Genomic DNA, 68,819 nt, shown 5'->3' with positions numbered 1-68,819 from the left:
GTTTTTCCTGCTCTGACATGCCCACTTCAACTCAGCGCTCCTCGATTAGCTTAAAGGTTGAACTGGTGTTCCAGCCCTCCGGTCACCCTCAAATTTACTAATATCTTTTGTACTCTGGGTCAGTTTGACCCCAGCAACTTAAACCTCTGGGAAATATCAAAGTTGTGGTGGGAATCCTGGAATTCTGTTTTCCCTCCCACATGTGGGGTGAACTATCAGTGGTTCTCGCACTATCATAGGTGTGGTTATGTTAGGTTAGGGTTCTAAAGCAGAGGGAAGGTTTTTTTTGAAGAATGTAAAATTGCATGTTACAATGACGTCAGTATCATCCAAAACGTTTCGTATGTTTTATGCAGCTAAAACAGCCTGAGGTCAAAATGACCCCAAAGAACTACGATGTGTGCAGGACATTAAAATCATCTCATGTTGATGTTATGATTACTGAGTCGTCTCCATGAAATTAGGAAAAGTCAACAAACACAAAGTGAAACAAATGAAGTCGATCAGTTATTTAGAGACTTTAAACACTGAATGGGGTCAAATTGACCCCAAAGACAATAGGAGGGCTAGAGCAGGAGGACAAAAACTAAATTGTGTAGGGTAGGGCTGCTTCAGGACCAGTCCACCAAAATAAAAAACAAATTTGAGGATCTGTTAAAGGGCAGTTACACCAATTTTTCAAAATGTCTGCATAATCTAAGTCATTCAGAGTGGTTTACTCCATTCTAGAGAAACCTGCTGAGTCAGAATTGTTTGCAGTGATGGTGAAGCATGTAAGACCCAAAACCTCTCTTGCAGGAAGTTATTACATGAAACTTATGAATTTGTAATAAGCCTGGGAGATTTTGAGGGGTTAAACAAAACTAATGCACTGATTTTCTTTAATCAGTTACTGAATCTGTTCATCAATGTATTCGTCTTGTTCTGCACACTACAGGAAATGTCCTTTTTCTTTCGTTTCTATTTTATTTGGTCCTTTTTTAAATAACTGCAAACATCATGATGCAAATATTAATTCATAAGATGAATAGTAACAATAATAAACATGATCATTTTAATAAAAAAACATATAATTAAACAATAAAACAATAATAACAATAAATAGAGGCATTTCGTAACAATTTTAATGTTATTCGATGCTTTATATTTACCTGAAATTATTAAATGAATATGGGAGTGAACTGTCCCCCGCTGACCACCTTTGCTCATTTGTTTGGATTTTACAGAAAACTAGCAGACATTTTTTTAATAAATGATCACAGCATTAATGATCCCTGCAATATATATATATATATATATATATTATTTCATGCAGGCGCAGGAATCTTCTATTCTAACCTGAATTCAAAGGGGTTCTAATTGACCCCTAAAGCAGACTTTTACCAGGACCTTCATAATGGAGATGTGTATGTGGCTGCATAAAGAGGATGATACCTTGTCTGTGCAGTATGAATAGATATTTAATATGTTACAACTGTCCAGCTGTTACACTGCACTCAGTCTACCCTGACTTTAATAACCGCTCCACTGTTGTGGTGGTGAGTCACCTACAGAGCACAAAGCATTTCAGTGTTTCTGCTCTTTGATGACAGAATCACTGATGATGCTTGTTAGATATGACTGTAACTGTGTATTGATAAAAGAAATGCAGTTTTCTGTATGATCTGTGCTCATGTTGGAAAGACGCTGAATGTTCAAAGCATCTGACGGTGTCAAACAATGCACTAGTTTGGAGTTACAGATTCATTACATGAGTCTGAAAGGGCTTCACTGGTTACCTTTCAAAATGAACATTTACTAATGAAACACTCATTCAAACTGCTAGATGGTCCCTAATCAGCCTCTTGTCATGTATTAACCTATACTTTCACCAGAAAAGTTAATTCACCCTCTGTGAATTATTCAGTAACTATTATAAAATATTCAGTCTCTAGTATGAATTATTCAGTAACTACTATGAATTATTCAGTCTCTACTATGAATTATTCAGTAACTACTATGAATTATTCAGCAACTGTTATGAATTATTCAGTCTCTACTATGAATTATTCAGTCTCTACTATGAATTATTCAGCAACTACTATGAATTATTCAGTATGTACTATGAATTATTCAGCAACTACTATGAATTATTCAGCAACTACTATGAATTATTCAGTCTCTACTATGAATTATCCAGCAACTACTATGAATTATTCAGTATGTACTATGAATTATTTAGCAAACTACTATGAATTATTCAGTAACTACTATGAATTATTCAGTAATTATTATGATTGTTTAGTAATTACTATGAATCACTCAGCAGCTGTTATGAATTTTTCAGTAACTATTATGAATTATTTACTATCTAGTATGAATCATTCAGTATCCACTACACATTAATCAGTAACTACTAGGAATCTAATGTGCAAGTTCTGTAGTTATGACAGTGGGACCCTCATACAGACCCTGAGAGTTTAGGGCTTAATTACTTATAGTGTAATTATGCAGCTGTAGGATCTTTTTCACTTGTTTGATGCCAAACAGAATGACTGGTTAACCTTTGTTACTGAAGAGTCAGTCCTGCTGTAGAAGGCCTTGTCTGTGCCTTGTTACTGAAAAAAAAAACCTCTTCATTCATTTCCTGTGTTCAGGTAAAGGGTCGGCGGATGCCGTCCCCCCAGCTCGCAGAGATATTGGTTCCAAATTAAAGAAAATAGCTCAGGTCCACCTGCTGCGGCTCCTCAGCCTGAGACTGGGACGCGTCTGCTGAGATCTGTTTTCCAGGAACCACTCCCAGGAGGCTGCCTGGGGGGAATACTTTCTCTTTGGGGTGTGTGTGTGTGTGTGTGTGTGTGTGTGTGTCTGTGTGTGTGTTTTAAATTTACTACTGAACACTCTGAGCCTTCTTTCCTGATGTACTTTCATTTTAGTGCCTCATATGAAAAGACATAGATAAGACTACACACCTCAGGAACCTTTCCTCATTCTTTCACTATCTCACATATCTGTGACATGTCTCAGTACTCAGCATGTTGTGTTATGCTCTACCATGGATTTATATACAATGTGTTCGCCACATCTGTCCGCGTGATGTTCGTATTAATGTCTTGGACTGGGACAGCTGATCTACACTAAATAGACTGCGCTGACTGTAAAGTTTGGTGGAGGAGGGATGATGCTATGGGGCTGTTTTTCAGGGGTTGGTCTAGAACCCTTAGTTCCAGTGAAGGGAAATCTTAATGCTTCAGTACCAAGACATTTTGGACAATTGTACACTTCCATCTTTGTGGGAACAGTTTGGGGAGGAACCTTTTCTGTTCCAGCATGACTGAGCCCCAGTGCACAAAGCAGCTCCATAAAGGCCTGACTGGGTGAGTTTGGTGTGGAAGAACTCGACTGGCCCTCACAGAGCCCTGACCTCAACCCCATCGAACACCTTTGGGATGAACTAGAATGGAGATTGTGAGCCAGGCCCTCTCGTCCAACATCAGCGTCTGACCTCACAAATGCACTTTTGACTGAATGGGCAAAAATTCCCACAGACACTCTCCAACATCTTGTAGAAGCTTCCCAGAAGAGTGGAAGCTGTTAGAGCTGCAAAAGGGGACCAATTCCATATTAATGCCTATGGATTTAGAATGGGATTCATTAGAGCTCTGGTAGGTGTAATGTGTAGGTGTCCCAATACTTTTGGCCATATAGTGCATTGTTAATAGAAATGTGAAAACAGGTAAACACATGCTCTACAGAGAACAAACTTAAAGATGGCAATTTCAGCAAATTTTAATGCACAAAGTTTAACATATTGGGAAAATATAAAACAGAAAATATAAGATATGCTATAACTTATGCACAGTCCACATTTTATTCATGAACTGACCATTAACGAAGGACTAAAGGACGGCTAATACAAACTGTGCATCAGCAGATGAGGAAAAATAAACTCCATTGGGACTGAACATGCAAAGGAAGCACATCTGGATGGGAGTTCAGAGAAGACTCCTCGAGCCACTTGTTCCTGTTTATACAAGCTGAAGCAGCTTTTCTTTTCAGTTTAAAAATAACCTGTTACAAAACAGAAGCCCGTTATAGAACAAAGCTGAAAAAAGCAGAGGCATCTCAGATTAGACATGTGTAATGTGTGTAATGTCGGCTCATTAGAGCACCTGAAACGTGATACGGTCCCCAAGTACTTCCACACTAACAGGAGCTTTCTTAATGGATTTTTATAGAGGCTGCAGTCACTGCAGTGAAACACTGACAATGCAAAAATCTGCGTTTTCGTGTCCTTTGTGTTTCTAGACAAGCTTCAGTGCACACTATGCACGCAGAATTATCTTCTGGGACCTCTGAAGAAAACACCAAAAACCTATTAATGTTTAATGACGCTTTATAACTCCACCCAATCCTAAAGGTGCTTAATAATGCTTCCTCACTCTCTCTCATTCCTGAGGTGCTCACTGGAGCTTTTGGATGAGCTGGACACAACACTAAACTGAACATCTCTGAGATGACTTGGAGTGATGAAGCTCCATTGAACACCTCTAGGATGTCTTGCAGTGGTGGAGATTTATTAAACACCTGACAGGATGAGTTGGAGAGATGAACCTTCAATGAGGTGATGGAGTTCCGTTAAACACATCTGGGATGAAGTGTTGGAGTTTTGTTTTCTCAAGTCCATCGCAAAGGTTTTCAGTGAAGGTTCCTCACTCAAACTCATCCCAAAGGTGTTCAGTGGAGCTTCATCACTCAACTCATCCCAAAGGTGTTCAGTGGAGCTTCATCACTCCAACTCATCCCAAATGTGTTCAGTGGAGCTTCATCACTCAAACTCATCCCAAAGGTGTTCAGTGGAGCTTCATCACTCCAACTTATCCCAAAGGTGTTCAGTGGAGCTTCATCACTCCAACTCATCCCAGAGGTGTTCAACAGAGCTCCATCACTCAAACTCATCCCAGAGGTGTTCAGTGGAGCTCCATCCCTCAAACTCATCCCAAATGTGTTCAGTGGAGCTTCATCACTCCAACTCATCCAAAAGGTGCTCTATAGAGCTTAATCTCTCCAATTGATCCCAAAGGGGTTCAGTGGAGCTTCATCACTCCAACTCATCCCAGAGGTGTTCAACAGAGCTTCATCACTCCAAGTAAATCCAAAGGTGTTCTGTGGAGCTTCATCACTCAAACTCATCCCAAAGGTGTTCTGTGGAGCTTCATCACTCAAACTCATCCCAAAGGTGTTCAGTGGAGCTTCATCACTCCAACTCATCCCAAAGGTGTTCAGTGGAGCTTTATCACTACAAATCATCCCAAAGGTGTTCAGTGGAGCTTCATCACTCCAACTCATCCCAAAGGTGTTCAGTGGAGATTCATCACTCCAACTCATCCCAAAGGTGTTCAGTGGAGCTTTATCACTCCAACTCATCCCAAAGGTGTTCTGTGGAGCTTCATCACTCCAACTCATCCCAAATGTGTTCAGTGGAGCTTCATCACTCCAACTCATCCCAAAGGTGTTTACCAGAGCTTCATCACTTCAACTCATCACTCATCATGAATTTAGAATGGGATCATAAAAGCTCCTGTAGGGGTAATGTGTTGGTGTCCCAATACTTTTGTCCGTATAGTGTATGCGGAACTGAACTGCCCACTCAAACGAATTTGCCATAGTATCATCAGTGTTTTTTCAACGTTTTCAGTTTGCTTATTCTGTGGGGTTCAAAGAGCACATTCCCAAACCTTCACACACAATGATGGGAAACTGGCGATTCTAGAAGAAAAAAAACAGCCCATTTTTGTTGCCCCTCTTAGCCAAGTTCAACAAACATGGAACAGAATCTTTTTGAAGCAGGTCGAGACAAAACTCAGAGCGAGTTCCTGTGTCTCCCTACACACCCACGGCTCCGACTCACACGCCTTTTCATCCCCTCAGGTGCCGTCTGGGCCTCTTTTGCAACTGACCCATTTTAACGCCCCTTTCATCGCTTCGTTGTAGAAGAACAATGAAGCACAAGCATCATTGTGCACTTTTCCTTTCTGAGCACTCCGAACACAACTTTGATGAGACAGTTTCTTAGAAACTGACCATTGTGTCCAGCCTTTTTTGCAGAATTCTGGTTTAAACAGGGATCGGTCAAGCTAATACTGGATCCTACCTGCATCTTGGCAAGTAGATGATGGAAGAAACATGAAATAAACTATTGTTTTCAATCTTTATGAAAACAAGGGGCAGAAGTTTGCTGCACTTTAAAAATGATGCAACTTTTTAACTTAGTAAATCCGGTCAACTTTACCATTTGGAATAAGCGAATATGAATATAAAATATGAATTTTGAAAAAGAAAAAATAGAATATTTAAAATATGAATTATTATTATTATTATTATTATTATTATGGGCAGCAGTATTTTACTCATTAAAGATTTGAATTACTAAACAATCATTTTGAATGAGTTAATCCATTACTGTGTTTCTGTCCAGTAAGTAGTAATACTGCCTTTAAAAGTAGCCGACTCTGAGGTCACTTCACTTGCTTTCAGGTCTTGGAAGCACGTGACACAGAAACAGCACCACAGTTGTTTATCTTTTATTTCATTTCATCCTTTACATCAAAGAAACTTCACAATATTCTGGACAGCGTGAAGGAGCAGTTGTAATGTAGATGTCCGGCCTGTGTTTGTATAGATGCTCTTCCCCACTGACACAGCCAGAAAAGAGCACACCCGATAGGCCCGGTGCAGCTGGCCCGGGCCTGACCGGCACCTGCTACAACACTGCATGCTGAGAACGGGCCTCCGGAAACCTCCGGAAAAATCCAGAAACCTCCGGAAGCGCCTGCTCGTCCAGTGCAGACCCCCAACAGCAAAAACAAACACTTCAGTTCATACAGAAATATTTACTATATTACATACAGTGTTCTGAAAAAAACCCACCAAACTGGTTAATAAAGTACAGTTTCATACCAAATACAGAATCCAAGATCATTCAGCAGAGATTGTGCGTGATTAGGCTATATTAACACAGGCAGTACTGGCAGATACTTCAGACTTTTGCATATGAAAATGATCTCTGGATATGGTTTTGGTTAACTATGTAAAACTGTAAAATTAGGCAGGAGAGTTTATTTACATTCAAATCTCAAAGGTGTGAAATGACTGATATCAAAAAAAGAATGAAGGAGAGTGAACCCAAAAAAGTGTCCCAAAGTGCAAACCAGCAAACCTGACACTGCTGACCATCTACAGGAAATCCTACCACTTCAGTCTGCACTACAAAAACAAGGAGCTGAGTAGTTCTGATTTGAAGTGAATGTAAAATCATTTCCTGTAAAAATCAGACACTGAGCGTAAATTATACACGACTCCCACGAGATGAAGAACGGGAACCAAGATGTTGGTCGTAACATAAAGCTGATCCTCAGACATTGAATCAGTAGTGTAGTGTGAATCACTCTGAGAAACCAAAATAATGTCAGGAGTTTCTTTAGCTTGACTTAGGAAGCTTGAGGACTGTGTCACCAAAATATCAAATTTCCCCCTTCACTCTAAATGCAGTCAATTGATCAAGACATGTTTGGTGTTTGACATCTGCTTCTTTTAAAGTTATATATAATCATTTAAAGTTATATATAAGGCATATAAGGGTTTATTACCATGTTCCACTTTTAGTATTACACTATAGACATCAAAACCTATGAAATGAATGTATGAAATTACAGAGACAAAAAAGTCTTAATGCAATTTTACACACTCCCTGCATCCTCTCAAGCACCCGAGACACTTTTCTATCAAGAATGAAGAAGATAAATATATACATTGTGATATTGTTGCTAAAAAACACTTTTGGGGGGCATTAAAATAATAATAATAACATTTATTGTTGAATAAAAGAATAAATATATATATATATATATATATCTCGCTGCTGTTGGAACAAAACCTTGTATCTTCAAAATGGTAACTTTACAGGAGAAGGAAAAAAACGACTTTACTTTTAATGTAAGTCAATGGAACTAACTTATTATCTTATAATTATCTCAGTATTTATATATATAGTAATTTTTCCACTTATGACATTTTTTGAGGTTTCATGTACCAGAAATGGTCATAACTCATTCTTACGTGACCATTTTCCAACCTTACTTTACCTTTTGCAATTCAACAGGCTGTTTTTTATACTGTACTACACCTCCTTCAAAAAGCACTGCAGAGCTGAACTCCTTATCAGTGTGAAGGGGCGGGGCTAAACTTGCTGAATATGCCGATATATGTAAATATACTGGTTTTCGTGACATCTGAAAGATACCAAATTCAAAACTGGCTGTTTTTGCAGCGTATGTTCCATGTATGGAGTGTATAGTTTGGAGAAAGAACAATACATTTAGAAATCTCAACAATATTTACATTCTACATCAACATTTTCTGCTTTCTATGATTTGTGCCCTTTAAATACTTTCATGCTAAAACTGAAGAAGTACTTCAGACACCAAACGTCTTGTCTGACTGACATTTGGAAAATCGTGTGTATTAGATTTCTTAAGAAAAAAAATAAAAACTCTCCCCAGCCTGCTGAGGGTCTCTCCATCTTACTGGAGACAGAGAGTGACCAGCCATTTGGGGCAGGTGGGGCGGAGCCTCGGAGGTCCCACTCTCACTTGGCACCCCGTGTTTAGAGAGCGATAATCCAGCTTTCCAGTCTGGTTAGAACTGCTCCGTCTCAGCGGCTGATGGACCAGGTGGCCCTTTCACGCTGGAGGCCACCGCGGGGGGCGAGTGTGTACAGAAACGGCCGCCCGGCCACAAAGAGGACAGCGTCCGGCTGCTGCTTCTGAAAAGATGGGCGCCAAACCCCAGGGGCCTGCGCTCACAAAGAACACTCGGAGCCAGAAAGCTGATCGCGGAGCAGCGCCTCCGGCCTGGTTTTAGAACCGAAGGTCATAAAAACTGGCTGGGGATCAGCGTTTTTACTCTGGGGGAGATCCTTTGTTCCAGACTGTGGCCTCTCGAGCAGCGAAAGGCCCCTAAAATATACACCGACCTCACATTCCAACTGTCCTCTCAAACGTATTCATCTCCCAGCAAGCGTCCCTGCCTACTTCCCTCAAAACACAGCGCATTTCCCACAATTCTCACACTGCTTTTGTAGTCCCTTTCTTTCAAACACACAACACTAATACTACCAAATCACTATGATGATATTACACTACCACAAACCATAAACCGTGTCAGATTTTAAAGGAAAAGTTCACAAAAAAATAAAATTTACATTATTTTCTGCTTTACCTCACATAGTAGATCAGCCAAGACATGTTTGATTTGCTTTAGGTTAGAACTAAAAGGCTAATGTAGCTAAACAGTAATGGTGTTCAATAAGCCAATCTTAGACTATTATATGAGCGTCTAGCGTGAATCTAAAGAGGCAAACATGCCTCAGCTGATCATGTGCATGCAGGGCAAACTGAGTCAATCTGATTTCTTGCTGAACCGCTCCTTTAAGAACAGCTGTAGAGCTCTAACCAACTTTGTTATTCGTTTTTGCACCAGTAATAATAAACGCAGCACTTCAGTCTCAAAAACAGCTGCCGTTGTGCTTCCACTGTAATCCCAAACAGTAATACTGTGGGCTCTGGCGCCCTCTACTGCTGGATTTTAAGTGGAGGTCCCATGCCAACCTGTGCTTTATGGAAGATACCGCGCCACTGTTAAACACTACAGCTTATGTTTATGTTAAGGTGAATGGTCACTTGTTGTAAAGTCATATAAAAGGTAATGCACAGATGAAGGAGTTACAGACAGCGAAGGCACTGTGGAACCAGACTGCCCTGCATAATAATCTCTACCAGCAGCTGGTCAATGTGCGTATGAAGCTTGAAGATCACTAGCTTCTTATAGTAAAAATAAAGTGTTAATACTTTACCACGTGCCCACGAGGCTACTGATGCAGCTGCAAAGACAAATATTTAATATAAATACTGTATATGCTATCTATTTCGTAGAGGCAGGGAGTAGACAAAATAGTGGAAGTGCCAGAAAAGCACATCAATAATAACGACCTGGACTGTAAAGCAGCTTCATCCCTCCTGGAATGCAGTTAGACGTGTTCTGTAATAGCCTAACTGGAGAAGTTCGCATGCAATCTAGACTGGAACTGGAGTCACAGAGGTTTAAACTGTTCCATAGTCACAATGTTTACACGACTAGTGAAAAAATCTTCTGATACTGTGACAGACGTCGCTCCACTCAGGCCGAGCAACTACTGAATGATGTCTTCGTTTAGTACAGACAGTCTAAAACAGTTTAAAAGTCTTTTCAACAAATATTAGTGTACTTTTAGTGGTACTTAAAACATGTGCTAGCATTGAAAAATGTAAGCACGGTTTGTTTTTGTCAGTTCTATACATTTCTCTTTTCTTTATCTGGTGTTTCCAGTAATTTGTCTACTCCCAGGATCTGCATTTTGTTTTTTTAAACTTCTATTATGAAGCTCAGCTGTGTGCTTAAGCATTTCTGATGTAATTGCAGTTCTATAGAACCTAACTGGTCTTAAAGGTAAGCCGTTAAAGTAACTGCGTAGTCTAAAGTTCAAAATGAATTGTGTAGGACAGTAAACATTGGGTATAGTGTCAATGGAGGAATGAGCATGTTCCCCATTTGACCACAAGAGGGAGCCTTTCGCCAAGTCTGCAACAGACTCTAATCTACTGCAAGTAGAACCCTTTGTGCTTTCTGAATGAACTCTAACTATATTCTATACTATCCTACATTTCCTAGAAGACATACAACATTGAGAACGGACTTCAGAAACAGATTCAGAGCCTCCGCCAAAAAATGCAATTTTACAAAGAAGGTCAACAACTAACAGAAACCGCAAATGCTGATACGAAGTGGTGCAAAGTGTATGACTAACTAACCTCTAGCTTTATGTTCCCTTTACTGCAAACCTATACGACCATATCAGGTCTGAAGAGATGGTTTGTCTGAACAGTTGAGGTTCTCTGAAAAACGTTGCCAGGCCTTTGATAAGCAAGGTTAAGACCGAGATGATGTCAGCATCCTACTTCAGCAGGTGATGCTGAAGACCAGGAATGAGGGGGTGGTCACTTTGGCCCGTCGCCCGGTGGGGCATCCTGGAGGAAGGGGACGAATGAGGAGCGGACTGTGCGGCCCTTCAGCGGCTGCTGGACTCTGAAGTTGTTCATCATGCTCTTCTGAACTTCCTCTTCTGCTGAGGTGAACAGCAAACTGCGGAACACTGCCAACTGAGAGAGAGAGAGAGAGAGAACGAGGGAGAGAGAGGGAACGAGGGAGAGATGGAGAGAGGGGAGAGAGAGAGAGAGAGAGAGAGAGAGAGAGAGAACGAGGGAGAGATGGAGAGAGGGGGAGAGAGAGAGAGAGAGAGAGAGAGAGAGAACGAGGGAGAGAACGAGAGAGAGAGAGAATGAGAGAGCGAGGGGGAGAGAACGAGAGAGAGAGAGAGAGAGCGAGAGGGAGAGAGAACGAGGGAGAGAGAGAGAAAGAGAGAGACAGAGAGAGAGAGAGAGAGAGAGAGACAGAATGAGGGAGAGAGGGGGAGAGAGAGAGAGAGAGAGAGAGAGAACAAGGGGGGAGAGAGAGAGAGAGACAGACAGAGAGAGAGAGAACGAGGGAGAGAGACAGAGAGAGAGAGAGAGACAGACAGAGAGAGAGAGAGAGAGAGAGAGAGAGATAGAACGAGGGAGAGAGAGAGAGGGAGACAGAATGAGGGGGAGAGAGAGAGGGAGAGAGAGAGAGAGAGCGAGGGGGAGAGAGAACGAGGGAGAGAGAGAGAAAGAGAGAGACAGACAGACAGAGAGAGAGAGAGAGAGAGAGAGAGATAGAACGAGGGAGAGAGAGAGAGAGAGAGACAGAATGAGGGGAGAGAGAGAGAGAGGAGAGAGAGAGATAGAAAGAGAGAGAGAGAGAGAGATAGAAAGAGAGAGAGAGAGAGAGATAGAAAGAGAAAGAGAGAGAGTGAGAGAGAGAGAGAACAAGGGATTGTTATTAACCCTAACAAACCTAACGTGTCTTTGTTGATCCATCCATCATGTTTGTGTTTGTCTCCTTTAACTGACTGAAATCTGCCTCCAGAGCAGACGGTGAGCGTGGACGTCCACACTGGTCAGTTAAATGGATCAGCGTGTGGAATTGGAGCTTTCTGTGAGTTTCTGTGTTTCCTGTCACTGTATAAAAGAAGCTCCATGCCTCCTCTATTGTTGGATGCACTGAGCGAGCAATTCACATCACTATGGAAACGACTATTGTTGATCTTACGGCCACACCACTCTGAAAACGCCGCACCTCGTCTAATCGCGGAAGTTAAGCAGGGTCAGGCCTGACTAGTACTGGTCAGCAGAGAAGCCTGTCTGGGAAAACCAGGTGCTGTAAACTTTGGAGGTGTGTGAGCTCAAGAGCAGTTTGGACTCCATCTAGGATTCATTCTCTGAGTGGACAACAAAGCGCTTTTGTTAGTCGCTCTGGATAAGATCGTCTGCTAAATGCCACAAACAGAAACGATCTGTTTCATTAGAAGAAGAATAAAAAGCAACTGAAAGGTACCTAATATTCATGTGCTTCAACAAAATGGTAGTTTGTGGCACGAACAAAAATAAACATCTATGAATTTTTAGCTTTTTTCGATCACACTCTTTACATATCAAAATCAATGCAATAGCATCGAGAAATTAGGTTATTAAAAAAAAAGTTGATTCAAAATCAGTAATACCGACTGTTTTGCATTGATTTTAAAGGGCAAATGGAAAAAGAAACAGATATTTCACCTAAAAATTTAACCTAGAAGAGAATTCAGACTGCATTTACTTTAGTGACAAAATGACATGAAGCGTAATATCACTTGTTGAAATACGAGTTGGGGAGTTGCTGACAGAGGAATCCTACTGCTTTTGGCACAGAGCAGTGGACCATTACACACACACACACACACACACACACACACACACACACACACACACAGTAAAGCTGGGGGAGGGGAGAGACAGGAGCCAGAAAGAAGCCCTGTACTAAAACTGGTATCACTGGACCTAAATTAGAAGCACTAATTTACCAATTAAAGACAATTAGATGACTAGCAATTTTATCACCAGTAACTCAGTGATAATCACTAAATTACTGGTGATGTTTCCATCATTTACACACACAATGTGGATATTTTAACCCTTTAAACTCTAAGACCCTCTATGAGGGTCCACACTGCATTTTTTCCCTCTCATAACTACAGAACTCATACATCTCATACATCAGTTTCAGAGCAGATTCGTAGTACAGTCATATTCAAAAGCTTGGGCGCCCATGTTTTGTTGATTTTCTAAGTGTAAATAAGTGAACACATCCTCCACAGAGAGCACACCTCTGCACATTTCAATGCACCAGTTTATTTACTGAATTTAACATGATGGCCTGTGAAAAATGTCTGGCACAATTTATGATTAATGTTGAATATTTTGCCAATTTTTGCACTAAATTTTGCAGAAAAATGCCAAATTTCAGTGTATTCTCTGTACCAGATGTGTTAACTTACTTTCACTTAGGAAATCAACAAAACAAAACAAAAAAAAAAAGATGTGTTCAAACATTTGCGTATGACTGTAGCTCATGAATAATTTACAGATACCGAATAATAAATCTGTGCTTTCCTGTTTCCTGTTAACTGAATCCCGTTCTTACCTGATCGTGGCTGACTTCAATGGGCTGCTTCATGATGATCCATGTGACGGCCTCGGTCAGAGGGGGCGTGGTCAGCGAGCCTGAATATGTCCAGTAGTCATCACTGTTCTCTGGCAGGAGGCAAGCGGGGTCGAACCGGGTGAACTCCACCACACTGTCCTGAAAGGGAGGGGCAGGGGGTGGGCAAGTGAGGGGGACAGAGAGAGAGAGATAGAGAAAGACAGAGAGAGAGAGTTAATTAATAATAATAAAAAAGATTGTTCTTTTTTGTCCCCGCCACAGGGGTTATGACACAACACACACTGAATCAAATACAGTTAGATTTTATTCTGAAAATATATTTATAATAGACAGACTGATTATCACTGTTCTAATAACATGCATTCCTCAAAGAGACAACCATGAAAATACGGAATAAAATGAAGGAGAGAAAAGATTTTTGCCTTTTAAACTGTGTCAAAACTATAATGTCTCATATTATCTAATATATTACTAGACCCCCAGGTGAACAGATCAGACGAGTATGCAATAAATTAAATAGAGTAAAATAAATAAAATAAAATAAAATATATATATATATACAAATACCTATAAAACAAGCCAAAGGGAGATTAATATGGTAATATGTACATGTGAGGGACAGATAGAGGGGGAGTATTTAGGACATTTCACTGCCCTCCATTTCTCAGGTTACCAGGCTGTCTCAGATTATCACACGCCTGAGACGACTTCTCCCATCTCATTCAGCTCTAAAGCAGTACAGACACTTAATCTAGTATGAATCTGCAGTGTGTGTAGTTTTACAGTCTGACGGTAATAATTGTGGAGTGATTTTAATCCAGTATGAATCTGCAGTGTGTGTAGTTTTACAGTCTGACAGTAATAATTGTGGAGCGATTTTAATCCAGTATGAATCTGCAGTGTGTGTAGTTTTACAGTCTGACAGTAATAATTGTGGAGTGATTTTAATCCAGTATGAATCTGCAGTGTGTGTAGTTTTACAGTCTGACAGTAATAATTGTGGAGTGATTTTAATCCAGTATGAATCTGCAGTGTGTGTAGTTTTACAGTCTGACAGTAATAATTGTGGAGCGATTTTAATCCAGTATGAATCTGCAGTGTGTAGTTTTACAGTCTGACAGTAATAATTGTGGAGCGATTTTAATCCAGTATGAATCTGCAGTGTGTGTAGTTTTACAGTCTGACAGTAATAATTGTGGAGTGATTTTAATCCAGTATGAATCTGCAGTGTGTGTAGTTTTACAGTCTGACAGTAATAATTGTGGAGTGATTTTAATCCAGTATGAATCTGCAGTGTGTGTAGTTTTACAGTCTGACAGTAATAATTGTGGAGTGATTTTAATCCAGTATGAATCTGCAGTGTGTGTAGTTTTACAGTCTGACAGTAATAATTGTGGAGTGATTTTAATCCAGTATGAATCTGCAGTGTGTGTAGTTTTACAGACTGACAGTAAGAATTATTAAACAGCTCCCCACAGTGTTTTATAAAAGCTGCCGTTCCCTGTAGTACCCACCTTGTGTCTGACGGCAGGTAAAGCGTCCACTAACTTCTGCAGACCCTCGTGTCTTTTTCCAACCTGGCATGGAACATAAACAATCATCAGCTCAAGCAGCAAATGAACAGGATTACAATAAAACATAATTAAAGCTAATTAAAAACACTGGCAAAGAAATACAGTGTTTTGGATGTATTTTGAAGAAGATTCACCAAAAACGCTTAATGAAACAAAAGCTATTTAAATGTAGAAGTGCAGAATGTTACACAATGGCCAAGACACAAATCAAGTGAGGTGTTTTGTTTCTACAGGGAAGCAGGAAGTAATTTTCTGTCTATTGTCCCTCGTCACAAGAGCAGTGAAACAACTTGACATGACAGCAATAAAACTGGCTTATAAAACAAGAAATGACGCATATGGGTGGTTTTAAGGACAGGATTGCAGAGGCAGTACCTTCAAGAAGACTCCAATAACAGCCAGGCCATTGTCCTCCATTACTGCCTCCTCAAACAGGCTGTACTTTTCAGAGTTCCAGTGCACCAAGTGGAGCTGGAGGCAAAGCAGGGGGCACATCAGGTTAATCACACACTGGGCTAACGGCATACCTAAAACATTACACGTCTCGAACCATAAGGAGGTGTTCTGTAATCTCTAAAAGACTTGGTTATGTTTTTTCTGACACTGTATGACACTGTTATCTATTAACCCAGGCTAACCCAGGCTCTGAAAGGACACCCCACCCTGGCCAAAGGGAAAAGAATAGCCACTGCAACCAGTCGGGAAGCCTTAGGAAGTTCTAGGCCTTCAGATAAGGCCTAAATGTTTTTGTGCAAAAAAAAAAATACAAGTAAATAAATACATGTCTGTAATATTCAGCTCATTTTTATATAATAGAATCATCAGGCTTTTATCTACATCTGCAAGTACTGTAGTAATACTCTTATTTCACTGTTCACTTTCGGTTGGAATCAAATCTGTTGAATTCTTGAAACGGCCAGTGGAAAACTGTCCAATCAGGTGGCATCTAGTCGCATAAAGTCAAGCAAGCTCCCCTATTGGATAGCACTTCAGGAACTGGACAGAAGGCCTTACACATTACATTAACAACCAACATAATCAGGACGCGATAGAGAATTCAATCCCGTTTCTGATTTACATTGGGTGAAAAGAAAACATCACTCTAGTCCTTCTGGAAGTTCTAGATACGTTACTGACTGAATACGAGTCGTAGTCTAAGCAGGTTTCGGTTCGTTGTTAGGAATGGAAAACAGCGGCGGCAGCAGCTCGCTGTAACACTGAAACATTCAAGCTCAGGTCTGTTACAAGTAACTTCAAATAAAACCTGGAATGTCTTTTCCAAGTTTTGAATGTTTGTGTTTAATCTGGGCATAGGCTCCAGTGCTCCACTGCAACCCAGAAGGATAAGCGGTTTAGATGATGTGTGTGTGTGTGTGTGTGTTTAATCTGGAACAGCCAAAAAAAATCATGTGAATTGCTGTTAGCTTAGCGTTAACACAATACTAAAATCTAATAGGGGTGCTAGTAGAAACTAGCGATACCATACAGGCCTTTTCTGCTCATTCGTGTTTAGTTTTGACATTAAGGGCAAAAAGCTGAAGGCCTAACTTGAACAATCACGGTTCAACACTGACAACTACATCAGTTGTAAAGATGCTCACAACAGTCCAGAGAGTGAGATTTACTGATTTAAAGACCAGGAAAACTGCCTTCTGATGATGTATCAGGTGGGAGGAGTTTTTTTTTCCTGGTCGGAACCACAAAAAAGGACGCTGTCCGGTGTCCGTCACACTGATGAGTCTGAGTGATGCAATACTGAGATATAGAATATTACATAACATGACAAATAACATGTTATCATACTAAATTTAGTCCTCTGAGTGCCACTATTGTATTGTTGTCCTTGTTTGTAGATAACAGTAGGTCAGACAGCTTCTAGAACTCACTACATTACTGTCGCAACACCAGAGCAGAACTAAAGACGCTCTGAGTGACCAGCATTCCTCTGGCAGCAGCTCTCTTGGCTCACACAAGCACATCTATTCAACCTTACTGGGGCCTATTGATCTAAGAACAAGACCAAAAAAGCTACACAAAAGAACATAACAGTACTGAAAACCAATCTCTCTCTCTCTCTCTCTCTCTCTCTCTCTCTCTCTCTCTGCAAATACACAGACACACAAACAGGTCTTGGTTGCATAACAGACGTGCACGAGCTTGTCAGAGAAGTGTAGACTAGCCTAAAGTCATGATCACTAACAGTGATTCACTGATTTAATGACTTGTGTAAAAGTAAAAGTAGCACAAACCAACTTGGGTTAAAAGTGTGAGGTCTAAAAACTCCCCTGTATGTGTGTATTTGGGGTTAACTTGGCATCGTATGAGAAGCAGAAAGTGCAAAACCAACTAAGACTGAACTTTTTTTTTACAGATTTATTTCTGAAGTATTTAAGCAACAAAATATATAGTTGTAGTATAAAGAATAGTATAGTGTACATATAAAGTATAGTGTATTGTTTTTGGCACTCCACAAAAATTGCCCTTTGCCCTCCCCCAAGAGAAAAGTCTGGCACCCCTGTCCCTATAGGAACTCGTGTTCTCTTTTTTATTCTTTTGGTCTAAAATTAAATGCTAAAGCTCCAAAGTGAGAGCAGCTGAAACGACACAAGAGAGTGTAATAAACCCAAAATGGAGAATTCGGAACCAAACGCTAACGAGGAACTAATTTGAGTAGACATATGGGTATCATTAGTGATGCACCCAAACAAAACGAAACCGAAATTCAGGACGCGCTCAGCCGGAAAACAAAATCAGAAACTGAAAGAAGAGATTCTTTTATTTATGATTTGGCTTTTTTTTTTACGCTTTTTGAATGAACAGTGCTGACGATGCTTCAAAGGCAATAATCGCCACGCGAGGAAAGGAACCTGACAGAATCAGAGGACCAATTTTAAACAGCTTTATAAATAATATTAAATATTAAAAGCTATGAAATTATGAAAATATAACACTTTATGGCTTCCCAAAGGCATCTAAAGCTGATTTTCAGCATAATTCTTTAGCTTTAGTGATGGAAAACTCTTTTTTAAATATGTAAAGCCTGAGGGCTTTGGAACTCCTGCCTAGCCATCTGAAGTTTCTCCAGCAGAGGCCGCTATGGGCAAGCAAGCTGCACAAATGGCTTTAGTGTTTGTCAGAAGAAACTTTAGCTGGATCTAACAAACGCACTTGTTTGCAGTAACAACTTTCAAAACCAGAAGCAGAAAAGTTCCATCAGATACCGACAGATATTGAGTTACTCTGTATTTTTTATGTTATTTCCATTAAAGAACTTCATTAATTATTTTTTTAATGCAAGTTAAAAAGCACATTAAACAGTGTGTGTGTTTCACTGTTGATCTGCTGCTGCTGTTTTAACACACCTGTGCTGACCAGCGCACGAGAACAAAGAGAAGAAAGTGTTTTTTAACCACTATTTCGTCTTTAAAATTCAGATTATTTGTTAAGTGTTAAGGGCGGCACGGTGGCGCAGTGGGTAGCACTGTCGCCTCACATCAAGAAGGGCCTGGGTTCGGTTCCTGGCCAGGCGCCAGGGTCCTTTCTGTGTGGAGTTTGCCTGTTCTCCCCGTGTCTGCGTGGGTTTCCTCCGGGTACTCCGGTTTCCTCCCACAGTCCAAAAACATGCAGTCAGGCCAGTTGGACATGCTAAACTGCCCCTAGGTGTGAGTGAGTGTGTGAATGTGTATGTCTGTCTGTCTGTCTGCCCTGCGATGGACTGGCGACCTGTCCAGGGTGTATCCTGCCTTCCGCCCAATGACAGCTGGGATAGGCTCCAGCACCCCACCGCGACCCAGAAGGATAAGCGGTTTAGATAATGGATGGATGGATGTTAAGTGTTCAATTTCAACACATTATTGTAGTCCTGTTTAATCTTTTGCTTTTTCAGGCCAACAATTTCTGCCCTTTTTACTTTCAGATGAAAACAGCACCACTTTAGACCAATTTTCAGCTGAAAAACTTCCACGGGTAAAATTTTGGCGCAGGTTTTTTTCTATTTTTTCATTTGAAATCACTCAAGAAAGTACAAATCCACTGAAAACGTTCCCTCTGAGTAGCTGATGTAACTGAGTAAGTTGAACGAGTCATGCCACAGCTCTGGGAGGTGTACTGTTATCACAGACGTTGCCAGAACTTGCACACGCAGGACTGAAGGCCAAAACATTTCACCAGGAACGCTCTACTTCAGAACCAGAGGCGTTTCCTATCCGCCCAGCCTCTGCCCTCTGTTCCACACGCGGCTGGCGTTGCAACACTGTCACCCGCGTGTGATAGTGACGTAAGATACGCTGACATTATTAGCAGTCAGACTGTCTGCCAGTGGCCACAGGTCAGGAGTAACCAGCGTTTAATGGCCCAGATATTTAGTACAGTCATGTTCTTTATTCATTCATAATTTTGCCTAGTTTAACAAAAGCGGTTATGAAAGACCACATCTGAGGGCGGAGTGTGGACAGGTCAGCTCTCCATGGAAACATCACTGTTTATGTGTCTAAATTACATGCTGTTAAAATGTTTTTGTGTTTTAACTCAGAAACATACATAACCTGACTCCCTTAACAATTGCTTTCACTTAACTCACAATTTAAAGGGGAATTCCACCAATTTTTTTATTTCTGCGTGGCTAAAGCCTTAAAGTGTTAAGTCATTCTGAGTGGTTTGGTGTAAAATGCTCGGGTAAGAATTGTTCACAGTGGTGGTGAAAGGAACCAGGCATCCACCTCTAAAAGCTGCCTCACAGAAAGTCGTTACATGAAATGGTTATGAATTCACTGCCTGATGACTGAGACACTGTTTTATGATAGATTTGAGAATATTTTAACCTAAAAAACATGTTTTATACAGGCCTGAAGAAAACTTATTGTTTCAGACTGTCTACTATTTTACCATCTTCAATATTGCTTATATAAACTCAGAAGACTCGTGTTGGTTCACTGGTGGTTTTGGATATTAAATAAAACGTCTATATTTGTGTTGTAGTCATGGCGACCCCTGGTTCCTATCACCACCACTGTAAAGACATCTGAACCATTTCACACCAAACCACTCTGAATGTCTCTGTTTACATCTGAATCAATGAATTAAATAGAAATTGTGAAAAAAACAAAACGGTGTGCCTGCCGTGTGTTATGACAGACTTGGGAGTTATTTTATTCTACGAGGAAGCAGAAGGTCATTTTCTGTCTGTCATATCGTCACTCAAGAGCAGAGAAACAATAGGACGTGGCAGTGCTATTAAACCAGGCTTACAGAACAGGAAATGCTGCACATGGGTCCTTTTATTTGTTTATGAAAATGTTAAATAACTGTGCTTTCATTTCCTACAATACATTGAAAAAAGGAAGTGAGTGTACTTCAAACGCGCGAACCATTTCCACACAGGCCTGTGCCCAGTGACGCTTAATCAAGTTACCACTTGAAAGTAAAAACTAATATACCGCAATTTAAACCCCCCCAGTCCTCTGCGTCTCCACGTGTCAGGGATCCTAATAACATTAACAGATGAAAACGTGTTGCCATTATAATATTTAATCATTTTTTTTAAAGAATAAACTTCAGCACCCCCTGATATGGTTTAACGGTTTACTGTGTTTATTTTCCACTTGTTTTCCTGAACATCGTTGTATGAAAAAGTTAGCAAAAAACAGCCTCAAATTACATAATGTGGTGATTTTCTAAGTGAAAGTAAGTCGAATGTGACAAATTTTAGTGCACAGTTTCTATGCTGTTTTTTTTTGGGGGGGCGGCGGTAATGAAACGTGTGTTCTCTGTAGAGGATGTGTTCTCTTATATTTTCTCTCTTATATTTACTCAACAACACATAAAATTAGCCCAGGGGCGCCCAAACAACTGTTAACTGCGTTACCAGCACAGGTCTATTTCCACACATATTTCAAATAGATTACATCAGCACAGTTTTGTCTTTTAATTACTTTTCGCAGTAATTGTGTTTGTCATTTTCTTTTTGTGGAAATTAATGCACACATTTAAACCAAGACAATTTAATGTCGAGGTCTGCACTCCCACGGATTCCTGCCTAATTTTCTTTCTGCACTAATTTTCAGTGCTGTGCATGGGAGCGGGTGGGTAACCAGCTCACTGCAGGCGGGAGCAGGACAAAGCATGCATATAGAGAAATCCCACAAATGAATGACAGCCTAAATTAAGCAGAATGATCACTAAATCATATATACAAACAATTAAACAGTTAAAATGAATGAAATCAATCTAAAGAGCCGCAAGGCAACCGATCACCTGAACAGCACACAAATTCTCGTAGCTTACAGAGACGCGGAGCCTTCAGCCTGAAAAATAACCGCTCTGCGGTTTGATTCCTGCTCTGTGTTTACTGAGTATAAACGGTGTTTGGTGAAGTTACTCACAGTGAGCTGATGGATAATGTGTTTGTGATTAGACTGTGTCAGATATTGGATGTTAGTTCACCGTGACAGAACTGCGTGGGCCAAAACATTTCGGTTGCGGGCGGGAGCGGAACAAATGATTCAGATTTTTGGGGGAGCGGGATGAAATTTTGGGGGAGAGGACAGAAGCAGGACTGAAAAAACAGTCCCGCGCAGACCTCTAATTGAGTGCTGCACTTTTTTTTAGTGTAAAATTAAATTGATCTGTTTCTTATTCAGTGATTCATAACAATCTCTCAGTACAGACTGCTGTGCAAGTACCTCAGCGGGGTAGAGGAGACGGTCCACCGTGTGTTCAGACCCCCAGGCGTTATTCTCCCCCCAGTGGAAATGGAACTGGCACAGTCTGAACTGATCCTCCAGCGGACCACCATGCAGCGCTAACACAAAACAAGTTAGAAAAGGAAAAATAACATTTTAATATTAAAAATAAATAAAGGAGTTTTCGTATGTCAATATTATGTGTCCACACCGTGTTAGTGGTAGCGAAAATATGCCATCACAATACTTCAAGGCATTTTCACAACACACAATATGCATCATAATATCAAACCTCAGAGAAATGAAATAAGTCAGAACCTGATCAACAATTTGAGGAAAATATCTAATTGATAACTAAAATATCTAACTGATTTTTCTTACCAATACTCTGATTGAGATTTAAATGCTATTATTTTCTATAAGCTAACTCCCCAGGACTTTTATTTTGCCAAGAAGACCAGCACAACCACTTCTTCAGACTTGAGGCTTGAACACTGAGCGTAGTGTGCCAGACTGCCAGTTCAAGCTCTGCTTCATTAGCTCAAACTTCCCCAATTAAAGCCTAAGACAATGCTACACACTCAAAAAGATGGTTCTTCAAGGGTTCTTTAGTAAAGAAAACAGCTCTATATAGAACCGTAAATGCTCAAAGAACCCTTTTCATACTTAAAGAGTTCTCTGTATCTTGAAACGGCTGTTCGGATTGATGGAGGATGTGCTGTAAATGTTTCTATATAGAACCTTATTAAAAGGGTTCTATGTAACACCAAAAAAGGTTCTTTTATTGTAAAAAGCTTGTTGTCGTAATGATAGAAGAACCCTTTTTTTGGTGCTATACAGAACACTTTTCAAAAAGGTTCTTGTGATACACAATATACTCAGAGAGCCTTATTGGGACACTTATTACAATATTTATCACAATAATGATAAGCATATCGTGACACAAAGGGGTCTTTGCTACTTTTGGTTTCTTATGAGAACAATTCAGAGAACCAGTTTTGTACATGAGGTGCAAGTCTGAGGAACCTTCTTCAAAGCTTAAAGAACCTCCCCATAATGCAAAGCAAAGCTTCTAGGAAGAACCCTTAAACTGGTACAGAACTGTTTCATTACGTGACGATTCTCTAAACCTTTAAAAGGTTCTTTACGCTCACAGATCCCTTCTTCAAACACGGTTCTCCAGGGAACCAAAAGTACATCACTCAAAGAACCTCTTGTGACGTTTTTAAGAGTGTTGTTTCAGAATGGCTGTGATGTTCCAGCCATGAACACGTTCACATATAACGGCCTGCAGCGCTCAGTGGGATTATTCTTTTGGGTAAAGCTGAGCTCATTTCCACAAATCACTCTTAAAGGCACAGAAACAGAAACAGCCTGTTTAATTCAGAGGGATGAAGAGAGGCTGGAAAATGAGGTCATGTAAAAATGACTCACTGCTGTTCTTCACACATTAAAGCACACAGACGACATAAAGTGACTAAAATTAGTAAAATGCGAGCAAAAATGTAAAATATGGGTCTAAAGACAAAATATTCACACAGTATTCAAAGTCTTAATGAATGGTCAGTGCAATTAAATCAGTTTTAATCAGTTTAGATCAGTAAAAGGGGTGGCTTTCAATTTAAAGGGGAATTCCATCAATTTTTCAAAATTTCCACATATTTAAAGGGTTAAGACGTAAACAGAGTCATTCAGAGTGGTTTGGTGTGAAACGCTCTGTTCTAGAGAAACTTACAGAGTCAGAATTGTTCACAGTGGTGGTGATAGGAACCAGACGTCCACCTCTAAAAGCTCCCTCACAGAAAGTTACTACAGGAAATGGTTATGAATTCACTGCCTGCTGCCTGAGACGTTGTTTTATGATAGTTTTGAGAAGAGTTTGGCCTTAAATGTAAATCTATGAATGATGGAGGGGTACATGCAGGGTGTTGTGAGGCAAAAGTGTCCCCCACTACTATTTCATCATTATAAAGATTATATATAAAACTCGTTGACCTTCGCTGGTCATCGCGACCCCTGGTTCCTATCACCACCACTGTAAAGACAGTCCGAGTGTGTAGAGTCCTCTACAGTGAACCATTTCACACCAAACCACTCTGAATGACTTTACTCACATCTCTATCACTAAACTAACCAATTTTGAAACATTGGTGGAACTGCCCTTTGAATCAAGTATCTCTTACTGGACTTGTCCGTGGTGTCATCGTACTCTACGAGGAAAGAGTAGCCGTTGTTCCAGATCTGCTGGCAGGTCCTGGGGTCGTACTTCATGACGAGCGGCTTAAGCTGCGGGTCAAACAAGCTTTTCCGTACAGAGATGTCGATGGGCGACTGGCGATCTCCGCCCGGGACGGCCAGAGGCTCCTGCCACATTGGGTGCACTGAAAACAAAGTCCAGGTCATTAAACAGCCAAGATAACAGCAGGAGCAAGAGGCCACATCTGAGCTGAGAAACTGCACCCTTTACAGGAGGAGTGTGATTCTATACCAGTAAGAAAAAAGATAAAAAACACAAAAAAAACCTCGACCTACTTTTCTTAATCCATTCCGCCGCTTCACACGCGTTGCTACACATTATTACAGTGTAATAAAGCACTGAGAGAGCTTTTCCGTTCGATTCAAGCTGCCACGAAGTGAGTAATAAAACTTGGTCACGATGTCAGAATCTACCAATGGAATCAGACCTAAAGGAACCGCTTCCTTCTGTGACTCAGAGGAACCCAGCAAATAACAGAAAAGCAGAGGAAACCGTGCCATTCGGAATGTGCTGGAATAAAAGCTGCTTGCTTTCCCAGCAGGAACACGATCCGTCTGGCTTTAATCCCAGTAATGAATGAACTTTTCTTTGGAAGACTGCACTCCCTGAGACAACGAGCTGCAGCGCTGCACGCTGAAGAAAACCTACATTTTGAGAAACTCCTTTATAAACGCTATGATTAGAAAGTCACATGTGCTGCTCAGCATGCGAGTTTGCAAAAGAGCTGAATGTAAGCGGTCAGGAATGTGACCAGGAAGAGATTTTATGAGTCTGCTGGTCTCGAGTTGGTGCTGTAATTGCTTTAAACCGTTTCAAATGAAGTAGAAGTCATGACCTTAAAGGGGAACTTCACCAACGTTACTAAATTTCTGCATAATTAAATCAATAAGTTGTCAACAAAGGAATTCAGAGTGGTTTGGTGTGAAACGCTCCACTCTAAAAGAACTTATGGTCAGAACTGTTCACAGTGGTGGTGACAGGAACCAGACGTCCACCTCTAAAAGCTCCCTCACAGAAAATTACTACATAAAATGGCTATTAATGCGCTGCCTGATGCCGGAGACACTGTTTTATTATAGTTTTGGGATAAGCTTTTGGCTGAAACCATATTTTTTCACATACATTCATGATGGACGGACACATGCAGGGTGTTTCAAGGCTTTTTTTCCAGATTTTCCACTATTTTACCAACATCAACATTCCATATATAAACTCAGGCGACTCGTGTGGGTTCACTGGTGGTTTTGGATAGTAAATAAAATGTCTATATCAGTGTTGTAGTCATGGCGACCCCTGGTTCCTATCACCACCACTGTAAAGACGTCCGAACCATTTCACACCAACCCACTCTGAATGTCTCTGTTTACATCTCAATGACTGGCTTGTGCAAAAGTTTTGAAAATTTTCTGGAATTTCCCTTTAAGTGAACATGAGGTCTCCTATATATTTACATAAAAATAAAACTGAAAAATAACTCTAAAAAGTAACGTACCACACAGTTTTTCCCTCCTAACCCTCTGGCTTGAAAATGAAACAGCATTTTTGTTGTGGTGCTAAAACCACATCGACATAAATCCTTCAACCCAACAAAACTGGGAGGGAAAGATGAACTTTCCACACAGTTCACACACAAGAATGTTCAGTCATCTGACGAGGAGTTCAGCACAGGATTAGTGCTTCACCAAAACGTAAAAATACCCACACACATCAGACGATTATCAGAGTTATCATTTAAACCAAATCATTAAACTAAACGCCAGATATGGACGTCTCTGTGTTGAATAATCTGATAAGGTCCGTGGAATTTGCTTTAATCTTTACTTCCAACGTCACTCCAGACTCGGCACACAATGCATCTGCAATCGCAATGTTGACATTTCAACAGCTTTGTGAGCTGCTAAACATGTTATCTGTGCTCACCGGTTCATTTTGGATGTATTAGGTAATGCACAGTGTTTGGAAATACCAGACATCAGCTCTAGAGGTGACCAGTGCATGGACAGCAAAAAAGAGTTTAATTATCATATAAAGGCAGACATAAATGAAACACTGAGTGTCCAACACTGTAAGAGTTGATTCAGCGCTGCAGGTAATTCTGTGGAAACCATAAACAAGACAGAGTGTTCTTCTTCAGCAGGGCGAGTCCTATAACTATTCAAAATTATTCAAAGTAAATGCAGGTGGTTTAAGGTAAATGATTTATGGAATCATACAGAAAAAAACAGGCGTTACATGATTACATAACCCACAACATGCAGGTGTCCATTTCTGAATCAGTCCAAGCGCATTATAGACCCCTTTCAAGAGTTTACTTCCTTTATATGATATTATTGGGGGTGGGCTTCACACATATAAGAAACATCGATGCTATATGATTAATACCACCTTTATTAGAGAAATAAAAATGTGTTTTTTTTCTGTTATACGTCGGCTTTGCAAAACTCATTACAGCCAAAATGTTATGAAAGGATACACAGCATTTTTGGATACACTTAAATCTTAAAAGGCATTTCAAATACTTCAAGCCATGTGGCTCAAAAGTGAGTTTTCCACCATTTTTAATCATTTTATCACTTTAAATAACGTTTATCGCACTAAATCTACTCTTTTTTTCATAAAAACTTACTGATTGTTTTCACAAAACAACAGAAAACCCACATTTGATGGTACATAAAAGTATGAAAATTACATATGATCATTAAAACTCAAACGGGCACTGTTACATATTCATCTAGGGCACAGCTAACAGGGCTAAATTACAAAACCAAGGCAACATTTTAGCATTTTAGACCAATCAGAACAAGTTCTGTGGCCTCGTTCCAATTCATACCAATTTTAGTTGTTGGACAGCAACCATTAATGACATCAACGGGTATTAGTCTGACAGTTATGGTGCTATTTCTCAATTTAGGAGCTGATTTAAACAACATTAAATCAGATTTTTACCTTGAACACTTAAAAAAGATGGTTCTTCAAGGGTTTTCTGGTAAAAGGAATGGTTTTATTTTGATTCACAAGTTCAATAAAGAAAAATAACCATTTCATGCTTAAATGCTTCTTTGGATGGTGAAACGGTTCTTCAGATTGATGGGGAATGTGTTACATATGGTTCTATATAGAACCTTATTGAAAAGACTTGACATTGTAACAATAGCAGAACCCTTTTTGGTGCTATATAGAATATCTTCTTTTTTTTTTTTGAACACACAGCCATCTGGGCTCCTGTCACAGAGGAGGAAGTGTGCAAAAACACAGAACCCCACCATTTCAATCACATCTGACCACAAAACGCAGCCTGAACTTTAAGCCTGAGTGTTCTAGATAACTTAATTTAGTCCTTTGCCAAATACATCAAACCTATCCTATTTTTTTTTTAAGGATTAGATTAATAACTTCTGTTATGGTGCAGCTAGCAGCGCTAGCTCAGCTAACTCCTCTCACTAGCATCGTTTTCTGAAAGGTCAATAAAGGCCACAGACTCAGGTTAAAGGGGAACTCCACCAATTTTTCAAAATTTCTGTATAATTCTGCGGTTGGGATGTAAACAAAGTCATTCAGAGAGGTTTGATGTGAAATGGTTCACTGTAGAGAAACTAAGCCAGGGGTCGCCATGTCTACACCACAAATACAGCCATGTTTGATGGTAAAATAATGGTCAATCTGATAAAATAAGTTTTCTTTGGAGACTATTTAGCCTTGGAACACGCTTCATGTACCCCTCCACTATGAATGGATAAGAATGAACTGATTAAAATACATTTTAGACCAAAATTTTGTCACAAAACTGTTGTAAAACAATGTCTCAGACATGAGGCAGTGCATTCATAAGCACTTTATGTAATAACCTTCTGTGAGGGAGCTTTTAGAGGTGGACGTCTGGTTCCTATCACCACCACTGTGAACAGTTCTGACTCAGAGTTTCTCTAGGACCAAGCGTTTCACACCAAACCACCCTGAATGAGTCTGTTGACTTGTTAACCATTTAATTATGCATAGATTTTGAAACATTGGTGGAGTTCCCCTTCAACGTTACTGCTGGGTGATAAGGTTTTCATGCCTTTCATGCCTTAATAAAGCTAAAAATATAGATATTTCATCATTTTAAGAACATATTCATTCAGGAATTTGACTCCAAACGTGCACAGGATGCTCACTGTCAGTCATATCCTCATCCTTGTCATTATTATTGATTATTATTGTGGGAAATTAAACTTCAGTGTAGGGTGTTTTGCTTTTATATATATATATATATATATATATATATATATATATATATATATATATATATATAGATAATTAAGACTTTTAAAGTCACTAAGTCTGTAAACCAAAAGTAGTTTCAACTCAAACTTCACTTTCAGGGTAGCTACATATCTTGTTCACGAAGCTGTTGGCTTCTCCTTCGAATTTTCCCGTTCCACCTTAAATGGTGCAGCAGCTCTATTTTGGCGAGGCGGCAGACTGTACCCGCTGCACCATTTAAGGTGGAACGGGGAAAATAGGAAGCCAACTTCAGCCTCGTATCTTGTTCAGCACCTTCAATGAACATTTCTAATAAAAATGTGTACAGTCACTGCAGACAGTCTTATCTTTCAGTTAATCTGCATATACATCTGTAACTATATCCGTGTATAATGTCTGATATGCACATGTTTTCCTCCTCTGGACAGTTCAGAGCAGGTGAAGTTGGGCCAAGTGAAGCTTTTTCACGTTATTAGTCAAATAACTACAACTATAGGTGTAAACTCCGGAATAAACAGCTTTTCTGTCACATTATTGCTCATTTTTTTAAAGGATGGCAAAATTACGAGGCAGTAGTTCGCTTCTTTTTTCGAATTCTCCGTTCCACCTTAAACGGTGCAGCACTTCCATTGTGGAGCATGTAAACAGCTACAGCGCTGCCGCTTACACTGCCGCGCCATTTAAGGTGGAACGGAAAATTCGAATGAAAAGCTGGCGAATACGAATTTCTCATTTACAGCGAGTGACCTGACTATTTTAAAGTGCACAGTGCAGTAATGTGGTGGTGCAGCTTACGCTGGGAGAGGGCGTATTTGCTGGAGCAGGCGGTCAGGCTGCATCTCCGAGCGGGCTGCAGCTGCTGCTGGTGCCATCGGATCCGTCCGGCGAGGCTGCGCTGGAGCTGCCGGCCGAGCGGAGCTACAACCGCGGCTAAGATCACCATCACTGCGGTAAAAACGAGCGTTCCCGAAAGTAAACTGAGTTCACAAAACACACGGGTAGCGTCTCTGAGCGACTGTCGTGTTCGGTCCTGCACGCTGACTTTAACGGATATTTACACCAACACGCCCAGCTGTTACTCAACGCAATCGAGGCTCGGTATTGCCTGTGATGTATGACGCGTCGCTGCCTCCGTTCCGTGATTGGTGGAAAGTGAAAAACGAGGCGGAGTCAAACTTCAGGGGAGGCCGCGTTCCAATATGCGGGCATGTGCTCTTAATAGAATGCCTAGCTAGTGTTTACAAGTTTGGCCTTCATTAGAAACGATCCTATTTGAGCAGCTTTCAGTTTATTAAAACACTGTTAGCTCGACTGCACTACTCTACTGTAACGGCACTTTACTAACCTAGTTTAATTTTTAATTTGACCTTTAATTTAATGTTTAATTTCCTTTTTTTTAATATATTGTTCGGAAGCATGTTTTAATCATGTTGTTAATTTCTATTCTTCGACATCTTTTTAAATTAAATTTGAATTATCTTTGTATTTTCTCATTTGGAAAGCACTTTGAATGGCCGCAGAGTATGAAAGGTGCTAGTAAGTAAACTTGCCTCGCTTTGAATTCTGGATGGTTTAAAATTTCTAAAATTGAGTTCTTGGAGTGGAACCCTGTTCTCCTAGCCATGGTTCCCTCCAGAGAGAACTGTCTGGGTTCCTTCTGCCGGAGATCATGGGTAAGGTACTGGTTCCTGTGTTTATAGAGAGAGAGAGAGAGAGAGAGAGAGAGAGAGAGAGAGAGAGAGATATTGGGCCACACAGCAGTTTACACAAGTACATGTTGTTTAAAGTGGTTCTCCAAACTGGGGCAAATAAAGGGGCCGCAGAAAATCTCACAGGTTGTGTCTCCACTTAACAAGCTTGAATCTGATTTGGCCATATCTAAAACATGAAACGTGTTCAAAATGGTAGATGTTTTTAAACAATATTAAAATTAAACATGCAAGTCAATCGCAACTCACAGCCACACTTCGCCCACTTGTTGAGTCATATGAGTCGTAATGTCATATAACAGGGCCGAGGGTCTATGCGCAGTTCAGCAATAGTGAGAAAAACAGTGTTGTCGTAAGACATGGTCATTAAGTGAGAGTAATGACTTTGGGGGGCTTTGTGGACACGTACCATCCAGAAAGGGGGCCTTAAAGTTTGGGAAATGTTAGGTTAGTGCAGTATTTCCCAAGCCTGGTCCTGGAGGATCCCCTGTACTGCACATTTCAGTGCTTCCCTGCTCCCAACTCCACTGTCCAAACTAATCAGCTCAATAACAAGCCCTTTATGACTTGAAGTGGGCGTGTTAGAAACAGGAAAAAGACTTAAATGTTCAGCACACAGAGTCCTCCAGGACAAGATATGGGAACCTGAGGGTTAATGGATCACAGATAATAGATACAATGCTGCGAACCCATTAACACAAATTCAGAAATATTTCTTTTTTGCATTTTCAGTTCTTCATTTTTCAGTGAAATGGTTCAGATGTCTTTACAGTGGTGGTGATAGGAACCAGGGGTCGCCATGATTACAACACAAATATAGATATTTTATTTACTCTCCAAAACCACCAGTGAACCTACACGAGTCTTCTGAGTTTATATGGAATGTTGATGATGGTAAAATAGTGGAAAATCTGGAAAAAAAAAATCTTTAGGGGACTATTTTACCTCATAGCACCTTGCATATATCACTCCACCCTGACTGGATTTTAAAAATATCTTTTAAGCCAAATCTTTGGTAAAGCAGTGTCTCAGTCATCAGGCAGTGTATTCATGACCATTTCGTGTAATAACTTTCTGTGAGGGAGCTTGTAGAGGTGGACGTCTGGTTCCTATCACCACCACTGTGAACAGTTCGGACTCAGTAAGTTTCTCTAGACCCTGAGCGTTTCACACTGAAACTGACTCTGACTCTGTTTACATCTTAACCAATTAATTAAGCTGATAATTCTTAAAACAGCTGTAATTTCCCTTTAACAGGAATCCTTAAAGCTGTGATTTTACAAAGCTACAGTTCTACTTCTACCCTAGGGCTCTAGTTAGGGCACAAATGCGCATATTGGAACGCGGCCCTAAACATGCACCGAAACGTCGAGTTTTGTTTTCTTACTTTGCACTGAAAATGTAATGTGGGCTTTAAGGTTTAACGACCTGTTTATTTCTCAGTAGTGTTGTCTAATTTGATTGTACACAAAATGGCGTTTAGGGGGTAAAAAACCACCAGCAAAGTGATGATGCTCACTGAGGAGTGACCCGTTTGGAGCGCGAATAAAGCCGAAAACCATACAAACCGACAACAACTGAAATATCTTCCTATATCTTGGACAATTTGACGTATCAGTCGATCAGCATTTCAATTTGAAGCTTTAAACAGAACGTTAGGCTTGCAGTGGGGGAGGGGAAGGGGGCCCGGAGAGCGCCATCCAATCAGCTGCCTCCTCTGAGGGGCGTTTCTGCTTACGCAATCATTTGTGTTCTCAGTCCTGGTCCTAAAGACCCTCCGCTCTGCTCATCTCGTCCTACTGACCCAATCAAGTACTTGTCAACTCTTCCTGAGCTCAGACAGAGCAGAGGAAACACAAAAACACAGAAAACCACCGAGTTCCACTGTCTGAAGGGTCACTATTTAAGAAAAAGTACTCTTAAAATGATGGTTCTTCAAGGGTTCTGTAATAAAGGCAAAAGTTCTATATAGAACAATTTCATTTCATGCTTAAATGGTTAACAGCACCAGAAAGGGCTCTTCTGTTGCTACAAGCTTGTATCACAAGAACAGCAGAACTCTTCTCAGAAGGTTCTATATAGAACCATAATCAACACATTCTGTATCGATCTGAAGAACCCTTTCGCGATAAAGTACCCTTTAATCCTGCAAAGGGTTCTTTGAGTGTTCATGGTTCTATATAGAACCATTGTCTTTACTAAAGAACCCTTAAAGAACCACTGTTTTAAGAGTGTAACAAATAGCTGAACGCTTTTTGGTGCTATACAGAACCATTTTCAAAAAGGTTCTATATAGGACCATAAACACATTCTCCGTCATTCTGAGTAAGCATTTCACCATGCAAAGAACCAGGTAAGCATGAATGGTTATACACAGAACTCATCATTCTAAATAGAACCATTCAGTGTTCTTGGTTCTACACAGAACTTTTTTTTTTTAACTGAAGTACCCACGAAGAACCGAAATGCAACCGAGTAACCATTTCAACATGCAAGGAACCATTTAAGCATGAAATCGTTCTATTTCGAACTCAAGGTTTTAAATTGAGCCCTTGAGTGTTCATGGTTTTATATAGAACCATTTTTCTTTACTAAAGAACCCTTGAAGAACCGTTGTTTTTAAGAGTGTAACAATAGCTTGACCCCTTTTGGTGCCATACAGAACCATTTTGAAAAATGTTCTATATAAACCATACACAACATATTCTCCATCATTCTGAGGAACCACTTCATCATGCAAAGAACCATTTAAGCACTCATGCTTCTGAACAGAACCCTTGAAGAACCATCTTTAAGAGTGCACTATAGTAAAACTACATACAGGACTCCTATAAGAAATGCACAGCATATTCAATTACTATAGTCTACAATAACCCATACATTATAAATCATAAATCATAATAATACAGCACTGCAGGGACATTATAGATGACTACCATCATCTCTACCTGCACAGACAGGGCCGAAACCGAGGCCGGCCAAAACGACTGAGGCCGAAAGGCAAGTTAATTGTTGCTGGACGCAAAAATCAAAGGGATTATAAACAGAGGTGTGTGGCCTTTAATAACAATGTCTGTAAACGTGTTATAACAAAACATACAAGTACAGCTGTTGAAAAAGTGCCCCCCGCCCCCAAAACCTTCTATATTCAAATACATCCTGCAAGCATCCACAGTGACACAAAACCATGGGGCTCAGAGAAGGTCATCAAAATACAAACATCTGACATCATGGGCTGTGGACGTGCCAACTAGGTAACAGGTATCAGCCAAACGAGCACTTGGATGAACCCTTACACTACTAACAAGCTGAGTTTGGACTCTTGACCTCCCCCAATGTAAACATTAGCCCACGTTCAGAAAAACAGCGTGTTTTCATTCATCAATAAGGCGTCCCACACGTCTTGAGCACGTACGATAAACTCTATGTGCAACTGCAATATTGCCCCTATGGGAGGTCGAGGCACATCCAGAGAACAGTCTGTTCTTGGGTGGGATACAGGAATTCAGATGCACCGAGTCGTTATCTATTTATTCAGCTGCTCTTTCTGGACAAAACTGAGCTTATAGATCACTGATGTTTTAGCACTGGGGTTTCATATTCAAATCCTGGCAGGCCTCATCATCATTAGATCAGACTTCTCAGATTTGATGTATAAAATTCTACATGGAAAACCACTAACGAGTTGAACGAGGTGTGCCGAGTCCAAGAAAACAGTAAGCTTGAGAATCCTGCTTTAGAGAACAAAGCACAGCACATGGAGGAATAAATAACTGCCTTCAAAATGTATTTAAGAAAAAAAGATGCGGTTACAACATTTTTTTTTTGTTAAAGAGAAACTTGCTGAACGGATGGAATAGAGAAGCAAATACGCTGTTTTCTGTGAAACGGCATCTGCTTTTCCGGTTTTCTGGAAGTTTACAAAAAAATAATAAATATGGAACGTTTTAACATTGATGGTAAAACACTCTGAAATACATTAAGCATTTCTTTCGGCCATAAAGATATCCATAACGTGTACACTGCTGTAAAAAAAATAATAATAATAATAATAAAGTTCAGAAAGCCTCTGAACATAGTCTGTGTTGAACGCACCCCCGAAATCTCCTTATTCTGTTCAGAAAAAAAAAAAAACCAAAACAACAGGAGAAGAAAAATAACGAGAAGACACATCCATCCAGCTCTCAGCAGTTTTTGTACAGATATATTTACATATGGTTGGTACTGGTAATGGAAACAGTATGACAAAAACAGAAGCCCCTCTGGAAGGAGGGAAGGCTAGAGGACGCTAGTCGAGAGCGATGATGTCATCGTCGTCGTCAGCCGTCTGCTGGTCGAGGCGTTTGCGCTTGGACGCGGCTTCACCCGTTTCTGCGTCGTGGAGCTTTCGTTTTAGGCTGCCGGCCTCCGTGGAAACGTCTGTGGTGCTGGAGGACGGTTCTTCGTCAGAGTCAACGAGGAGAACGTCATCATCTTCGACCACAGCTAAGCAGAGAACAAAAACAATTAGTTCAACCACAATGCTAACATGGTAATGATCAACCAGAATATCAATAGCTACTAAGAATTTAGATCTAATATCCCATAAACGGCATGAACCAAAGTTCTATCATAACTAGGGACTTCTTTATTAGTCTCACCAACATGCTATAATCTCATCTTTGGCAAAAATGCATCACTGGTTCAAATTCACTGTTCAATTTGTCATAAATCTGTTTATTGTGAATATAAACTGAAAGGAAATCTAACTCAACTGAGATCCAAAACTGGGCTGACTTACCTTTAGATGAGGTAGAGGGCTGGGCGGCGTCTTTGTTGCCGTTGGCGATGCTCTTCTCTTCCTCTGGGGCACTTGGAGGTTTTTCAGGGGCATCGCCGACCACCTCGAACTCCACATCCCTTGGCATCTCCTCACTGACACACATGAAAATTACTAAGTACAGTACCTCGAAAAATCTCAGAAATTTGAAAAAGACAGTGTCACTTACCAGTGCAGCACGTTGACCAGAAGCGTGTAATCCTGGAGAAAGTCATCAGCTTGTAGACGGCTGCCGTTCCGAATCCCAAAGTCTGACAAAAACTTGTTGTTGTTTGCTGCAAGGAGATATCAAAAGGTTGATAAACAGGGATGTTTCACAGATGTAATTACCCTTCACAGCTCTGCTAGTATTTCAGGGAAAAAGGTCAACTGCTGGAATAGTGATGCCCAACATTTCTGAAAAATTTAGCTCCAAAACGTAAGACAGTCCAGACAAGACCAAGCAGCACATGTGGCGCTACCAAACAACAGCAGATGTATTTGTACTTCCTCAGTGCTCAATCACACGATGCTGGCAAAGCTAGGGAGAAAATACTAGTACAGATATCCTGGATAAGCTGGATGAGCCAGACATTGGCAGAATTTAGTTCTGACCCTGACATGATAAATTATGCCACAAATGTCACAATTTGCCTTTCTGAGCATATTTGGATTTCGTCAGCACTTAAAAAAAAACACTTTCCAAATGCACATCCAATAAGAAAAAGAGCATAATTACAAACTGAACTGTATTTAGTGCAGTGCAGTGCAGTGCAGTGCAGTATGTGAAATGCTGGCTAAAATGTATTGGTTTCATAGTTTTCTGGGTTTTTTTTGGATTTCCCCAATGTTCTCCCCAATTTAGTAATTTCCAATTCCACCCACCAGTTAGGACTCCCCCAGTCACATGATACCGCCAGCGCTAGGAGAGCGAAGGCTAGCACAGGATTCCTTCAAATCCTATGAAGCGCCACTGCATCTTTTCGAACTGCGCAACGTCACTGGACAGCCGAACGTGCTCCGAGGAAAGTGCCAACCACCAATTCTGTTATGCCAGTGATGGGGGGAGACGGGGGGCCATCCTACCCACCCAGAGAACGAGGCCAATTGTGCTCTCATGGATTCCTGGTCACGGACGGCTGTAGCACCACCAGAGACCGAACTCGTAATCTCCTGATGATAGGCCCAACGCTTAAAACGGTTGCGCCACTCGGGAGCAGGATTCATAGCTTTTGGTGCCGTTTTTTAAATGTAGCATTACTTGGTCTGATCTGACTAATCAGATGTCTGGAAAAATAAATATCATGTACTGTGAAAAGTTCCAAAGTATCGTGACATTAGTTCTGTCTAATCTGACCCTAATTCTGGCTCGAGTCTTTACGCACGTTGTGGTAAACCGCAGCCTCACCTTCCGTCTCTCCTTCCTCTGAGGAGATGAGGATCGTACCCTTTCCGTCTTCTATCTGCACATCTGGAGCCACCATGCCAAACTTCTCCTTCAGTATCTGTCAAAACACAGACGGGTGTCAATATTAACAGAAAACATGAACAGTTCTGATCTCACATCAGAAGCTTACTGGTTATTTAAGGAGGCTGGAATGAAGGATGAAATGAAATCCTGTAAATATGGATGAAACCTGGGCTGAAGCTATAATACCTCTACGGAACTCCAATATGTTTAATTTATACATATTAATGAAGAATATGAAACAAGTCTAAGAAAAAATAAAAAATAGATTCATAAATTCTGATTTAATATTAATGATTAGGAAAGAAAACAGGAGCAAATATTAAAACAGGAAATTTACTGTTTTACTAAAGGAATAAATAAGTTCATATTAATCCATACTCTGTCTTGTAGAGCCTGTACGATGGTTTTGTGCACGTTGAGCTTGACCGTTACTTCAGGTTTGCTGGCGCAGACGTAGCAGTTGGGATTAGGCCGGTCCAGGGCGCACGGAACCAACAGCTTTTTCCTGGGGTTCGGCTGCTTGTTCAAGAAGATCTGAGGGGACAATTTCATACAGAAAAGATATCACTCACATGGCCCCTCTTAGTTCCAGTCCTGAAGACCCCCGGCTTTGTGTTGTACCTAATACCTAATGCACCTGTTCTACCTCTTAAATAGAGGCATCACTGCAGGAAGAGGCATTACTGTGCAGGGAGTGCAGGAAGTGTTAAAGTTCTTGATTTTAAACACTATAAAAAAATTAAATGAAGGAATGAATAAATAAATTAGTAACAACAGAAAATAGTCAGAAAAAGAAACTAGAAAACATGCCTTTTGTAAGGCAGTTGAAGCATTTTAGTGGGAGTAGTTCTGCTATATAAAAAAAGACTCCATAATAAACACAGGTCAATGAGCACTAGTGGCTTTTGATTAGGACTGTAAAGTGTTTCTTACCGTACGGCACTGCTGGAAGTCAGAGTTTAGTATTTTCAGTGCCTCCAGCACGATGAGTCCAGCAATGACAGCGTTAGTGGTGGCGATTGCTGGGATAATGTTTCCCGCCATGGCTGGTGAGAGGAAGCAAAACAGACACATTAAAACTACAGTCACACATCTGCAACAAAAAGTGAATATAAAGGACAAAAAATGGGTTGTAACAGAGCCATCTTTAAAAGAACTTAAAAAAAAATACATATTTAGAAAACTTTAGAAATAAAACCTAAACCACGGCTTAAAGAGGAAATCGTCGATTTGGGTCGAATCGCGGAAACCACAGCTTAATCTTTAAAAAAATGAAAAACTGAAACGAGAAAAATGTATTGTGTGTTTACAGATTTAGCTCAAATGTCTCCATAGACATCATCGGCCGGCGTCCAGGAGGCCAGACCCAGTCAAGACCAAGACTGAATTAGGATTTTTCAGAATGTAATGAAAGGGAGAAGTGCTGAAATTCATGTAGTTCATTTAACACGATAGATATAACAGTAACAACAACATTGTTGTTTTAAACCAGCTCTAAGGAATTTTCTCCTTTTGAGTTTTGATTTTCTTTTATACTAGTCACGACTGAAAGAGTAAAATATCAACTAGACAGAAAATAAATAGACAAAGCTGCTTTGTGTGCCATTGATGCAGTTCTTGTGTTAATATCGTTTACCGTATAGTAAACAGTATAGATCTGAGGACCACCAGAGAGTGCTTCACAGCCCACTTGTGGTGCGTGGCCCAGCTGTTGAGAAACCCTAGTTTACAACACTGCAATCAAGAGGACTCTCACCATAACACTGGCATCATAATCTCTTATCTGGAACTCATTTAACTAATCTCAGTGTTCAGGGGTGCATTTCACAATGCAGAATTTCTCAGGAATCTTGATAATGTAAGACTGTCCATAAGGAATGCGCCTTATTTCATCTCCCACTGGACAGTCTTAACAACATTTGGCTACCTGAGAAACGCTGCCTTTGCGAAATGACCCGCTGGCCCAATGAACCATTTAAAATAAGTAAATATTAACTCACTGTTAAATATTATCAAAAGAGAGAAAGACAACACGTTTCACGCCGAACGCACTCACATTTGACGTCAAAGCGGCTTTTCATGCTCATGCTGAAGATGTGCATACGCAGGTTGGCGGCCGCGGTCACAAAGTCCATGGCTGGAGGGTCATCCTGGCAACCGAGGAAGCAGGAGAAAGCAGGGAAAGAACAAAGAGAGAAAAAGAGTAATGAATAGATAACCATTAGAGAGAGAAAGTGTGTTTGTGTTCACTACTGATGTAGCCTAGCCTCAGGTTTTGCCTGCATGTTTAAGGTTCCTGACTCAGACTTAGATGTAAAGGAAACGGATGGTTTTTGCACAATGAGCAAAGTTTTATTTCAAAGACATCTAAGCTCAACATGTTCGACTGTCAGGAAAACCCACTGTAAGATGTGGATTTTTAAAGGAAGCAAATTAGGCCTACAGACTACAGAATGTGTTTCAAATATGAACAATAATACTGTCTAAAGCAGAGCAGAGCTGCCCAAATGCTCCGTCTTGGGGGTCAAAAAAGTGAAAATGTTTGTGGTGGGCCGTGGGACAAAAAGACAACCAAATAAATACATACATAGATAAGGTAGGATTCCTATAGTGATTTTAAAATTGTGAATGCAATCATTTATCATTTATAGCTGAACTATGTAAGTTTTGGGGATTTGGAGACCTCTCTGGTGAAAAAGTGTAATTGTATGCGTGTGGAAGAACATCATGTAATGTGAGTTGTGCTTTGCCCCCCTTCCCTGAGCAGATGAAGGTGATGATTGAAAGAGAATTCAAAGAGAACTCAGTCTAAACTTGGTGAAGGAGCGTCTTCTGAGGATGTGAGTGAATTATCTACTATTCATCATATCTTTATCAGTGTGATGCTGATTTTGCATTTGACACCTAAATGAGCCGGATCATCTTTTGATCCTGTGTGTGACGTTAACACGTTAATAAGACAGATGATGTGGGCTGAGAAAGTCCAGACTCAACACCTCTGACTTTTAAATTATTTCAGACTTTACAGGACAGCATGTTTTTACCTCCTGACTCAATTTCAATATGGAAAAAAAAATTGTCTCATTAAATAGTGTTGGGGTAACTTACCAGTGGGCCAGATCAAACATCTTGACGGGCTTTGGGCAGCCCTGGTTTAAAAAGACACTGAAAACTGAATAATCACTCAACCATGATACTTTTCTGTTCTGCGAATAAGTGAAATTACTAACAACTAAAAACATCACCTAGTTTAATATTTTGATCTGTTAATTTGTCATTATTTCATATTGTATTCTATTTTTTTATTTTGAAAGTAAATTTGTTACATTTCATTTTAATTCTTTCTTTCTAACTTTTTTCCTTTAACCTTTTTACTTGTTAAACAAACCTGCCATTCTTATCGTATGCAATTTTCACAGTACAACACATTTACTCATGACATTTAACTACGCTGTGAAGCACTTTCAGCTGAACGTTTATGTGTGAAAGGTAAGGGTTACACAATACGACTATTTATCTATGTTGTGAAATTACATCACAAAGTGTCAGTATCCTTTCTGAGCATACTGTGGATATCAGTAATAAAACATTTAGTATTAAAAAACATTTTCTCACTGTATGTTTAATATGAGAGCTGAATTAGTCCTGTTTAACCAGATTAAGTGCAGCCAGTGTGTGAAACTTTAAATATAAATTACTGTATTATTTTTTATTATGGCACTTTTTAAAAGTGGCACTACTTTGCCTTATTGCTCACCACTTACGAAAGGTGCTAAATAAAGTTACTTATCATTTTTTCCGTCTATCAAAATCACATGTAGAACAGCATCACTGTGCATTTCTGAGTGTTTGTAAAACCTTGTGGTTTCCTAATGAATATTAGGTGGATTCCTGTGTATCACATTATCTACATGTCTGTTTCTCACCTTATCCCACACCAGTTGTGCTCCATCTCCTTTATCATCCAGCTGGGAACGGAGCGTCTCCACGCTGTGCTGGAACAGCTGGGAGTATCCACCTAGACTGAGCACCTGCTGATCCTTCAGCCCTGTCCCGCACACCTCGTCCTGAGAGCTTACTAATCACACATAAAAGCACAGTTAAATTAATTTAGGTTTTCTAATCCTGTGTAGTTATTTTCTCCAACTTCACTGCACATTATTAGTGCTTTCTCGCTCCAACACAAGCATAATCTCATGAATGGTTGGTAAACAGCTGCCGAATTCAATTAGGTGTGCAAGGAGGAGCAGAAAACAATGAAATTCAGTTCAGATGTACTTTAAAGTTACATGGGTTCATTTTTTGAAAACTGACGATATTAACTTCTAAATGTTTATTGTTATAAAATGCATGGATAAGAAAGAGCAGATTATAATATATATATATATATATATATATATATAAAAAATGTGTGTGTGTGTGTGTATCATTTAAAGTGAAGCAGCGAAATAGGATTACAACGTTATAGCAAAGCAGTTATATAGTCATAATTGTTGTAATAATTGAGGTACCGACACAGTCATTTCAAACAATGTGAATTTTGTAATTTCTTTTCCTTTGAAAATACTTTCCCCAATAAAAAGATGTACTTCAGGGTCAAAATTAGTGGACAGTGCTCTACAGTTATGAGGACACAAAGAACATCCCTGGACAGCAAATTACTTCTTGATTACATTCTCCAATGCTGTCACAGCAAAACAGCTCTCAGGACCGTCTCACTTGCTGTAATGTGCCTAAAATACTTTTGCAGAAGTGAAAGAAACCTCACCGAGCTGCTGCACTTCAGCCCAGTCCAGCGGCACTGGAGCTTTCCTCTTCTTCCACAGCTTGTCCATAGTCAGCAGATACATGATGTCATCTTTGAACAGCTGCAGTAACACAAAGAAAAGTCAAGCAAGTTCAAATATCCTCCTCTCTGAACAGCTGACTAAGGCCACGTTTACACAGCAGGTAAAAGTGGCCCAAATCTGATTTCCTCACCAAATCCGATTTTTTTGCTTGGCTGTTCACATTATCTTTTAATTGTGATCTGTATGCAACATCAGTCTGAACTGATCAGCTCCTAAACCGACCCGCATGCGCAAAAGAACAATGCTTCACGTGGCTCGTCCAAACAATCATGACGGCCAGCGAATGCCAGTTGCTCCCAGAGCTTTCAGTTTCGTCTTCGCCAGCATCACAGGAGCGATTATGAAGTTCCAATGACTGACAGCTGAGCTCATCACCCAGAATGTGTTTGAGTTCGCCTTAAAAAGGGTGCGTTATTCAGCCACGACCACTTCTTTGGTTCGTGTCCTCAGATTCTTTAAACTGTTCTCTGACGCTGCAGCCTCGGTCTCCTCCGGCCATGTTCAGTCGTTTCGTTCGAAACCTCTTCAAACACAGAGCGTTTTGATGAGTCTCTTCTTATTTTTGGTACAGAAACATCAGCCTAAATGTTTATGAGTCTCGGCAGCGCGAAATGATGACGACTGTCAAGTCGGATTGACGTAAAAGTCGCATGAATTCCGATCTGGCTGTTCAGACTGAGTCGCGTTGCCACAGATCGGATACGTATCGGATTTCAGTACCACATATGAAGGCGTCTTAAGTCAGAATTGAAAATGAGAGATTCAGTTCATCTGTTCACACTGACACACAAAACACACATCTGAAGAAAAAGATCGGATTTGGACCACTTTTTCCTGCTGTGTGAACAAAGCCTAGTAGCAAAATGAAAACGAACCACCACTGAACATGCAGTTATATATGAAGTCTAGTCCCAACCCACTATGAACTACATGTGTCAAAATCCGCTCCTCTGTTAAGTGATGCAAGCAACCATGTGATTCGGATCAATGGCAGACAGAGGAAAGTCTCAGAACAAGTAATAATAGAAACGAGGAACAGTAATTTAAAGCTGTTTCTTTCTCTGACTCTTCTGTGATTTTCAGTACAGATGCATTCAAACAGTTTAAGCAGAAGCAGATCAATAGTGAAAATGATGGCCACATGGAACTGTCACTGTTTCTATGAAGGACATTAGACAAGCAATTTATAATCTCTGTTCATGACAAGTACCAAGAGGGCATACGACTCTCAAGAACTTCTCCACTACATGTTTGATACTACCTGAACACACAACATCACGCTCGATATGCAGAATACAACAAAACAGAAGCAGAAAGAAGAGTCCCTGCGAGCACACAGGCACCATCTGTACACTACTTTTTTGAAATGATGAAAAATTTGGTTGTAGTATATTGATGGCTTCATAAAGACTATCATGCAAGACCCTCATAAGATGGGCCAATCCGTGTTTTTTTCAGTTCCGATCCCAATACACAACTGCCGATACCGATACAGATTCCAATACAAGAGCTCTTCTCTACTTAACTAATATTATCATTATTGTTGTTGGTTTGTTGTGTTTAAGGTCGTCTGTTATGCTATGGTGGGTGCATGGTCCAGCGCAAGCTGCAGACTGGAATCTGGATCAGTAAGTGGATGAGCCCTGTTCTTCTGACATCCAATGAGCGAAGTGACGTCAATATCGAGCCAGATACCGATGTAGTATCGGACAAATACTCCCATCTCTAACTGTGAATGTAACATTCTGGACCATTCTGTTCTCACCTTGTTGAAGAGTTTGACGGGGTCGTAGCCCGTGGAGCGAGCCCATTCTTTGGTAGAAACCCGTTTGATATCTCCATCCTGATCCGAGGCTGTAGCTCGCGCTGCTGTTTCTGCAGGGTTCCCTAAAACACAGCATAAAAGAAAAGAAAAATACGAGTAAGTAAAATCGCCAGGTCAGTCTTTTACTTAACGTTTCTAACCTGATGAAAATCGAAGATTAAGTAAAGCTCTATTAAAACTGGATTAGTTTAAGAGATTACCAAAGAGATACATGATTGAGCACTGAATTAAGTATTGATTGTAATGTATTGTACTGCACTTATGTATTGTATTGTATTGCACTGCTCTGTGTTTAACTCTGTTCCTTTTTCTTTAGGTGTCAGTAATGACTTTCTGATTCTAGCAGTATCTGAGCTCATAGCTCTTTATCTACCAGTACAGTAAGAACAACAAAGATGGAAAGAAATATTTATTTAAAAAAATAAATGAATAAACACACGTGCGGTCAGCAGCAGGTGATACTGGAAGAGACAGACTGGTCACTTACATGCAGCCTCGGGATCAGCCGTGTCCGGGGACACTTCCTGATCTGCATCCTCCTCTCCGAACAGCTGACTGATAAAACAGCATTAAACAAAGTTAATCACTTATTAGCCATGTTTTCAAGCAGCCTAATAATCCATTAATTATCCGACTGATAGCTCAATCGGAATAAAACACGTCCGTGTAAACACCTCAATTGGAATAGAATAGTCTGATTGAAGCCATTTCAAATACAATTCCTTTCCGACTGAACGAGGTGGGTAATCCTGTAAATAATCCATTAAATAGAAAAATAATATCCGTGTAAACGCCTGTATCTGATTACATTCCCTATCGGAAAGTCATAGTGAAAGTTTATATCATTCAACATGGCGGAGCAGAAACTGGTCTGCAGAGGAGACGAAGTTTATGCTCTGATCTTTAAAAGACGGCGGTGGGACGGACGTCCAGCTTATGTGTCTCAGAACACGACGTCTTCCTCTTGCCGCTTCCTTAACACACGTGAAGTACATTTTTCTGCCATAACTTTAAAGCAATTGAAAACAAGAGTGCCAACTGAAAACTCGTCTCACTCTGACTGGACCTCACGTGATTCTGGTTGTCACGGTAACATTTACACTAAGTAGTTCTCTATGTATGTGCGTCATTTTGGATCTGATTACTTGTAGTGAGCATGAAAACAGAGAGTTTCCATCAGATTGTTGAGTAGAGTGAGAATAAACACCTCAGTCTTAATCTATAATCAGAATGTAATCAATCGGATTGGCAAAAATCTTTGCATGTAAAGTTGGACATGTTGGCTTTCAGTAAACAAACACAGTCACTGTTTTGCACTTTCAAATGAATCCTGAGGGCACTTCACTTCAAACATCTACATAAAGCTTATTTCTACAACCTACTTATCTTTTAACCCCCTGCATGAATGCTACTTTAAAACAAAATAGAAAGTTCTCATGCAAAAGTAGGTAATCATTCTTCCCATCTTACTTTGGATATCAATACAAAATTCTTTGCAATGTACATCTGCAGATAACCTATTAACATAATAATAAAATAACACTGTTTAGGATTTTAACAAACTAATATATATCTGGCAATTTCATTTGTCTAACTAAGGTCTCTTTACACGCCAACAACATGCACCATGCAGAAAAGGCATTAACACCTAAAAACCTACTTGAAGAGGTATTTAGCCCACACGATGCAGTGGATGGGTTCAGAGGGAGTATTGCGGATGGTGCATCCAGGAAATGTCTTCTGTGTGGGTTTGGGTTGGCACTCGTAGCACTCTGTCGCACCCTGGAGGTGGAGGAAAAAAAGTGTGTTCAATTATTAATATTAATTCTGGTTTTACAATTTTGACAGCGTAACTGGCTAATTTCATATTTGGCAAAAAAGGAGCCGAACAGTTATCTAGCTATTTCTGAGGCAAAGCATCTTTTCTCATTTACAATTAACGCATACGTACATGTTCCTTAATCAAACATTATAAAGTTAACTAAGCTAAATACAATTCAACAGCAATGATAATATATTTCATATCAGCTAAAACAAATTATGTTCACTATTTCTTGTTAAAAAGTACCAAATGTCAACTGACCTGCATGTTTTACCAAGTTGTTATTAACCAACAAACCAACTCATAATTATTACTAATTACTGACAGACTAACACACAGTATATTGTCATTGTCATAATAAAACAAGTAATTTTGGATAATTTCTTCTCGTCCGTTTATTATAAATTAATTTATACTTGTGTGTTTAACAAAGCACATTTCTGCAGTTATCTGATTATTCAAATGGCCATGTAAACAGCACACTCCGATTTCTTAGATCGCAGTAAGGTCTAGAAATCTGACTAAGAAATCCGATAAAGAGGCTGGATTTTAGCTCAGTAATCAGATTTCTCAGTGCATGTAAATTCTTACTCTGATTTCTTTTGGATTTCTCAGTCTGAGCATGTGCGAAAACAGACGGCGGTAGCGGAAATAAGCGAGCAGCGTCGCCACGAGACGCAGTAAAACACTTTTGGAGCGACGCTGAAACCAACAACAATATTTTCTGCTAAAGTGCCGCAATGTTTTTTTTTAAAAAAGCCACTGTATGAAGTTTGAGTTTTACATTATGTTTATGCCACGTCGTCTTCTGCGAGTTTATTGGCTCGATGCAAAGCAGAAATCCGATTACTGCCTGACTCATGTAGACTCAGTGTTCCCATTATCTAATTACCCAAGTGCATGTAAATGCGTTGATCGGATTACTGACAAAATGTGTTTTTTTTTTGTTTTTTTTTGCAGTTATTGGATCACTGAATGCATTTAAACGCACTCAATGTGAAACTTGAAAATGAAAAGCAGCACTGAGTCTCACCTTCTTGATGACCGTGACCTGACCGAGGTAGCCTGCCGTACCGCTCTCGATTAGAGGAATATCTGCTGCCAAACACATCCTATTCACGTGATTCCTGGCCGCTACAGGAAATTAAAAAAAAGCAGTGATATGTTTCAGGTAATGAAGAGACAATAACTGATCCCAGTCAAAGCGTGCAGTACGGTGCTGAAACCAGCAAAGACACAAACCTCTGTTATCCAGGGCGTTCATGACCAGCTGGAAATTCCTGAAGAATTCCACATTGTAGTCTGGGCTATGAGGGACACAATAGAATGCATTAAACCCAATACCCATAACAAAGTAAACAAATATCACCTTTTTTAACATATTTGACTTTTTCCATCTATAATTTGTAAATGTGCTGTTTCAATAATTTTACTTTTTGATGTAAACAATAAGTCTGCAATATTGTCTCATCTTTCTCTGCAAAGCACTGACATTATTATCATCACAATACAATTTATTATTTAAGAGGACAGTACATTTTATATCATTACAATTTTGGGAAAAACTCCCACAAAATTCTCCTGGACGTCTTTCAAGAGAGACCACTGATGCTGCCCAGTGGACAGCTGTAAGCCCTTATACTCACTTCATTATGCTATCGTGGTATGCTGTGATATTAGCAGAAGGACAGAAGCGCAGGACACTTTCTTTGGCAACCTGAAAGGAAATAATAACAAGCATTCATGCTTTTTCTCTACAGTAGAAACGTGCATTTATATAAAACCACTAAGAAAAACATGTCTGTAGTCAAAGGTAGAGATGCATCGATACCATTTTTTTCAGAACAAGTACGTTTTTCGTACTCTCTGACACCAAAACATAATGAATTGACAGTTCAAATCTAGCTGGTTTAAAAAAAAGTGCATTAGCTGGCTATGCTATATTTGTGCCCTTGGTTTGAGCAGCGCTGCAGTGGAGAAAAGTTTTTTGTTCCACATCAGAAAAGTGCTTTTGTAAGTAAGCTGTAAGTAAAGTATGTTTCATAGTTTTATGATCCTCATCTGTTTCTCAACAAGTCTCTGCAGCACAGTGACAGGAAAATCACATCCGAGGCTAATCTGTGGAGCTCACTTGTGGAGTTTTACCTCTGCAGTCTTTTGTTTAGCTAGTTGTGCTGTAGCTGAATGTCCTGTAAAGCCAGACGTACACTGTGTGATTTTTGATGTCTTGCTCTTCGGTGACTCACATTGGCTGTGTTTATACACAAAGATTTTTGGCAATTCGATTGAATACATTCCGATTATAGATTAAGACTGAGGCGTTTATATGCTGACTCTACACAACACTCTGATGGGAAATCTCCCATTTACACGAACACTACAGGTAATCCAATCCAAAATGATGTGCATGTGTAGAGAACGGCTTAGTGTAGATGTTACCATGACAACAAGCATCCTGAGAGTGCAGCCAGAGTGAGACGAGCAGCAGTATGTTACCCGAGTTTTCAGCTGCCGCGCTTGTGTTTTACTGTAAAATGACTTTAAAATGATGTCAGACTCAGGAAAATGTCCTTCACATGTACTTAAAGAAGGCCGAGAGGAAGACGTCGTGTTCTGAGACGCATAAGCTGGACGTCCGTCCCACCGCCGTCTTTTAAAGATCAGAGCATAAACTTCGTCTCCTCTGCAGACCAGTTTCTGCTCCGCCATGCTGGACGCTATAAACTTCCGTTATGACACGAACACACAGAATGTACTTAAAATCTCTGATAGGGAATGTGATCAGATACAGGCGATTTCACAGATATTATTCTTCTATTTAACAGATTATTTATAGGTTTACCCACCTCATTCGATTGGATAGAAATTGTATTCCAAATGGCCTCAATAGGACTAGTCTATTCCGACTCAGGTGTTTCCGTGGACGTATTCTATTCCGATTGAGCCATTAGTCAGATTATTAACGGATTATCAGGCTGCATGTAAACGTGACTACTGTAAGTTTGAACAGACTGTTGTGTACGGATAAAGCCTACGATTTATATACTCGCCCTGTACGAAAACACTCAGTCCAGCTGTGCGAAACGCTCTATTCATGAACAACTTCAAATAAAGCAGTTTCATGCGAAATAACACACTGCGCCCTGAGTGGCTAAGCAGCGGTGTTAACACTGTGCACTGAAGCTAAAGCAGGTGGTGATGTACATGGTAGGACAATAGTCTCTCTACAGCATATATCCCAAAAACAGCTTCAAAAAATTAAATAAAATTTACTTTTTTACCCTGCTATTCTACTCAGTCGAAGACGGCACAGATGGACTTTGGAAGCAAATGTCGACTTTCCCGCTTACACTTTGGCAGCCTGTGTGTCTCCACCCGTATTGGGGATGCGGTTGTGGTTGTGTGTTTAAAAACGGACTAAAATCACAGTGCATTCCTGGTGGGAATCTGCCAAGGCGGAAAGTGACCAGTGACTTTGTATCCAACCTCCATGGAGTCAGTAACTCTTCTCTGTGTGAGCAGACCCTCCGTCACTGCCTGCCTGAGTCTTCTGTTCTTTAGCGCGGCCCTGTACACCCGGCTTACAACACACGGTATCAGCAGGTATCAAAACGTTGGTGAAGATTAATTTTTATGAGTATGAGTAAATGAGTGTGGTATTGGTCCGATTCCCGATATCAGTATTGGTATCGATGCATCCCTAGTTAAAAGGAGACGTACTTGTGCTTTGGACTTGCCCACATGCTTCTTCTGAAAGAGGAACTGCCTGTTGAGGTTGCTGACATCAATTGTGTCCAGGTCAATCTATAACGGCAAACGAAAAACAGAGAAACACAGACATTTACACTTTGTGCTAGCAAAGAAGTTGGTCACTGGCTTGCATTGTATTTTTCTATAATTCTGCATAATTAAAAGGTTCAAATGTAAATAAAGGCCTTTAGGAGTGGTCTGATGTGCAATGCTCCATTCTGTGGAAACTTACAGAGCCAGAACTGTAACAGCAGTGGTGCTGATAGGGACCAAACATCTGAGGAGTTTAATACCTTTAAAAGTCACTTCACATGAAATAGTTATGAATTTGCCGCCTGATGTCTGAGACAAAACGGTGCCAAAAAAGTACTTTCCCAAGTTTATCACTATTTTACTATCATCAACATTACATATAACACTTGTGTAGGATCACTGGTGCAGACATTGTGAGCCCTGGTTCCCATCACCACCACTGTAAAGAAATCTGAAACAAACCACTCTGAAAGGCTTTGATTACATCCTGAAACAACTATGCTGAAAGTCTGAAACATCAGTGTAATTCTTCGTTATGATCTGATTGTCTCTGTACTTGTCCTACTGCAAACTCCTGTATTCTAACTGCATGCATCCTATATGGCCCAGAGGAGGATGGGTTCCCTTTTTGAGCCCTACACAATGCGCGTAAACAACAGAACAAACACTGCTTTGACTAAATATTCTTTAAATTACTACAGAAAAGCTGAACTCCTTCTATGTTTAGGCGTAGTTCCCATTTAAAGGGGAATTCCACTGATTTTTTTTTTTTATTTCTCCATAATTCAGTGGTTAAGATCTAAACAAAATCATGCAAGCGGCTTTAAGTGAAGTAATTCCTTTATAGAGAAACAAACTGACACAGATTTTCTTTACAGTGGTGGTGACAGGAACCAGAGATGATGTCTACAGCACAAATATAGCCACTTTATTTACTATCCAGAACCACCAGAGAACCTACACGTCTTCGGATATATAACTTAATACTGATGATGGTAAAATAGTGGAAAATATGAAAACAATAAGTTTTCTTGGGGGACTATTGTGACTTACAGGACCCTGCATGTGTCGCTCCACCATGAACGGACTAAAATACATTTTAGACCAAAACTAATGTAAAACAATGTCTCAGGCATCAAGCACACTTAAAAAGATGTTTAAAGTGTTAAATGGTTCTTCAGACTGATGTAGAATATGTTGTATATAAAAAGGGTTCTTCTATTGTTATGAGCTTGATACCATAACAGAAGAACTCTTTTTTAAAAAGGTTCTATATTGAATCATATTCAACACACTCTCCATCAATCTGAAGGACCATTTTTGACGCAAAGACCCCTTTAAGCATGCAAATGGTTCTTTGAGTGTTCATGATTCTATACAGAACCACTGTCTTTACTACAGAACCCTCGAGGAACCTTCATGTTAAGAGTGTAGCATATTCATAACCATTTCCTGTAATAACTTTCTGTGAGGGAGCTTTTAGAGGTGGACGTCTGGTTCCTATCACCACCACTGTGAACAGTTCTGACTCGGTACGTTTCTCTAGAACGAAGCGTTTCACACCAAACCGCTCTGAATGAACTCTGTTTACATCTTAACCATTTAATTACGCGGAAATTTTGAAAAAGCGTTGGAGTTGCCCTTTAACGTTACCGCTGCTTGCTAACGATAACGCGGCTATTCTCTCTGAACAGAGATTTTAGAAGCCTAACTTTCTTCCCCTCGCCAAATAAGGTTAACCGAATAAAAATCTTTATTTTACGTGATATTTCCACCTTCACAGTAGTTTAAGGAAGCTACTTAGCTAACCTAGTTAGCTCAACACTAAAGTCTTAGCTTAGCTTAGCCTGGTTAATTCAACACAAAGCATGGCGCCAGAACTGAGAGCAGCACATTCAACACAATACGACCTTAAATAAATTAAAAACACTACCAGTTTGGTACGCAGCGCGCTTTTTATGAACAGTACTTGCTAAAAAGGCTGCTGAAGAGTGAGGCAGACGTGTGCTCAGCGCTAAAACAGGACTAATTGAATGAGGCCCTGAGCACAAAGAGGCAGAGGAGGACCCCGCTTTCCTCTTTCTCACCACTTCAATGTTTTTGAAGCCGGTCAGGACGAGATTTTTCAGCAGCTCGCAGCCGATTCCCCCAGCCCCGACCACCAGCACCCTGCAGGACGACACCGAGTCAGCGAGCTCTTTCCGGAGAGGCCCTACTAGCTGCACCATGGTTCAGTTTGAAGCGGTTGGACACGCAGGTTTCGGCCGGTAGATCCGCGCACACACACACAGAGCCCGCCGCTGCTGTTAGCGAGGAACGAGTCACCGACGAGTCGAGCCTTTGAACCGGTTCTTTTTAGTGAATCACTCGAACCGATTCAGAAGCTGAGGCCAAGCAGAGGAGAATCAAATCACATATTTCTCTCCTTTTCTGAATGTGGCAGCAGCGTTAGTTTGATTCTTATGTCACAATTATTATTTCATCGAGGTTTTTAGTTAGAATGTCAACAATAATGGCTTATTTTCTCAAAATGTGTTATTTTCACTCTAGATATTGAGTTGGCCTATTAAGTCAAAATTCTGGTGCTGGGTCAAAATAAAGAGTTATTACATTTTAAGAGTGTACGTCATTATTTAGAGTCCAGTATTTTAAGAAAATAAGTTTTTGTTCAAAATATTAGGTCAAAGTTCCGAGAAAATAAGTAATTATTTTTTAAAAAATTGGAGAAAACATAATAATGTCTTATTTTCTAAAATTATTGTTTACAGATATTAAGTTACAATAATTTTAGAAAATAAGACATTATTTTGAGATACTAAGTCAAAATTTTGAGAAAACGTCATTGTTTCCAAGAGGTCACAACTTGTAGAAAATAAGTAACTGAGATACTATGGCAGAATTTCATGAAAAGAATTCATTATTTTGAGATAATAAGTAAAAATTTTGACAAAATGATAACAAAGGACATCCATATGAAAGATAAATTAGAGATATAAGTAAGTAAACAGAATACGCTGACAGCACATTTCATTCCACCATCATACTTAAACCATCAAACTTAGTAGAAAAATAATAGAAATAGCTTTTTATTGCTAAGACATTTAAGAAACTCATTAAATAAGTTTAAATTCAGCTATGAAAACACAGACACGGTTTATATTTACCATATTTTCCTTTGTGTAAATGATATTTCCCCAACAGGGTAACGTTACATTTAAAATGAAATTTAAATTTCAATTGAAACAAATATGCACATTTTCATTATAGCTACAAAATCTATTTTATATCTAAAAAAAACAGGCAAATCTTTCCATTGAAAGTTAAAGTTAAATGAAACATTTTTGTAGCATCTACTCAATGTTTACATCATTGTGATAGGCTGAAGAGTCTAAAATCAAAGTATAATCTTTCAGAGCTAAATGTAAAACATTCAGATCATTGGGCTTCATTCATCAATATCTTCCTACGTTTTTCTTAAATGTGTTCTTGAGAAAGGTCCTAAGAAAAGGTCTTAAGCCACAGAACTGTTCTCACTTTGTGCTTGAGTGTGTTCTTACCTATGAATAAAACCCAAATAAGAAAATACTGGTGGATGTCAGAATCTTCAATGAATGGTGCCTGGTATGATAAACAATGGTATATGTGTATTGTCTAAGCTTGTATTATACACTCTCACATCATCTAGGCCATTTAGCCTCCTGGGTCACAGGGGGTGCTGGAGCCTATCTCAGCACTCACTAGGCGGATGGCAAGAAACACCTTAGACAGGTCGCCGGTCTATCACAGGGCAGACACACAGACATACACACCTCACCTAGGGGCAATTTAGTATCTACCTGACTTGCCTTTGCACTCCCACTCAGACAACATGCAAACTCCCCACTGAAAGGACCCTGGTTGCCCGGCCAGGGAATCAAACACAGGTCCTTTTTGCTGTGAGGTGACAGTGCTGACCACTGCACCCAGTTTTTAAACTTAATGACTTCTGTCTTTTGCTCTAATAACTCTGTGCAGTAACAGCTCCTGTTACGCCAATGAAGGAGAAAGACAAATAGCTGTTGGAGAACGTCTCACGTCCAACTCACCGATTCATTGAATCCTTGCTTCGAGAGTTCGATCCCATTGAAACGATCTTAAGAACCCGATTCTAAAGAATCGGATCACTGCAGTTTTGCTTAAGGTAACCAACAGGCGGCGCTCAAGGAACATCTCAGAATGCTCCGCCCCCAACGCCTTTAGGTTACTGTGTACAATATAAAAAATGAATAATAATAATAATAACAATAATAATACCAGTAACAACAACAACAACAACAACAATAATAATAATAATAATAATAATAATAACTTATATAGGAATCTCTGAAAAAAAATCAATCAACCATTACTTAAACTTGAAGTTCACCGAGGGTGACTCTCATTTCTTATACATTCACAATGTACAATACACAGAAATTAAGAATTTAAAGAAATAGCATTTGTGAAAAATATAGATTGCAAAAACATATCAAATGCTTTGTTAAAAACATAGAGAAGCAAAAAATTAAGAACAACAATAGTAATAATAATAATAGTACAATTCAAAAGTAAAAAAAAGTCAAATCAGAATAAACTGATAACATTTAAAAAGTTAAATAACACAGTAAATGGCAAATCAAATAGGGATAAAATAAAATATACGTTAATAATAAAATGAACAAAATAATGAAAAATATAACACAATAACTAAAACATATCAGAATCATATAAAAAATTAACTAGAATCAAATAAATCAGTTGCAGGCTGAGTGGAGGGGTTAGAGACTAAAGAGATTAAAATGTTTATTTTAATTTTATATTTTTATATTTAATTTTATATTTAACTGTGAGTGTGGCCACAGTTTAGTTATCCTGTTTTCAGCTTCAGGAATGAACGGTAACCATAAACACCTCCAGATTCTTCAGGAATCATTTGTCTATATTAAATCTATTCATTAACACAGTTTTAACATCTCTTAGCCGAATAATCCTGATAAATACGTCTACTGATAGCTGGATATTTCTGTTTTACCGTAAAGGTCCTTCTCTCTGCGGGGCTGTTCTGATCAGCTTCGCCTGACCAATGAAATTGTGCTCACAGACGGTCGCTAAGCAGTGATTGGCTGACAGCGGTGTCAATCATTATTTTGAAAGCGGTTAAATTCAAAATCCAACGGAAAAACTCAACGGTTCAGCAGAGCCCGATCCAACGGTCATTCACTCCGGTGCAGTTGCAGAAACCGTGCTGACCTTCATAACGGCGAGTAAAAAACTCCTTATAACTGAGAAACTTTCTCTCAGACGACAATAAGCTAACCAGCGTAACGGTGAGTGAAAATTTCCTTCCAACTCTCAGTGAACAATAAGCTAATTTAACTAGCTATGTAAGGCTGTTTCCGCTATTAGAAAAAATATTGCCATTTATTAAGTAATAAAGATGAGAAATCTCTCCATGATTAAGACTAAATATCTCATAATTTTGACTTAGTACCTCATAATTATGGCTTATTTTCTCATAACTCATGATTTAGCTAGTATTTCATCGTTATGAGTTAACCTCTCATAAGTATAGCTTAGTAACGTTATCACATACAAATGACTTACTATGTTTTGTAATTATAATTTAGCATTTCATAATTATGACTTAGTATCTCATAATTTTGACAGTGAGAAATGTTCTCATTATCCTGACTTACTAAAAGGTTAACATATATTTTTCTCCAGAGGCGGAAGCTGACCTTCATTGCTGGCCTCCGTAGTGGTGAGTGAAAATTTCCTTCAGACTGAGAAAATGTCCGCTTACCTCAAGTGTAGTTAGTTGTTTGAAATATTTGTTTTACATGCTAAGGTGGGGAAATGTAATTTTACCTCAGGACGTCTGTAATGTTTATGACCAGTTTGCGCATGATAAGAAATCTGGTAACTATAAATGACAGAGATGGGGGTGTCTACTTGATTTACGCACCACATTTACTCCAGAAACGAACAGAAAACATTAGCGTTCATGTTAGTGTTAGCTGTCTTGCTGTCTTAAGTGGATGCACTTAGTGTGTTTTCATATGCACTGAAGAATCCAATCATTGTATTTCTTCCATCTGATTGAAGCCTAGAAATCCAATTAAGGAATCTGATCAGAGAGTTCTGAACTTTAGTAATTTTCAGTTTTCCGTTTTTTCCAGAGAACTTGAGAGGAGAATCACCGCTCTGTAACGTCTTCCGGGTTTCTCAGACGCTAGAGGGCGCTCCCGAGCGAGTCCAAAATGAATGGGTTAATGTGGAACATTTGAGCAAAATCAGAGTTTATAAATGCTTAAACATTTTAGTAAAAGAATACATTTATTTTCTGAACACTGAACAGCATGAAACATTTAAACAACACTGTTATATTTTTAAGAGCTTTTAAACTCGAGTTATAGGAGTTTAAAACGGCACCTCATGTACGTTCATGACGTCTGTGAGCGCAAACAGCCAATGAGCTGCTCCGCTCGCCAACCAATCAGCACTCAGTAATGCTAGCGTCTTGCTGCCTAAAACATGTTTGTTGTAGAAAAAAGAAGGAAACATACAGGTACGTTTTTCCTGGTTTTAAGTAAAAAAAACATCCTTCTACTTTACAAAATGAAAGGAAAGTTCTGGGCAAGTGATTAGAAACTATTTTAGTTTAGCTCCATTCACCCCCCGTTCATTGGGAACTCGCTCACGAGCGCCCTCTGGCGTTTTGTACTGATGTTTTTGATATAACAGGGGAAATAGGAAGAGGCCAGACTCCTCATAAAACCGGCTCTGATTTTTCAGATTCTGATTTCTTTCCTTTTTCTCAGTCTGTGCGTGTGCAAAAACAGAGCGCTGTCCTGGAAACAGCAATCAGTGTTTAACACAGCACCCACGAGACGGAACAAAACACTTTTGGAGCAACGCTGAAACAAAATACATGCTTAATGAAATGAAGGATTTAAATATTCTTCATTTTCTAGATGATGTATATTCATATTTATATGTAGATGATATATATTCATATTTTCTGCTAAAGTGACTTGGTGTTTAAAAATAAAAAGCCACAGCGTAACGTTTGAGTTTTACATTACGTTTATGTCTCGTCTTATTCTGTGAGTTTATTGGCTGGTTGCAAAGCAGAAATCCGATTACTTCCTGACTAATGTAGACCCGGAGTTTTCCCATTATCGGATTACTCAAGTGCATGTAAACATGTTGAACGGATTACTGACAAAATCTGATTTTCTGCCATTATCAGATTATTAAGTGCATGTAAATGTTTGCTCTGTGTTATTAGCATTATTATTAGCTTGGTAATTCACAGCAAACCCCCAACATCACTGCATAAAATCAAAAGATTTTCTGTAATTTTTACACGTTTTACAGTTCTGAGTTTGAGGTAGGACAGTTCATGTCGGCTTGATTTTAGCCACAGGGAACACAAGTAAACGCTTCTTCAAGTGCCTTTATATGAAAGCAACTCCTTTTCCACTGAGAAATGCTAGTAAAAATGACATCCCTCCACCTCTTCATGTTAAACTAATCCTGTCAGAATAGGGCTTCAGACAAGTTTGGTGTCTGAAGTTTGTTTCTTTAATTTGCGGTGGAACTTCAAGGCTAATGTAGCATTGGGCTAAATGCATGTCTACATCATCACACTGTTGCCTCAAACCATGTTGAGTTGTTAAATAACCTGAAACAGACATGCGTGGTTTCTGACAGTGGATGAAAAAAAAGGCATTTTCATAGGAAAAACAACTTACTTACAGCCTATTTTAGCTGAATGCTCAGCCACTGCCAGGCATAACTGTGCTGAAACTGTGCTGTAACACTGAATTAAATTGCTGAAATGTAGTGTAATTTCTAATTAGTCATAGCTGATTGCCTCATTAATGTGTAAAATGACAGTGAAATTTTATGTAGTCATATTTTTATATAGTCATAAATAGTAATATAGTAATTTTATGGTTACAATTCTTGACATCAAGTCAGATAGTCCTTAGATCAAATAGTGAGGGACTGCAGCACCTCACATTTTATCTTTCTCAGAAATACTCAAACTTCACCACATGGTGTCACTAGAAGCACATAAAAGATTCTTCATTAAGGGCCTCAAAAACTGAACCACTTTAGCTTTTAAGAGATTAAATTAGGGCCCAGGATAAACTAGAAATGTTTGTCATGTTTGAGACATTTTAATATGAAATATAGAAGCATTAAGGGCACTGCATGGTAACTAACTTTACAAATCTGCTGCTTACTCACAAAATGAGAAAATCTTTGAGAGAACACAAATACAAAGAGTTAACACACAGATAGCACAGTTATGCTTGGCCCACTCTAAAGGATTTTAAAAATCCTATGTTGAAAACGTGAGAGACTCCACACATACACTCATGACATTCCATGATTTTTTTTATCTTTGGTCGTTGTTAGTCATGAAATTCCCCACACTGCACTGAAGCCGTCACTGAAAATAAGGAGCCAATTGGGCTAATATGCACTGCAATGCAAGCTAGATATGAATACATACTTATACACATATATAAGTATACACGAGGTGAACACATACATAAGTATGTCCGTACACACTGACAAGTTCATTTGAGTTTGGCTGTCACTGGTTGACAATTTTTCAGCTATGATGTTAGCACTGCATTTCAGACCAGAGAAACAGCGTCCACCCCACCCCACAGGACACTGAGTCGTAAAAGTTGAACATGTTTAATATTCACGAATCACAATTGGGGCAGCCCTGACTGGACTGGGAGTAGATCAGAGAAGTAAAGATTGGATTATAGACACCCCACATCACAGGATAATCTGGAAAGATCATCATTTAAGATGGTCCTGCTATTGGAAGACCTTTTGCGATATTTAGGAGGAGCAAATCAGCCTCAAAAGTGGCCTGATTATCTTGGAATGTGGGCCAGGCATTAGCTGCTACTGTAGAGATTAGGGCCGTTCAGTCGAAGGAGTCTATACTGATAGTACATAGCAAATCAAATTGAATATGTAGGGACAGATGTAAACAACACAAAATAAAACATATATAGTAAAACAATAACCCACATGTATATCTTGTAGAGGCAGTCCTGAGAGGTGAGGGCATGTGCCTTGGCCAGAGGACTTGCAATGTCTAGAGCACAGGTTTCTAACCCAGGTCCTGGTGGACCCCCTGCCCTGCACATTTTAGTTTTTTCCCTGTTCCCAACATGTACACCTCAAGTCATCTAGGGCTTGTTAATGTGCTGATTAGTTGGATCAGGTGTGTTGGGAGCAGGGGAAACACTAAAACGTGCAGTGCAGGGGGTCCTCCAGAACCAGGTTTGTGAACCACTAGTCTAGAGGGTGGGCTTCAGTTCTTTCTCTTTCCCCAACCCAAGTCCTAATATAGGAAATATCTGTTATAGATAAAACTTAATGTTTTTTCTGTGTTTTCCACTTTAGATTACACTGTTAAAGTAGCTAGCTAGCAAACGGCTTATGCCTGTGAATTTTATGCTTAGTCTGTCAATCATAATGAGGTCCTAATAAAAGTTCCTTTTCATTTTTTTGACTCTGGGCCCAAAAGTTTGATGCTGTTAACTGTTCTGTCCAAATGGCATAATTCATAAAGCTGGTAAAGCAGGGGTGCCCAAACTTTTTGTCTTGAGAGGCCATAGTGCAATGCAACATAGAAGTAATGAAGGTTTCGCATCAAGTTTTTAAAAATGTATTGTCGCGTTCACCGCTGTTAAAGAGGACGTTGCTTATGCACAAGTTGTGTTTGATGAAATAGCTGTAGTTGGCCAGAGCTACTCTGTATATAAGAGAATTTAGACTAATAGTTTGCTTTGAGCCTAATCTGTGTCCTCTCTGAGTACTTCCTGTCTATACAGCCACGGCTAGCCCTGACTTCAGAAGAAGAGTCTTTATAAAACTTAATCAATAAATGCTGCAGAACAATTACCTAAAAATGAACACACACGTATTATTGAACATGCCACAGTATATTATGACAGTACTTTGTATTTTGTATTAAATTATTGAAATGCAGTTTTCAAAAGAAAAAAGCATGTAATCAGTATGTTTATTAGCTCATTGGGTGAGAGGATGGGGTTAGGGTAACTTTTAGGTGGGCCATACCAAACGTCCTCATGGGCCACACTTTGGGCACCACTATTCAAAGGCCTCTAAAAACAAACAGACCATTCAGTGGACACAGATTCTTTGGGATGTTAACAGACAGGATTGGGCTGAATGAATAATATGAAAAAGTGAAAATGTTCTGTTTCTGCCATAAATGTTCTCAAAAGAAAACAGTGTTCATCAAATTGCAAGTTGTAATATACATTTATTCCTGTTGGTGGGTGTCTTGCTACTTAATCTTAAGTTCACCAACATTTTTGTCTATGACATGTAGAAAACTGTGGCCTGAACAAAACAATGTCCTGATTAGATCCATTACTGGTGTTTATATATTTTTATTGTGTGTAAATTCTTGCGTTTTAGGGAACCTGAAGAAACAGCACGAGCTACAGCCTCAGATCGAGATGGAGATATCACAATCGTGTTTCCATGCACTGAAGACCGGGCTCACTCAATGGACTAAGACCCAATCTAAATCTTCAACAAGGTAACAGTGTGTTCCACTTGCAGGCTCTCTATTGCACTTACAGCTCCTGTATGTCCTCTCCACTTAAAGTTGTACCACAGTTATGTACATTACATCATGACTCTGGTTAAATAGTGTTGTATTGTCATCTGCTGTGGTGTATGATTCACTCTCTGGCCTTTAGCCAAGCTAATGGCATTTGCCCTGAATTTGTTTTGCACTTCAGTGTGGTGGGACTTTCTCCAGTAATTATTTGAATGATATTTGAATGAAGTTGAAAAATTAGTTTAAAATAAAAAAATAATAAGTGAATAAAATAATGAAGTTATTTATACATCACATAATTTTAGCCCTGCAGTGAGTAGCAGCTCCAGAGAAAAGAGACTACTGGAGAAATTAAGATATGAAAGATACTAACTAAATGTCAGCCAGCTAACTCCTAGGTACAGCTGTACTTCAAACTCACCAATAAATGTGCTGCATTTCAGCCTGCATCAGACCGTCTCACTTAAAAACTATGTTGCACTTAAATTGGGTTATTTCATGGGACATTCCTCACTGGGATTGGTTCATTTAAATTATGTTTGCTCATGGACTTCATGTTTATATCAGTCATGATAACAGCTTATTTAACAATTTCATATTGTTTTCAAGGTCATCACTCACTTGATTAATCTGAAACAAAAGCACCAAAAAGGAAAAACATGGAAAAGTGCAGTATTTCATAAACATGAATTAAATACTAGTGTTTTTAGGACTGCTTTTTGAATGAGGCACAATGCAAGGCAAAAGAACAGAGCTCATTTACATGAATCAGTCTTAACACTGTATTTCATTTTGTTATTGCAGTAGTGTGTTAGTGCTCATACATTCACTAGCTGAGACATGAACTTTACTGTTTTACTTTTAACCTATTAGCCTTGTGGCTTCTTTTGAGGTTGAAGGAATAGGCAATTGAGCTGAATGGTCCATGTCTCAGTAGTCTAGTTTCCTTCCTGTGGTGTGCATCATTACCTCAGTGGCCCAGCTACAAAAGTCAACCAGCTGTTTAACAGGGTTAAAAAGTCCCTCACAGGTTAAAACACCCCCAAGGTTATGTATCCAGCAAACCACCAAATGTCATCAAATTTCCTTACAACTCTTTTTAGGATGCTAACACTAGCCTAAAATATCTTATCTCATTAGGATAAGACTGATGTTACCTTGTGTTATCAGGGAAACAATTTGTTGTGTGAATGTGGCCTAAACAAGTTAAGAAATCTCAAAAAATTAAGGAACTTAGTTCTTAAATGGTGTTTGAGCATCAAAAAAGCAAATATAGATGCTTTAACCGTAGATAAACTTTAAAGAAATTCTTTGAGTAACTTTGTAAAACACTTTTAGCACAACATAAACTGATGGTAGACTCATTTGTGTGGAGAAATGCTGGAGAAGAACTAAAACTAAACTAAACTACAGCTACTGTGTTACGATGTCAACACAGATCAGACATTTTGTTATTGAAGTAGTGTGTTAGTGCTCATACATTCAGATTATTTCTGCCTTTGAAAAAACTTTCATTATGACATTTTCTATAGTGGCACAGTAGTCTTCATTCATTTCTGGAATCCTGTTTGTCTCTGGTGAAACTGCAGCTTGTTTGCCTGAAATACAGTGACAGTATTGGATGTGTTGAACATTGTGGTATACCTTATTGCAGGGGTGCTCAATTCCTGGTGCTGCAGATCGACCATCCGGAAGAGTTCAGAGCCAACACACCTGGCTCTAACATTCAGGTGCCTCTGAAGGCCTTCATTACCTGCATGGTGTGCTAGATTAGGGTAGGAGCTAAACTCTACAGGGTGCTAGATGTCCAGGACCAGGATTGGGCACCCCTGCCTTATTTGAATATCAGCGCTCATCTAGTGTAATTGTGTCTGAATGTCGACTGGCTGGCTACTATGCAAGAATTTCCTGTTTTGAAAGTGACTGAGGTAGTGCAAAGAGTGCTGTGGTCACTAACAGAAAATGTATTTTAATAAGTTACTTGTAAAGAAAGAGAGCATCACCGTGGGTGGTTTCACCTTTTTGTAAAAATGATAGCTAGCGTTTTTGCTGACACATCAATTCACACAAGATTAAAAATAACTGGAGGTAGAGATTGGTGATATGGTAACATATCACAATAATTCAGGAAGTTTTTATGATACACAGAATTTCACAATATTTATTTTTTCTTACATCTGATAAGTTAGAACAGATAATGTAAGCCTGTATTTTAAAATACTATCAAAATTGATTAATTAAATTATTTGTGTACAACATTGTAAACACTGCTACACTAAAATTAAACAGGACTAATTATGCTCTCTTTAGCATAATATATCCACAGTATGCTCAGAAATGCTCATTGTGACATACTGTGATGTAATTTATCCTGAAAACCATGAATATTGTCATATTGCCCAGCTCTAACCTGAGGTTATTTCTATGGTTCATTTTCCAGAAGGTAAAAGGTGCTAAAATCTTAAGCGGGAGCATGCAGTCAGTAAAAATGACTGACATGGTGCATTTGGATGGGACTGAAGTCACTGAGAAATGCTGGTAAAAATGACATCCCTCCACCTCTTCATGTTAAACTAATCCCGTCAGAATAGGGCTTCAGACAAGTTTGGTGTCTGAAGTTTGTTTCTTTAATTTGCGGTGGAACTTCAAGGCTAATGTAGCATTGGGCTAAATGCATGTCTACATCATCACACGGTTGCCTCAAACCATGTCGAGTTGTTAAGTAATCTGAAACAGACATGCGTGGTTTCTGACAGTGGATGAAAAAAAAAGGCATTTTCACAGGAAAAACAACTTAATTTGCCTATTTTAGCTGAATGCTCAGCCACTGCCAGGCATAACTGTGCTGAAACTGTGCTGTAACACTGAATTAAATTGCTGAAATGTCATAGTGTAATCTAATTAGTCATAGCTGATTGCCTCATTAATGTGTAAAATGACAGTGAAATTTGATGTAATTTTTATAACCATAGATAGTAATGTAGTAATTTTATGGATAAAATTCTTGACATCAAGTCAGATAGTCCTTAGATCAAATAGTGAGAGACTGCAGCACCTCATGTTTTATCTTTCTCAGAAATACTCAAACATCACCACATGGTGTCACCAGAAGCACATAAAAGATTCTTCATTAAGGGCCTCAAATACTGAACCACTTTAGCTTGGAAGAGATTGAATTAAATTAGGGCACAAGATAAACTACAAATGTTTGTCATGTTTGAGACATTTTAATATGAAATTTAGAAGCATTAAGGGCACTGCATGTTACTAACTTTACAAATCTGCTGCTTACTCACAAAATGAGAAAATCTTTGAGAGAACACAAATACAAAGAGATAACACACAGACAGGACAGTTATGCTTGGCCCACACTAAAGGATTTTAAAAGCTGTAACCGATGTTGAAAACGTGAGAGACTCCACACTGACATTTATTTTTTTTTTATTCTTGGTCGTTGTTAGTCATCAAAGTCCCCACACTACACGATCTGTCCTGAATAAAACACCAGTTTCTTACAAGCTGCTACATTGAGTGATTTCACGCAAACTAACATGACTTTAGATCTAAACAAACATGGATGACAGCAGGGCTATTGCTATGCTGGTGCTGTGTGCTTTCTGCATAGAAATGTCAGAGCAGAAGAAAAAACTGTGAATGAAGCCGTCACTGAAAATAGGGAGTCAACAGGGCTAATATGCACTGCAACGCAAGCTTGATGTGAACACATACATATACCCATATATAAGTATACATTAGGTGAACACACATAAGTATGTCCGTACTCAGCGACATTGGTTGACAGTTTTTCAGGTACGATGTTAGCACTGCATTTCACAGCAGAGAAACAGCGTCCACCCCACCCCACAGGACACTGAGTCGTAAATATTGAACATGTTTAATATTCACGAATCACAATCGGGGCAGCCCTGACTGGACGGGGAGTAGATCAGAGGAGTAAAGATTGGATTATAGACACCTCACATCACAGGATAATCTGGGAAGATCATCATTTAAGTTGGTCCTGATATTGGAAGACCTTTTGCGATGGTCAGGAGGAGCAAATCAGCCTCAAAAGTGGCCTGATTATCTTGGAGTGTCGGCCAGGCATTAGCTGCTCCTGTAGAGATTAGGACCGTTCAGTCAGAGGAGTCTGTACTGAATATGTAGGGACAGATGTAAACAACACAAAATAAAACATATATAGTAAAACAATAACCCACATGTATATCTTGTAGAGGCAGTCCTGAGAGATGAGGGCATGTGCCTTGGCCAGAGGACTGGGCCCAAAAGTTTGATGCTGTTAACTGTTCTGTCCAAATGGCATAATTCATAAAGCTGGCTAAGCAGGGGTGCCCAAACTTTTTGTCTTGAGAGGCCATAGTGCAATGCAACATAGAAGTAATGAAGGTTTCGCATCAAGTTTTTAAAAATGTATTGTCGCGTTCACCGCTGTTAAAGAGGATGTTGCTTATGCACAAGTTGTGTTTGATGAAATAGCTGTAGTTGGCCAGAGCTATGCTGTATATAAGAGAATTTACACTAATAGTTACTCTGAGCCTAATCTGTGTCCTCTCTCAGTACCTTCTGTCTACACAGGACACAGCCATGGCTAGCCCTGACTTCAGAAGAAGAGTCCTTATAAAACCCAATGAATAAATGCTGCAGAACAATTACCCAAAAATTTGCATGCACGTATTATTGAACTCGCTACAGTATTGTATGACAATAAACTGTATTTTGGTATTAAATTATGAATCCAAGAAAATAAGTACGTAATCAGTTAAATATAGTATAAAAATATGTTTATTAGATCATTTAGTGAGAGTGTGGGTTTAGGGTAACTTTTGGGTGGGCCATATCAAACGTCCTCATGGGCCACACTTTGGGCTCCACTGTTAAAAGGCTTCTAAAAAAGAAACAGACCACTCAATGGACATTTTGCTTCCAAAATTCTTTGGGATGTTAACAGACAGGATTGGGCTGAATGCATAATATGAAAAAGTGAAAATGTTCTGTTTCTGCCATAAATGTTCTCAAAAGAAAACAGTGTTCATCAAATTGCAAGTTGTAATATACATTTAGTCCTGTTGGTGGGTGTCTTGCTGCTTAATCTTCAGTTCACCAACATTTTTGTCTATGACGTGTAGAAAACTGTGGCCTGAACAAAACAATGTCCTGATTAGATCCATTACTGGTGTTTATATATTTTTTGTGTGTAAATTCTTGCGTTTTAGGGAACCTGAAGAAACAGCACGAGCTACAGCCTCAGATCGAGATGGAGATATCACAAACGTGTTTCCATGCACTGAAGACTGGGCTCACTCAATGGACTAAGACCCAATCTAAATCTTCAACAAGGTAACAGTGTGTTCCACTTACAGGCTCTCTATTGCACTTACAGCTCCTGAATGTCCTCTCCACTTAAAGTTGTACCACAGTTATGTACATTACATTTCATATCAGTCATGATAACAGCTTATTTAACAATTTCATATTGTTTTCAAGGTCATCACTCACTTGGTAAATCTGAAAGAAAGACACAAAAAAGGAAAAACGTGGAAAAGTGCTGTATTTCATAAACATGAATTAAATACTAGTGTTTTTAGGACTGCTTTTTGAATGAGCCACAATGCAAGGCAATTAGAACAGAGCTCATTTACATAAATCAGTCTTAACACTGTATTTCATTTTGTTATTGCAGTAGTGTGTTAGTGCTCATACATTCACTAGCTGAGACATGAACTTTGCTGTTTTACTTTTAACCTATTAGCCTTGTGGCTTCTTTTGAGGTTGAAGGAATAGGCAATTGAGCTGAATGGTCCATGTCTCAGTAGTCTAGTTTCCTTCCTGTGGTGTGCATCATTACCTCAGTGGCCCAGCTACAAAAGTCAACCAGCTGTTTAACAGGGTTAAAAAGTCCCTCACGGGTTAAAACACCCCCAAGGTTATGTATCCAACAAACCACCAAATGTCATCAAATTTCCTTACAACTCTTTTTGGGATGCTGCCACTAGCCTAAAATATCTCATCTCATCAGGATAAGACTGATGTTACCTTGTGTTATCAGGGAAAAAATTTGTTGTGTGAATGTGGCCTAAACAAGTTAAGAAATCTCAAAAAATTAAGGAACTTAGTTCTTAAATGGTGTTTGAGCATTAAAAATACAAATATAGATGCTTTAACCGTAGATAAACTTTAAAGAAATTCTTTGAGTAACTTTGTAAAACACTTTTAGCACAACATAAACTGATGGTAGACTCATTTGTGTGGAGAAATGCTGGAGAAGAACTAAACTAAACTACAGCTACTGTGTTACGATGTCAACACAGATCAGACATTTTGTTATTGCAGTAGTGTGTTAGTGCTCATACATTCAGATTATTTCTGCCTTTGAAAATACTTTCATTATGACATTTTGTATAATGGCACAGTAGTCTTCATTCATTTCTGGAATCCTGTTTGTCTCTGCAGCTGCAGCTTGTTTGCCTAAAATACAGTGACAGTATTGGATGTGTTGAACATTGTGGTATACCTTATTGCAGGGGTGCTCAATTCCTGGTGCTGCAGATCGACCCACCGGAAGAGTTCAGAGCCAACACACCTGGCTCTAACATTCAGGTGCCTCTGAAGGCCTTCATTACCTGCATGGTGTGCTAGATTAGGGTAGGAGCTAAACTCTACAGGGTGCTAGATGTCCAGGACCAGGATTGGGCACCCCTGCCTTATTGAATATCGGCGCTCATCTAGTGTAAATGTGTCTGAATGTCGATTGGCTGGCTACTATGCAAGAATTTCCTGTTTTAAAAGTGACTGAGGTAGTGCAAGGAGTGCTGTGGCCGCTAACAGAAAATTAGTAGTCTAGTTTCCTTCTTGTGGTGTGCATCATTACCACAGCGGCCCAGCTACAAAAGTAAAACACTTTGTAAAACACTTTTAGCACAACATAAACTGATGGTAGACTCATTTGTGTGGAGAAATGCTGGAGAAGAACTCAACTAAAACTAAACTAAACTACAGCTACTGTGTTACGATGTCAACACAGATCAGATACTCGCAGATAAAAGGACAAGGCTGAAGTTTACTTGAGGTTTTGGTGAAGGTACAGAGGGCGTAGTCAGAACAGGCTAGGGTCAGAACCAAAGAGCAAGAGAACCAAAACAAACGGGACATCCAGAGAGTAGCAAAAAACCAGTCCGAGTTCAAAAACCAAAATCTCATACGGTATCCAGTGAACAAACCAAAAGTGGCAATGACAAAAAGGGCAGGTCAGAAATACGGAAAACAGGTCATACACAAAAGAACTTAGGTGTTGGCAATACTTCGCAAATTTCTAAGCTGAAGCCCTGGCTTTATATAGTAACTGACTAATGAAGTGTAAAGAAAAACAAGTGCGACAGTTTAGAATTCTGGTGAGGATGAAGGCTGAAATGAATGTTCATTGGTTGATGGCGATGGAATAAGAGTCATGTGGTTTCCCACTGATTCGTGGGAGTTGGAGTCCTGTGGGCCGTTCAAGGACTCGGGTGATCTAAGGAAAAAGGAACTGGTGGAGGAGGCGTCCTCGGCAAGATGCGAGACATACTGTAAAACACAGAGGTGGAAACTTTAAACTCTGAAGGTGTTTTTCTCACAGTGGTGTTACTGAGCTTGTGTTTGCTGGATGGATCATGAACTCAGAAGTGTATAAAGGCATTTTGATGCATTTTATAAGATACTTTGTCTGAAAGAAAAGGACAGTTTTAGAATGGTTTGTTTTAAATAAATGTCACTTAGTTTGACATTTTGTTTCATAACATAATAAACTTTATACATTTTTAAATATTTTAGGGGTGAGTGTATAATCTAAAATTAATATAGCACTTACATTTCCTTCATGAGCTCATAAAACCACCATGTTTTGTACACTGATCGGCCAGTAGTTCTACAGTTACAGACTGGGGTCCATCTGTTTCTCGTCATACTTACATTGTTCCTCAAAGATTAAGACCCCCATAAGACCACTGCAGAGCAGGTATTATTTGAGTGGTGGATCATTCTCAGCACTGCAGTAACACTGACGTGGTGGTGGTGTGTTAGTGTGTTGTGCTGGTGCGAGTGGATCAGACACAGCAGTGCTGCTGGAGTTTTTTAAACACCTCAGTGTCACTGCTGGACTGAGAATAGTCCACCAACCAAAAACATCCAGCCAACAGCGTCCTGTGGGCACTAAACAGAAGCCCTCTTCCGTCTATACAAGATCTATACCTGTCAGAATGCCTCAAAATAGAGTCACCAAAATAGTCAGTGACCCCACTCACCCTAACCATGGACTGTTCAGCCTTCTGCCCTCTATCAAACGCCACAGCAGCATGTGTTGCAAGACTGCCAGACTCAGCACGAGCTTCTTCCCACAGGCCATTAGACTACTTAACTCCTTTTAACAACACACACAACATGACCTATCAGGGCTGTTGAACTCTTGAACACATACACACACACACACACACACACACAGAATGTTTTGACTGTCTAACCATATACTCATAAGCATATCTTGCTTCACAGGCCATCGGACTACTTAACTTCCTCTAACAATGCACAACATGCTGGTCTGTCAGGACTGTTGAACTCCGGAACACACACACACACACACTGTCTAAACACTTTTGCTGGAACTCATATCTTCAGTCTTATAAATGCAGCTATTTTGTGTGCAGTAATATCAGTGTTCTCATCACTTGAGCACTTTATCACTATTCACCAGTGTCAAGTTTATACTTCCTGTTACACTGTGCAGTAATACCATTACTGAGAACAACGTGCAATATTTTTTATATTTCTTCGTATACATATATTTTGTGTCTGTCTATGCTGTCTAGTATGTCAGTGTGTTTGCCTTTATGTTGTATTTAACTTATATTTGCACATCTGAGCTTGTAGAAATGCAGTCTCGTTCAGCTATGCACTCCTTGTTGTAGAGTCCGATTGACAATAAAGTTCACCTTTTTAACTTTGACTTTTGATAAAGGATGACCAACACAAAACCTGCAGCAACAGCAACACTTATTTTGTTGGTCCACCTTGTGCTGGTGGCTGAATATGTTTGGTTGGTGGACTATTCTCAGTCCAGCAGTGACACTGAGGTGTTTACCCCCTAAATGGCCAGGGCCTACCGGCAGGCCCAAAATTTTATTACACAGTTCTGTAATCTAAGAATAGCTCAGCCGGTTGGCATTGAAGTCTCTGTAGTTACTCAGTAATAAGCCTCAGTATGTAATAAGGGGCTAAAAACTCCAGCAGCACTGCTGGGTCTAATCCACTCGTACCAGTGCAGCACACACTCACACACAATGATCCACTACCCAAAAAGTACGTGCTCTGTGGTGGTCCTGTGGGGGTCCTGTTCATTGAAGAACAGGGTAAAAGGGGGCTAACAAAGTATCAGAGAAACAGATGGACTACAGTCTGTAACTGTAGAAC

General features: G+C 39.6%; 2 protein-coding genes across 3 annotated transcripts; both read right to left on the bottom strand.

Moving 5' to 3' along the window:
* Window positions 1-10,789: 10,789 nt before the first annotated feature.
* On the bottom strand, window positions 10,790-29,524 carry ca5a (carbonic anhydrase Va). Of its 2 annotated transcripts, none has more exons than XM_036568173.1 (7): window positions 29,244-29,524; window positions 24,133-24,330; window positions 21,950-22,068; window positions 15,645-15,740; window positions 15,210-15,272; window positions 13,675-13,833; window positions 10,790-11,234 (listed from the first exon to the last, which is right to left on the bottom strand). In XM_036568173.1, the coding sequence occupies exons 1-7, from the start codon at window positions 29,389-29,391 to the stop codon at window positions 11,073-11,075; spliced, it is 945 nt and encodes a 314-aa protein (XP_036424066.1). In that variant the 5' UTR covers window positions 29,392-29,524; the 3' UTR covers window positions 10,790-11,072. The 2 variants fall into 2 exon arrangements, with proteins under 2 accessions (XP_036424066.1, XP_036424068.1); XM_036568175.1 differs by lacking the exon at window positions 29,244-29,524 and adding an exon at window positions 24,482-24,615.
* Window positions 29,525-33,194: 3,670 nt separating this feature from the next.
* On the bottom strand, window positions 33,195-50,989 carry uba2 (ubiquitin-like modifier activating enzyme 2). Its single transcript, XM_036568171.1, has 17 exons — window positions 50,794-50,989; window positions 48,644-48,727; window positions 46,570-46,640; window positions 46,166-46,230; window positions 45,957-46,057; window positions 44,762-44,883; window positions 43,589-43,656; window positions 43,042-43,163; window positions 41,195-41,294; window positions 40,353-40,504; window positions 38,483-38,576; window positions 37,360-37,472; window positions 36,805-36,960; window positions 36,364-36,460; window positions 35,146-35,251; window positions 34,938-35,071; window positions 33,195-34,642 (listed from the first exon to the last, which is right to left on the bottom strand). The coding sequence occupies exons 1-17, from the start codon at window positions 50,932-50,934 to the stop codon at window positions 34,446-34,448; spliced, it is 1,923 nt and encodes a 640-aa protein (XP_036424064.1). The 5' UTR covers window positions 50,935-50,989; the 3' UTR covers window positions 33,195-34,445.
* Window positions 50,990-68,819: the final 17,830 nt, after the last annotated feature.

The sequence above is a fragment of the Colossoma macropomum genome, unplaced genomic scaffold (assembly GCF_904425465.1).
Source record: "Colossoma macropomum unplaced genomic scaffold, Colossoma_macropomum, whole genome shotgun sequence".
Classification (NCBI taxonomy): Eukaryota; Metazoa; Chordata; class Actinopteri; order Characiformes; family Serrasalmidae; genus Colossoma; species Colossoma macropomum.
The sequence above is the reverse complement of the archived record's forward strand: the minus strand, read 5'-3'. Positions and strand labels throughout refer to the sequence as shown.

What these genes read in the sequence shown, in the direction of transcription:
- ca5a (XM_036568173.1), bottom strand. Translation starts at nt 29,391, where the DNA reads ATGGTGATCTTAGCCGCGGTTGTAGCTCCGCTCGGCCGGCAGCTCCAG. An exon ending in CAAATACGCCCTCTCCCAGC is followed by an intron (nt 24,331 to 29,243) that starts GTAAGCTGCACC and finishes CTTTGTTTTCAG; the next exon opens with TGCACCCAATGTGGCAGGAG. An exon ending in TTATTGGAGTCTTCTTGAAG is followed by an intron (nt 15,273 to 15,644) that starts GTACTGCCTCTG and finishes GTTCCATGCCAG; the next exon opens with GTTGGAAAAAGACACGAGGG.
- uba2 (XM_036568171.1), bottom strand. Translation starts at nt 50,934, where the DNA reads ATGGTGCAGCTAGTAGGGCCTCTCCGGAAAGAGCTCGCTGACTCGGTG. An exon ending in TGGGCAAGTCCAAAGCACAA is followed by an intron (nt 46,641 to 48,643) that starts GTACGTCTCCTT and finishes ATTTCCTTTCAG; the next exon opens with GTTGCCAAAGAAAGTGTCCT. An exon ending in CTGGTCAACGTGCTGCACTG is followed by an intron (nt 35,072 to 35,145) that starts GTAAGTGACACT and finishes CATGTGTGTCAG; the next exon opens with TGAGGAGATGCCAAGGGATG.